This window comes from Dromaius novaehollandiae, chromosome 7, assembly GCF_036370855.1.
Source record: "Dromaius novaehollandiae isolate bDroNov1 chromosome 7, bDroNov1.hap1, whole genome shotgun sequence".
Lineage (NCBI taxonomy): Eukaryota > Metazoa > Chordata > Aves > Casuariiformes > Dromaiidae > Dromaius > Dromaius novaehollandiae.
Window position 1 is genome coordinate 46,899,409 of NC_088104.1, and position 71,738 is coordinate 46,971,146.

The following is a 71,738-nucleotide window of genomic DNA, read 5'->3' on the forward strand; positions in this document are numbered from 1 at the left end:
TCCCTGCTCCTGATGCCCTTGTGCTCAGTCCACAATGCAGTCCAACTGCCCTCTCCAGAAAGCCTTTTGCAGGCATCCTTAGAGTCTTTGCGTAATACATATTATGCACTGGAAGTGACCACAGCGCTCAACCCAGCACAGCGGATTTTAGCAGCCCAACTGTCCTCTCTCATACAACAAATCTATGCAAATCCGTTGCAGTTTACTACCATAAATCTGGTGCAAGCAAGCAGAAGACTAATAGCTAACCTGTTTGCTCAGAAAATCGTGCTCTTTGCAGCTGGAAAGCAGAGATTTCCCTCAGATCTGCAGTGCTGGTTTCCCTGGCTCATTGTGCAATGGTTTCTCTTAATACTTGGAAATGATCCCAAAGACTAAGAATAGGAGACTTCTAAATACTTTGAGTACAAAACTGAATACAACTTTTGAAGGCTGTTTTGCCCTCTGAGGTGCAGTTTTACATTGACACCACTAAATCAGCAGCAGTTTATTTTGCTTACAGGACAGGAGCCGTTATCATCATTTAGACTTCTTTTCTCACCCTGCCTTGCCTTTCTGGAGCCCAGCAATCACCTAAGCCACACTAGTGTACTGTTCAAAATTATTTCAGTGGAGTCACTTCAGCATCAGACTAGCGCCAAATCAAATCTCGGCAATCCTTGCAGCATGGGAAAATGCTTTCTAATTTCCCAGTGTAAATTCCACTTTCCCTAACTCATCTAAGGACAATATTCTCCCATCAGGTCCGCAGCACAGTTAGACGCCACCACAGCACCCTGTAGTTGCGGAGCCCCAGATTTCAGCATGCTCCTGCAGACGCAAAGTTACATCCACCCCTGGCCCCAGCTGTGAGCCCCCAGACCTCCTGGAAGCCTGAATCTCTCAGAAACCTGGCTTTCGGGTCCCAGTGCGAGTGCGAGGCACCCATCCCGTCCGACTCGGCGGGGTCTTAAATTGGATTAAAAATCTATTTGCAGAACTGCTTTGCTTTCTGACTTCTGTGCTGCACCTGAAAACCTTTCCTTTTGAAAGCAAACACAGGCTCTCCCCAGGGGCTGCCTGGGGAAGTCTTTCCACTATAAACATTACCTACCAGTAGTAGAGTCAGCCCCAGGCAAGCCAAAATTCCTTCTCCTACCAAAGAACACTTTCCAATCAAACCAGACATTATTTTTTCCATTAATGAGTGTTGATACCTACTGGGAAACTTTGCAAAGAAATCTAATTCTTCTGATTCGATATCTACATTTTATGAGTTGCTTTTGTCTTTTTTTAATTTTATTTTATTTTTCTGATCCTTATCGAAAACATAATCTTTGCTGCTCAGGAATGCATCTGTTCCTGCAATTTGGGCTTTAACTGAAATCAGAGGTCCAAATCTGATTTTACTCAGCATTAACTCCACGGAAGCAAGCAGAGTTTTCCCACATTTTCCCTGGTGTGATGGAGGGGAAAAATAGATTCCTCATCTTCTGTTTGATACATCAGAAACTTTGGAACTACTGCCACAACATTTATGCCCACGAATATCACGATTTCAATGGCGAGATGATAGACTGGAGAAAAAGATGACCTCCTACCTATCTCGGGTCTTGCTTCCCAAAAAGCACTATTAGTATTTAAGGGCGAAAAAAAGTGGGGAGAAAAATGGCAGGTGGATGGGCTGTGTGGCCAGCACTGCCTCCTGCTGCACATTCCCCAGGGTCTCCTGGAAACTTTTGGCTGCTTTCTGGATGATCCATATTTGGGGTTCTTCTGCATTTGTCCGGGAGGGTCCTTCCACATCCCTTTGTCTCCTGCGAGTGGAAACACTGCCTGCTGCCCCCAAACCTCCACCCTCCCCACAGTGCCTTGCGCCCCAGGGATCTCCTGCCAATCCAGAGTCACCCTGCCATACCTTGTGGGGGACAGATCCTCACCCCATCTCCAGATGGCACTTCCAGAGCTGCATGGGGGAGGACACAGCTGGGTGAGCAGGGTGCTGCAAGGGAAAGTGGACAAGAGCACTTTGCAAAGGGCAGTTTGCAAAGGGCAGCCTGCCATGGGCACTTCGCAAGGCCTCCAGCACGGGAACCCCAACACTGGAGCAGGGCAAAAGCCAATGCCTTCTCCTCGCTCTGTGCACGTGCAAGAGCCCGGGGAAAAGCTGAGCTATAGCGTGCACCATACTTGGCAGCTTGATTCAGGCTAGGTACCACTGCAGTCCAGCAACGGAGCTGGGAGCTACCCCTTGGCTGGATGGGACCCCACTCTCAGAGCTGCATGGAGGGGCTGGAAGGCACGTTGCAAAGTTTGCAAGCTCTCCACAAGCAAACCTGCACCCGGAAAGCCCTGGCGGGCGGTTGCTCCGGAGGGATCTCTTCCCCAGCTGCAAATCCTGAATCTGTCGGGGGGAGGTGGGGGGGGTGGGGGGGGAATGGTCCAAAGCTATCTTTTATTTGAGGTGCATTCCCAAGATTTTAGTTAAGTGTAACATAAAACTGTGAAAGTTTAGCAGGGGAAAAGCTTTCCTCCCACTGACCTGGCCGGCCAATCAGAAGGGAGCCCCGCACCTCCCTCACTTCTGACAACTATTTAGCAACTGAGCTCAGCTAAAGTTTCCAAAAAGTTAGAATAACTTCCTCTCTCCAAGACCTCAATTTTTGCACAACCCCGTCCTTGAAATAAGAGCCCTTCAAGCAACCTGGAAAACGTTTGGTCAGCAAAAAAAAAAAACCCTCCTGTTTTTCCAAAGGATCTGTCTCAGGAATTTAAAGCACATTTAAGACACACACACTCACATAACATAAGGAGGGGGGGAAAGTCTCTTCCCCTCCCCTTCTTGCAGAAAGCATGGAAGAAAGTTCCAGTTCTCCTGTTTCCCCTGTGGATAGCTTGGGGACCAGTGAAGAGGAGCTGGAAAGGCAGCCAAAGAGATTTGGCAGGAAGAGAAGATACAGTAAGAAATCCAGCGAAGATGGCAGCCCCAACCCAGGGAAGAGGGGGAAAAAGTCTAGTCCCAGCTCCCAATCTTATGAAGAACTCCAGAGCCAGAGGATCCTGGCCAATGTCAGAGAGAGGCAGAGGACTCAGTCGCTCAATGAAGCCTTTGCAGCCCTGAGGAAAATCATCCCTACCTTGCCCTCTGACAAACTCAGTAAAATCCAGACCCTCAAGCTCGCGGCTAGGTATATAGACTTCCTCTACCAGGTCCTACAGAGCGACGAGATGGACAGTAAGATGACTAGCTGCAGTTATGTGGCTCATGAGAGGCTGAGTTATGCCTTTTCAGTGTGGAGGATGGAAGGAGCGTGGTCCATGTCGGCCTCACACTAGCCACCGCCAGGGCAAAGCAAATGCATCTGCCGAAGGGGTAGGTACCTCTTTTGTTTTCCCAGCTTGCTGCAGCCTGCGTCGAGGTGCTCCAGGTCTCCCTGGGTGAGGGCTGGAGTGGCCCAAGGTTTCTTGCTGGCCTTGTCTAGATGTGGGGCTCGGCACAGTCCGCGACGGGGGACGGAGGGGCAGAGGGGTCGCTGAAGCGTTTCAGCCGCGGAGGGCGCAGCAGCGGTGCCCAGGTGGGGCAGGAAAGCTCGGCCGGGTACGGGACCGCTGCCGGCGGCGGGGCTGGGGTGCGAGAGCAGGCCACGGACCCGGCGATTCACTGGCGAAAGCAAACGTGGCCGGTGCCCTCCCGCTCCACCGCCCCGAGCTAAAACTCAAACTGAAAAGCTCCCAGGGAGACAAAAGTCAGATGTGCCCGTTTTTAGAAATACCAGCATGTTTCCACTCTGCTGGGATGGGGGGGGCAGAGAGGGGAGCGGTGCAGAAAGCCGGCTGGCAAGGCAAGGAGCTGGGGGGGGACCATCGCCGCACGAAATTTGTCAGAAAGCGTTGCTTTGGGGAAGGGTTTTTTTTAAGAGAGGAAAAGGCAATTGGTAAAACAGCCTGCCAAGGGGATCTGAACCAGCTGCTGCTCGGCTCGGAGGGCGGCCGTGCCCTGAAAACCCGGCGCCGAGCACCCCTGCATCCTCCGCGCGCCCCGGGGAGGGGGGGACGCAGCAGGTCTGCCGGAGCCGAGCGGGGTTCGCCACGAAGCCCCTCTCCGCCGGGTCCGAGCTGCGTTTCCCTTAAAAGCAGCAGCCGGCAGATGCTGGCCGCCCGCTCGCCCCGGCTGTGCCTGCCTCTCCCCCCTTCCCCCTAACGCCACAAAAGGCGAACGGAGACAGAACAAACTCGGTCCGATCTTCATACCATTCAGTTTCCCTTCCCCTAAGTGCCGGTAAATTTAAGGCCGGCGTTAGGCTTTTCTAGACTGGCGCGCAGTTTCTGATTTACTCTGAGCGCTAAGCTCTTCCTCATCATTTTCCATTCCCGAAAACTACTTCCTCTTATGTTTCCTTTTTAATGTGCTGGGGGAAAAAAAATAAACCGTAAAGAAAAGAAAAGGCCTTTAATAACACCCTCACCTCAAGCTAATTAAGCAGACCAGCTCTGCATTATATCAGCCAGAGTTTGCATACATCCCATTGTTTTCTCGGGTTTGGTACATAAAGCAGACCCCGGTAACCTATTTCACACAAGAAACGCTGTTTACAGCTGCAGGACGGAGTTATCCCAAAAGGGGAATTTTCCTCCTGTAACATAGTGCATGATGCAAAATGAAATAATTTCATCATGCAGAGACTCCGTTTCCGAAAGACGAAAAGAAAGTTCATCCCAGCCCATTGGCCGGTTTTTTTAAAGAGGCAAATCCATCTTTGTTTTATCAGCAATAAATGGCCCGGTTAAAAGCCTTGACACAATTACCGTACTTTATCTGAAAAAGCCAAGATGTGTTCAAAAAAGGACTTACTGCTGGTGTAAAATGCAGATTTAAAATCATTTTAGAAACCACTTTAAGCAGACGCTTCGCTCGCATCTTGAAACATTCTGCATTTGAGTGCTGCCATAAAAGTTTCTGTGCATTCTTCTAAGAAGCCCCCAAAAGGTTAGTTTAAAAAAAAAAAAAAATTAATTGCTCTATCCATTGCCTGCTTTCAGGAAATTAAAACTGTCTGCTACTTCGTTTTGTTTAAATAGGTGACTTTGCTGCCTTGCTTTTTATGGGTATTACTAGCATTACTATTTTTTGCATGCTGTGCCCTAATTTCAACTGTAAAAAGCCAAAGTCGAGTCACTTTTTCAAAAGATAAACTCTCCGTTTATAAAACCTAGTGCCTTTTCCCATGCTAATCTGCCTAAAAAAGCTGCAGCAAATAGATTAAAAAAACACACAGAAAACCCAGGCTTCTTGTCAAAAACAGATGTAAAATGTCCCAAACACATATTTCTTCCGCAGTTTAGATTGGCTGAATACTAAAGTGCTGTGATGGAACAATGCAATTATTCTGTTGTTTCCTAAATGATGTGCTGCCATTAGCCAATGATTTTTTTTTTAATCTATTATCTAATATATATCTGTTCTTCTGTTTCACACAGTACTTTAGGGACAAAAACTGCTTTTTTAACCACGTTTCAAATTCACTATCAATGGAATTATTACTAACACTGTTCTGACAAGGTGGATATTATATGTGGATCCTCAGAGACCACTCCTTGATAAAAGAAATTCAGAGCGACATTTCGGAGTGCATGAAAAACTATGAAATAGAGCCAAACCTAAGCATGTTTTCCATTTGCCTCACAGTGAATTGATATTTGGTATCTTTTCCAAAATTCATCTTCCAACCAACTGGCTAGAGGTGTCTTTTTGCTTTGCGTTTGCACTCATGGTTAGGGAGCGCAGTCTTCCCTCGCGTAGCCCTGAACCCCCAAACCTTCCCGGCTTGCCTCTACTTTTTTGTGCCTGTGTGTGCATGCACACGCGTGCGGTCGAACTGTTGAAAACGTTGTTGACAAATGGCCTGGTGTGGTGTGGTGGGGTGTCAAATTCTATCGCTTATGGCAACAAAAATTGTGTCTGGCAGCAAAAAAGCACGAGAAATGCACTGAAATGGGCAAATATAGTCAGCTGGTGTGGCATGGGATTCTGCATGCATCTGTCCCTTTGGAAGGAGCTTTTGCACACAAGAGGGATCTGACTGTGGTCCGGATGGCAAAAATACCCTTAGGAAACAGCTCTCTGAATTTGGGAGAACATGCTGCAGTTCTTAGGGCTCAGCAAATGCCACAAACTTTGGGTGTGCACAAAGCAATGGGGTGAGTCCCGTTCGGACTGTATTGCCGTGAATGTCCTCCCTTTTCCTTGGGTTTTGGAAAGAAATAGGCAAGGAATGATTTCTCTTTGAAGGGGCAGTCATTGCTGTTCAGCCGAAAAATCAGAGCAGGTTTTTGATTAGAAAATCAGAGCCCTGGGAACTGGTAAAATGCCACCTGGCCTCCACAAATGCCAGTAGGTGACTGTTGCTCACTTCTCTGTTCTGCTCTGTGTAATTAAAGACAACTTACTCCTGTCGTTTCAAGAGGAATAGGCGCAACTTCTCACTTCGATTAGTGTACCAGGCGATAGGATGTTTCAGCGAATGTCTGAAAGGCAGGTCTCCCCGTGCCTTCTTTCCCCCCATCTCTACCTCCTCACCACTGGCACCTGTGCCCCTTACCTTGCAACCACCTTTTTTATTTTCCTTCGGGAAGTTCAAGATACTCTAAACTGCACAAATATCAGGAGAACAGAAAATACGTATTTCCCGTTATGCCAGTTGGTAACGAAAAGCAGTATCTAACCAGGATGCCAGGCACAGCAGGAATAAAAGCCAGCATGAAAAAAACAAAAACGCAAAAGCATCAGCAAACTGTAAACCATGATATAGCATTAAACCCCAGGGCCATACGATAAGTTGGCCAGCAAGACCCGATGTCCATTTGCGCTATCATCAGTGGGCTTTGTGATGAGCTGTTTGCATTCCACGGGCTGGTACTTCAGTTAATAGTGCCTTTGCCATCTTTCTGCATTTTGGGAGACGAGTATAACGCCTGCAAGTGAGGTGCATGATTCTTACAATTGTTTCTTAAGAATTCTAGGGCTGTTTCCAGAATAAAACATTAGCATCCTATTTCATTTTGTCCTTAAAGAAGCAAACAGATGTTATCTTTGCTGGCCCTGGGAACAACCTAATTCTATAGTTTATGAGAGAACTACAGTTAACTGGGGGTGTTGTGACACTGGAACTAAGCCCTTTTTGTCCCAAAAGCCCTATTTTTTTATACGCATCCTTAGAAAATGTAAATATGTTTCCTTGACAGGAAGGATTGTAAAGTTTGGTATTTACATTAATAGGTTTATAGCGGGTTTTTTTCATCTCAGTGCATTTAAAAGCCCAGCAAAATGCATTTTGGATCTTCTGTTTACGTTTCTGTCTTTTCCTGGGAAAGAATAAATCTGTTACACAGTGTACACCAAATACATAGCACTCAGCCAGCAAAAGCTCAAATTAAGAGCCCTTGAAAGACAGGGTGCAAGGAAAATTCTCGAGAGAAACACAAATGCAAAAGACAAATCTGCTACGGAATATATGCACATAAACTAACTACTGATCATACAGAGTTAGAGACACGCGTGGTGGACAGAAATGCTGGATCAGAACTAAAGGACCATTTAGAAGAGCAGCAAAAGCATGTTATTACTTAATCTGCTGGAGCCAGTGCTGTGGTAAAAGTCCTATCGTGACAGATGTGCATTGAAGGGTCATTAAGGGAACAGTAAATGCATACATTTTAGCTAAGTAGACCTAATTTGTCTCCAAATTAGTCATCTCCACGCTGGTTGTCTGTGTGGAGTAGCTCCAATTTTAAGAGCTTGCAAGCGTCACCATTAAAACAAAGGGGAAGATTGCAGCTCTTTCTGAATACCGCCCTTTGCGTTGCTTCCTTCAGCATTTGTTGGGCATATTTTATATAGGCATAGGTAGTGGCAATAAATTAGCCTTGAAGACCACTACAGCTTCTTACAGAGCAGGGACAGATCCTGTAACCACAGCTGAAATCTCTTCTGGGGACACTTCTTGTCACTCTTTCCTCCTGGCAATATAATTATTTTTATAGCCGTAGTTCTGAGAATCATTTCCATGTGGCTCAGCAAGACTTTGAAATCTCCAAGCCTGAAATCTACAGAATTTATGTCTTGCTGCAAGCCATAGGAATAGTTTGATGAGGCCATGAACATGTAAGGGAATGCCACCACAACCCAGAGCACAAAGCAAGCTCTACATGTAATCAGGGAATTACAGCTGCTGGTCAGGGAAAGCATGCATTTTTGGTAGCTTTTTTCCCTATCCAGGCTTCGCAGAAGATTATGGGGAAAAAAACCTGATTAAAAAAACTGCTGTGCCATGAAAAATGTGCTGGGCCGGATTCTCTGCTGGTTCAGAGCAACCTTGCTGATACTCGCTAGCTGACAATCCCATCAGACATTTCAGTGGGTTGCTCTAAGTGACTTGGAGAGTGCTGTACACCAACACTTAGGATTTACTTCTTAGGCCAATTTGGATGTGAGGAAAAACAACAAGTCCTTCTGCTGGATCCTAACAGCATCGTGCTAATTAATGATTAGGTCTAGAGAATTAAAGCAGTAAAAATATTTGCCAAACAAAAAAAAACCCTGTAGACACCCCAGCATTTACTTAGATTTGTAGTTGTAGAAGATGACCACTCAGCATCAACAGCTGATCATATGCAAATAACAGATTAACTCAGCCTGCCAATAAATCAAAGCACAACAGCCTTTACCTTCATACCCCTCTCTTTAACCATTTCCACCCCAGGGACCTCCTGCCCCCCCCAACCAGACCCTGGCAATTGCAGCAGATCAACCAAGCCAGTGTTCAGGTTCAGCTGCAACATGAGGGTTTTTCATTGCATTGGGCGAACAAAGCATCAGCTCCGCTCTAATTAAGCATTAATGTTTTGCCACCGTTATAGCCCTGGTCCTACAGCAGGGCTCCTCCATTCACAGAAGACTCCTTGTGTGGTCAGAACTGTCTGATCAAGGCCAGCTTTTGCAACACACTCGTCCCTTCTTCAGGGCTCACTTCGCGCATTGCGAGGGGAGCCAGTCTTGCCTTCCTGACTCCACTTTGGTGGGACTTTTGCTGGAGTAAAGACTGCAGGGCACAATCCTGTTAAACTGAGCTAGTTAAGCAGAAAACATGTTGTTTTCCAGCAAACATTCTGTCAGCTTTTTGTTACGGTCTTCTCATTCTCTCTGGTACTGCTGGTGCTCATATTTTCTCCGCATGTGTGTGTACAGGCATGTAAGCAGGGACCAGGGCGATGCTAGCTCTTCTGGATATGCTTCTCCTCCTATATTACAGCAGGACTTCTGCGGGAAGTTCGATTTTAATTTTTTTGCACAGTCTCTCACTCATAGAGATCACTGCCTCCAGGCCTTTGGCCTTCAGAAAAAAAGGAGCATTTTCACTTACACAGGGCAAACCCGCCCTGAAAATCAGTTGTCACGTCGCGGGAAGCAAAGTTAGCTGAAAGGTAAACCTGGAGATGTCAGGACCAGCCGTTGCTGCAGAAGGGTGCACACGGCTTACCACGGTGGGACTCCAGCTCCTGCCAGGGAGGTTTTTGGCACAACTCCTACACAAATATTAAATAAACAACAACTGTTAAGTATTACTAAAATAGGCAGCCGGGGTTTTCAAAAAGGTACATGGCCATCAGCTGATCGATCTCTACGGATGGTCATTTCAGAAGTCTGAGCCTTTCTGGGGGGAAAAGACATTTCGATCTAATCATCCGAACCTCAGCCGGGCAAAAGTCGGGGCTGTGCCTTGCCACGATCACTTCTCCAAACCAGCCTTTCAATGTAAGTGACGCTTTCCATGAGCCGTGCTTGGGTAGTTTGAGTGCAATCTTGCCGCGCTCAGAGGCAAGCGTCACCATTCTTTTCTCAGGGACATCTTTTGCAAGCGTTAAAGTAATTTGGAATTATTTTTTGGCTTCTGCAGTGTCTCTCTTTGCTAAAAGAGTCTCATTTCAGCAAACTGTAGCCTAAGCAGCACCTTGAAATGTGCTTGCTGTCTGCTCAAGAAGGCAGCAACAAGACAGGCCCTGTTTTGCACAGCTTGCAAAAGTGATCAGACATCAAAAAGAAAATAACCCTTTTGCCCTGCACTATACATTGAGCTGGAAATGAGCAATAGTCCCTCCTCTCCCTCCCCTTCCCTTCTCCTCCCATGTTCTTCTCCTCTCCGTCTTTTAACCACAGCTTGGAAAGAAAAAGAAAAAAAAAATGTCTACTAGTTCAGCTTGATATATATTTACTGGAAGAGGTCCAGTGGGCCTGTACTAGCTTTAATTGAATTCTTAATAAGATAGTTTGCCTTGTTAACTGCCACCCCCAAGAAGAAGCTTTAGCATTTCCTTAAGAGATATAAGACTTGCCAAACACACTCTAAAATATATGAATTAGGTTTCAGATGATTTTGGCCACCAAAAATCCTCATGCAGTAATTTTATGTGATGATGCCTTCTCTTTAAGCTGTTTGGGCCTCCTTGAAAAATCATATGTTTGTGCTTAAATCCAAATAAACCTAATTGCTCTAGCTAGGAGAGATGGAGGGATCACAGCTTCACTAGAACTCCTGTGAAAAATCAGCTCATCAAGCTTGGAAAATTCGGGGGGGGGGGGGTTGGATGCAGCAAGGGAGCAGATTTCATTTAGAGAAGTGGAAAGCAGCATTTTGCACTGCTCGGGGGATTCCCTGGCAGATCGGCATCCAGCTTGCCTGACACCGTCTTCCTCGCGCACTCAGCCAGGGCTGTTGCGTTGATGTTTCCAGTGTGTCCCGGACAGCCTGGACTCAGGCAATGGCAATTCAAGGTAACCCCAGGGTGGGCTCAGCAAAGCCCCTGCAAACCCTGCTGGAGGCACTGGGGCCTCTTGGCCCGTGAACACTTCTTCTCTGCCTTGTAAAGGAATTTAAACACAGTCTAGGACATTGCATGTATTAGCTCCTTAATATTAATCTGGCAAAGGTATTACAAAGAGAGAAAATGTCTCACACTCGCACAAGCACAAACAAACCCATTTACGACTGACCCTTACGCCACATTTGATGTGTACCACGAAGAAATCTAGCAGCAAGATATGGCTCATAAGAAGAAATGCCTGGTCAGGCAGAGAACCTAAGAAAATATTGTGGGGATGTTAGAAAGAAAGAATGGACTTAGGTGACTTCTCAGGCAAACAGACACAAGTTTCACTGTACCTGCGTCATGTGATTTGCCGTTGGTCACAGGGTGATTTATCTTCAGTCGAAAACAAAAGAAGTTTCTTAATGGTTCCGCGGAGTGCGTGCCTCGGAAGTGCTGCCGCTGGCTGTGCCTGTGCCGTCTGCCCACAGGAGCAGAGGCTCTGCGCTGGTGGCTGCCCGGGGACGCCAAGGGACGTGGCATGGAGAATGCCCGCAGCAGTATCAACCATGCGCGGGACAGCAAAGACGGCTGCTTTTGATAGGAGTGATGAGCGGGCTGAAGTGTTTCGTTGCAGATTCTCTGTATTTTATTGCTGTCCTTTTGATGTCGAGGCAGCCTGATCCTGCATTCGTAACTCACATCGGCTTAGGATGGCATCCCCATTGAGGGGCAATGTTTAAAGCTAAGCCTTGTTCTGAGTGAGGCCACTTTTATTATTTATGTTACTATTGCAAATGTAGCTATCATAGCAGAGGGCCTCTGATGCAGCTTGCCACACCCAGGCGTGTGAGGAGCCTGACAGGCTGATTTAAGAAAAAGCTGTAAACTCCAACTTGGGCATTTGTACAGCAGAGACCCCAGAGGGAAAAAGGTGCCCTGCCTCGAGCAAGGCAGGCTGCCTCGAATAAGTGGCATGGCCCAGGAAGAGCGGGGTTGTTGAGCAAAGCCCCAACATCCGCGCTTTGCTTGCTTCTGCAGGGGCTGCTTAGGACTAGCCGTAGTCTGCTCCCAGGGACTGCAGGCCCACTTGCGGTATGATTGCATTAGGAGGGCTAACGGCAGTCTCACGCTTTCGAGACGAAACCCTGCTGTAGAGACAACGACCACACGAGATACCAGGTGCCACGCCAAACCCACCGGCAGATTCTCATCTTGCTCAAGGTCTAGAAGCATCTAATGTTAGCGAAGTGTGTGGAGATGCCCCCCACCCTGTGCACAGGGGCAGACCAGGGTGCTGTCTTCCACAGTAGACCATTCCTAGATGCAAACAATATAGTCTCATATCGGCATAGCTGCAGACCCAGTGGGGTTCTTGGGAGAATAGTTTGGGGCACAATCAAACCATTAATCAGAAGAACTAGGACAGGGGAAAAATAGTTTTTCAGTATGTCAAAACTCAGCTCCCTTCTCTTTGTCTCTCCCTGTCTTGCACACTTCCTACCCCAATAACTAGAGCTGTCTTGACGCATTTTGGGTGGTGTACATATGGGTTCACATCCCAAGAGCACCTTCTGTGAATTCTTGCAAGCCATTAAATCTTTTTCTCCTCTGAATGCGCACCGGCACCAGCCCTGTGGGCTATAGCTGTGGGATGCAGGAAACCAGTGGGCTACCTCCACGTGGGGTGGGCTATCTTCCACTGAGAAGCAATAGAAATCAAACCCATTCAAGAATATTTGCAGAGAACCGAAAGAGGTGTTGTAGGCCGCAGCAGCACTGCTTAGAGTGCCAAGAAAACACCAACACGAAAATTTCGCAAGTTACTGAGACATAAAACTATGTGATAAAAGGAATCAGATGAAATATATTGTCTTAAAAAAGAATGTATATAATTATAAAATACATTAATGTATATTTTTATGCATTTTAAATATGTAAAATGGCTATTCTGCACTAAGGCAATTTATTATTTTGTCTGAAGAGCTCAGGAAATTTCTAATATAGCTGAGTCCATTTTGCTCTAACTGTTAGCGCAATGCTTCAGGCACGACCAGGCAATCTCTGTGTTCAAAGCTCTCTTCCAGCTCAGTGGGGTTTTATGCACTGAACAGCCAGATATTTTGCAAGAGGTTTTTCATCTTTTGCCATGAGAAGGGTTAATAGATTCCTGTTATTACCAACACTAAATAATCTCTCTTTTATACTATATATGTATCTAAAATGTTCATTGTTGGAGTGGAGCAGGAGCAGAGCTGAGGTGCTGTCTAACCACCTTCCCGGTAGAGAAGAAACAAAATCGTGCTCGCATTTTGGTGCCGCAAAGTGATTCAGAACATCAGGTTTTGAGCTGCTCAAGCTGCAGTTTATGTCCCAAGCGAAAATGAGCTCAGGGCATCTCTTTCCAGTGATCAGCCCTACCCTCAAAAATTTTAAAAACACAATCTAGGGATCACAATTGTTGCGATAACTTAATGCGTGCGAGGTAGTAACTCTTCACTGTTTTATGCCTCCATGCCGGGGAAATGACTGCACAAGAGCACCGTAAAAAGACCCTGTTGCCCCAAAATATATTACAGGTGGCCACTCTGGCCAGCAAATATCATTCAGCTAAGGTGTGCATGGAGAATTGGGAGTGTGGGGTGGCATTTCCAGAATTGAATTGGGAGCTTAAAATGCACTTGTTTGCAATGGGACTGAGTCAATTTGAAAGCTTTACTCTCAAGTGTTTTTGTTTTTTGTTTTTTGGGTTTTTTTTTTAAATCAGGCAATACTTTCACTCCCAGTGGGTGGCAAAAAGTAAATATTTTAAGCTGACTCAATTGACTAAGGGAAACACTCTCAAAAATACCTTCACTGCTCTTGAAAATTGTAGCCCTTTATTCTTAGCAATAAATTATATCAGAATTAAAGAGAAATGCCTGGCTTGAAAAGTGACAGTCTTCAAATGTATTTCTATCTATCTGTTTTACTGTTCTCAAATAAGTCATTAGTGGACTTTATTTCTACTGTAGAACACTTCTCATGCACCCCACATAACGCATCAGAAGGTATGTTTATAAGTTCTGAGTATATTTATAAGATCTGCCCATTCATCCCTGCTCTTTCAGAAAATAAACCTCCTGTTTATAGCACATGTTCTGTGCTGTTTCCTAATACCATAATTTCCTCAGCCGTACAAACAGGTCGTGTCGTACTTCTGTTCCCCAGGGCAGCTTTTTCTTCATCTTATGTTTAAAAGCCATTGCATGAGTTTTCTGTGTGACGGAGCTTAAGCAGCGTTTGCATTTTTTTTTTTTTAACATAAAATCTCTTTCTAGATAGGGAATCTGTAGACTCCCCCCGTGAATTACTTCTGCGCCACCGCCGCACTGCTCGCCGCTCTTTAGCTCTTATTTATTTCAGGCACCTCCCTAAAACAGCATATACAGCCCAACCATTTCAAAAGAGTCGGCTTCTCGGTCACTTCTGCCGTGCCGTGCCAGGGCGTTTGCTTTACCAGACAAGCATGGCAAACTTCGGGGGAGAAACTTCGCTCCGATTTTTCTGTCACCCTCACGCAAATATGCCACTTACTAAGCTTGCCTGGACAAACTACAAAATTGCCTGCCGAGGAGCCCCAGCGCAAATGCATCTTCCAGCGGTGCACCGACGTGCTCCGGGGAGGCAGGAGCTGCAGGAGAGCAACGCGCGCTCCCCCAGCCTCAGACCTCGCTTTGCGCTGGCTGACGAAGCACCTGTCCTGCCACAGCCTGCTAAGCACAGCACTTAATGCAAGCGGGGGGTTAATTCAGTAAAGCTGCTGGCCCCCAGGGGTGTGTGGCACAGGGCGGGGTTTATCCCGAGTGCACTCGCCTTTTCCAGCCAGTTTAACTTTTTACACGTGTCCCCCCCCAACCACCTGCATCTGTCCCGTGCAAGGACAGGACAACAAGCGTGGAGCGTGAGCCTAGCCGCAGCATGCAGGCCGTCAAAGGCGCCTACAGGATCTGCAAGCCCCGATCCAGCGGCCGGCTCGCGGGGAAGCGCAGCCCCTGCTTTGCGGCGTGACGGCAGCAAAGCGCCGTCCGGCTTCAACCGTGCTGCTCAGAGCACCGATCACACGCCGCGCTTTCTCCGAGCCTCACCACGCTGGCCAGCACGGATTGGGCACGCAAACAGGAGCAGATCTGGGGCAAGCGGGGAGGAATGGATGCCTGTACTCCACCTCCAAAGGGCAGGGAGGCAATAGGTGAGTGGCAGGGCTTCATCCTGGCCTCCCTGGCATCTCCTAACGCAGCAGGAGCACGTCCAGCTTGGGGTCCTGCAGTCCCCGTTGGTTGTCAACGTCCCAGGGCTGTCTAGGGCTGTGACGCCATGAGACTTTTATCCCAGCTGGTCCAGAAGTTCTTGGAGGGGACCAACAGGCAGACAAGGCCATTCTTCCAAGCTTAATTTTCTTAGGAAACTGAGGGGGGAAAAAAGAGAGAAAGAAAAATGATATTTGGCAGTAAGCAGAGGGTGGGGATCCCTGCCAAGGCCTGGACAGCTGTACCTTCTTCGCTAGCAAGTTGTGCGATCAGCCGAAGGCTGTGCTAAAAGCCAATAGGAGTTACCATAGCTGCCACATTGCATTTTGCTGATCCTCCCACTGGGAGACACCTTAAAGAAACAAACCCACCCTAACAGCTATGCGAGCGCTCATACTTTACAATGCGATCAGAGGAAAACTATGGGTGACCTCTTAGACGCTTTTTTTCTTTCTTTCTCCCCCCCACCCCCTACTCCAAATCGCCAGCATTTGAGGGCTGGTTTCTGATTCAGGAAGAGGGGACAGGGGAGGAGAGCAGTTTATACAAACTTCTTCTGTTTTGTGGAGCGTTGCTTGCGTTCAGCTCATGCAAAAAAAGCACCGCGCGCCCCTCCCATTCATGGCCACAGCCCGGCTCCTGTTAGGAGGCCTTCCTGTCATCTCAAAATAACCCAGGAAATTGTGCAAAAGCTCCAGAGGGTTCAACTCCTCGCTGCTAGAAGCATGTACAGCTCTGGATTCGGGACCAGCCTGCCCCAGCAGCAGTTTTAGCCTGTTCATTTGTTGCATTGCAAATCTTGAAGTGCTCTTTTAATGGGGGGTCTTAAAAAGAGCGGAAAGCAAGGGACACTTAAGGGGGAGCAAGAGCTCTCTTGAGCATGGAGGAGCAGTGATGGACTATGCCCAACTCGCAGCAGAAATAAGCCTGGAGCATTCTTGTGGGTCCCAGACAATGGCTGGTAGAAACCTTCACTCCCTTCCCAGCAGAATCTGTAACAAAATGAAACGTTCTCAGATTATTATTTTTTTTAAACAGATACAGAAAATTGTTCTTATGCATTTTAAAATGGCATATTTCTAGGTGTTTTCCCTGCTTTATCCATTCCTTACCTGAGAGCCAAGTGGTCTCTGGGTTCCGAGTTAACTCACTTTCAGCAAAGCGACCTTCCGAACCACAAAAGCTTAACAAGAACCTGCTGTGTGTATTTTTGTTCCCCTTGTAAAGCCCATTTTCCTTGAAGTCCTGTCCTGTAAAGACTTACGGGTGAGCTGTGCTTCTTCCAGAGCCCTGTGTGCACAGTTTCCCCGGGAGCAGGGTCTGAGATGTCATCTGTGGTTTCCCTGCTGCCTCTTTAAGGCCATTTTAGGTACACAATGCACAAATTGATGTACAAACATCCCAATGATGTACCACCGTATTTAGCTGCTCCCAGTTTCCTAGCAGCTCAGCATGAAGCAGTTGCCTGGGCTCACATAGCCCAGCAATACTCTGTTTAATAAAAGAGGGTGGAAAGCCACATTTTGCTGCTGGGCTCTTGCTGACTCAGCACCTGCTGGCACTAGAGGGCAGGATACACTGTACTAACGACTAATGTGGGTCAGAGATAGCATCCGAAGGGCACATCTCTTGCGAGCCTAGTAAGAGAACATGCCTAACTCCCCTTGCCAGCAGCGCAGGCAGGTCAGGAGCTATCTGACAGCACAGAGCACAGCAAACCTGAATTTTACACCCAGCATGCCATCACGAGGGCAACAGGCTCCCGTGTTTCTCAGTTTAGGGTCAGGCTACCAAATGTCTTTTGGGGTGGGGGTTCTTTTGTTTTGTTTTTTTCTTCTAAGTATTTCATTACTTTCTGTACCTCTGGCATGTTTTCTCTCTCTCTCTCTCTCTCTCTCTGATTAAACTTCCACTGTTGTCTTTCTTAAGAGGAGATTTTAGAGTAGCTCCAAACAGAACGAGTACAGGTATGCTCCATTCCTTTAGCGGCAGCCACTTTTGGTAAGTAATCAATATTTGCCAGTACTGTGAAAGATCATTTAGAGTAGGGCCCAGCATGCGATGCTGCCATTAGCAAAAACCTCACAGGACTTTGCAGACTTGAGGACAAGGGTAACATTTTGTGGGCTAACAAAGAAAACCGGTAGAGGCAGCTCCTACCCCTGGTTAAGCTGTGCCCTTTGTTGACGCCTCACCTTGTGATGTGTGGTGGCAACCAAATGGAACAGAAGAGCATGGGGAGTGGGTTAGGCCGGGGTGGCTGCCCAAACACAGCAGCCGTCCTTGGCAAGACGTTGCAGCCCGACCCAAGCTCTGCTTGTCTGAGCAGCCTCTGCTGGGACGTGCCTCGGCTTGGCACATGCAATCCAGGCACAAGTATGTGATGCACGTCTCTCCCGGTTGCTGGCGTTTCTGAAGGACGCGAGTCCGTCAGCAGGGCTCAGCTGGGGAGCTGGCTCTTCAGCTCAGACGGAGGAGGGCTGTGTGCTCCGGCTTCTGTCTCTGCTCTTGGCTGGGAGGGTAGTGGCTGCTTCAAAATGCCAGGAAAACAGCTTTGCAAGTGGCTGTGTTTGCATCGCCCTCATCCATTTCACAGGATGAGCCGAATCTGTTCCCTTCCCCATCAAGCAGGGACAGAAAGTGGAAGGCAAAAACTAAATAAAATCTGCCAGAAAACATCCAGCCTCCACTGAGGGACTGAACTTCTTTAAAATGAGAAGACTTGGACGAATGCTATCAAACTGAACCCCAAAGAGGTGCTGTACTCAGCTGATGCACTGCAGCAGCTCGGCCAGACCCAGCTGTATCCTGGAAGAGCCAGTGTGCCCAGAAAACTCTGCTCAAAAATTGCATTTTAGGCTGAGGGACCTAGAAATGACATCTGTGGGGCCCTGGGAGGACCTTTTGCAACCAAAACCAAGAAGGGAGGGACAAAACCAAAATATGCCAGTTCAAGATGTTCTTAGAAGAGAGTCACCGAGACCTTCTAAAGAGGTGAATTTTGTTTTCCATTGCAATTTGGGGATGGAGTTGTCTTAGTCCAGTTTTGTTGCTAGAGAGGAAGGGGAGTGTCTGTAACAATACTCTCAGCTGCCAGGAAATGGGGTGTTTCACAGGATGGTGAATTAGGGAGCCTCTGCAAAGACAGTGGTTGGTAAAGGAGCCCCAGCACTTGCCTTCTTTGCCCAACTGCCTGTCTTTCCTGTGCCACTTCAGCCTGGTTTGGTGCAGGCTGCATGTCTCAGCATCCCCTGGGTGCCACAGGGTTTTGCAGCTGGCTTTGGGCAGGCCAGCTAAGGTCAGTTGTTGGCATAGTTGTTTGTAGTACAGCCTGAATTGTAGTAGCCTGTAGTAGAGATGAATTGTGTTGACAGCAGCTCTTTTCCCGTGTCGCCATCCAGGGTTTGGTACGAGGTGGCTGCCGTGCACAGATGCTTTCCAGCAGGTACCCTCTCCCTCCTCACACCTGTAGCTGATCCCAGGGATGCTCTCCTCTGCCGTGCCTTGGATGAAGGAGACAGGATGAAACGACTGGTGGTTCAGACCAAACTTGTCCGTGCAACTTCGGGCAAGGTTTGGTGCCTCAGTTTCCCTGTTTGCAAAAGGGAATGCTAATGCATTCAAGTGCTTCTGTTTGCCTGCCCAGCTTGTAATCTCTCCCTGAGACAAGACCTTCCTTCATGTGGTAGAAATATAGAAAACGGACCTGCATGCAGTCAGGTTTTATCAGAGCTGAGTCCTGAGCTCAGTTTTTTCGTTCAGTCCTTTGTTTCACCCAGCAGACAGTCCTTCTTGCTGACTGTCCTCCCATGGACAAGAACATGCATCCATTTCTGTGTATTTCTAGGTGCTTTTTGCACCCCAACAGGATTTGAGTCCTGCCAAATGGAAAACTGCTCTGCATCAGGGCCAGTCTCCGAGTAGCCTATCTCCAGCAATTTATATGCATTTCACAGCTTCTCATTTCAGAAATCTAAATTACAGATGTGCACTTCAGATTTGGAGGGAGACAAAAAGGAAGTAAAAAGGTTAAACAGCTCTGTGAGTCACTCCAATACGCAAGTTACTGTTGATTTAGAAACCTACCTCGGCAGTAAATACAGAATAAAGTTCTCCAAACTGTTTAACCTTTTGTATTCTGGCCAGTAAAACAAATAAGAAACGCCTCCAGAGTCAGAAAAGCAACAATCTGGAAAACACTACAGTGAAATTAGTACCAAAGAGAGAGTGACCTAAAATGAGTGACCTAAAGAAGAAGGGGGAAAAAAAGAAACAACAGCAGACATGAAAGGCAAAAAGACAGGCGCACACATTAGCAGAGCAGATAACGAAGCAAACGCCGAGTGCAGGCTGTGCTGATCTCCGGGAACTGGTCCAGCCAGCACAACACAGCAAACAGTATGAGCGATGACTTTCCAAACAAGTGGAGAGAGACTGCACAGCCAAACGTTTGTAATTTACGGCATAATGAAAAAAGAAAATACAGCCCCAAATCCTCCTCCTGCTGAAGTCAATAGTACGGCTTCCATTCAAAAAGCACTGGCACCCACTTCATGCAAGGGAACGTATTGCCCCAAGGCTTTCTCTCGAGCTGCACAGACTCAACCCAAAATGCCCAATACAGTCTCAAATTATTTGCTCAGGCATTTCAGCTGCAGTTTTCTGTGGGCTAGAAGCACCAGACTGAAGGCAAAACATGTCTCAGCTGCGTAACTCAGGAAAAGTTGCTTGTGTAATTGCAAACAGGCATACCATACAGGTAGACAGGAACATTCACTAGAGAATTAGCTTTACAGCATGCAGACAGGCAAGACTTATTATGCACACGGGGTATATATGCACTGGTGTTGAGGAAACTCTGCAGAGGGCTGACACTAAAGACACAGAGCAGGCTGTGTGTTTGAAATGTCCTTATCCTGGCTTTTTAAACCCTTGCAAGTTTTGAAGACAGCCGAAGCGTACAAACCCCAAGATCTTGTTCAATCTCTCTATTTCCGTCTTCAAAGTGCAGGGTGTAGCAACGGAAGGAGAGCTTTCCCTGGGATTTGAGACACTGAGTGGGAGTTTAGAGAAAGGCCAGCATCTGCTGATCTCAGGGTACCACCAAGAGAATACTGCACAAGGATCTTGAGGAGTTCACTTGGGCCAGAGCCATCCTGAGGTCTTCTGTTAAAGCAGAATTTCACTAAAAAGCCATGCAGAGTGACTGGAGGAGCCAAGGGGGCTTGAGAGTCCCAGCAGTTTTACTGTTCATCAGCATTCACAGCAGGGTATTAGGAACATCTGGCTCCCTAAGAACTGGCCTCATACCCTCTGCACTTTCACTGTATAAAATGCAGGGTAGCAGATAGGTTTGGACAATTAAGAGGAGCCCTGATGAGCAAGCCTTCAGAGTGTGAATCTTCGGCTCTCCTTAAATTCGGGCACACTTTAAATCAGAGGGTCTTTGGCTGTGGTCCACAAACCAGTTCAGAGCACCACATGGCATCGGCACTTCCTGACTTCATGAAGAGCAGAGGCACGCCTGGGCAACCTCCACAACGACACTTACCATGCCAGGCACCTACCAACTGCAGCTGGGCTCCGAGCTGCACGCCAGCATCTGCTCTCAGGATATGGGGATGTGGTCAAGGGCTAGTAGGGTTGGGCAGGGTCCTGGAGCATGACAGTGGAGGGCTTCCCCCCAAATCTTGCTCTTTTTGCTCAGGTCCACCCCAGGGATCATAAGGTACTGGCACAAAAAGGCCGGTTCACACTCACAGGCTTTCCAGAGATTGTGTGGAATTAAGGATGCATTTAAAAATGTGCCATAGTGATCAGCACAGAGATGTGACACTGAGGACAGAGACAGAACTATCTGTGCAGTGCTGCTGCATAACAGTTGAGTCTGAAACACCTCTTTGGAAACATTTCTCATTTGACTGCCTAGATTAGGGATGTGAAAACTTCCATTTTTACAACAGTGATAACTGCTATTGAATGCAAGACTGAATTTCTTTATGTTAAATCATGCTGATACATGGAGCACTTGAGCTCCACCTTGCTACAAAAGCCCCCTTGTGTTTCTTCAGCTTTTAACAGCCTGTGCTTTTGGCTCCTTCAGAACCACATGCAACTGCCAACTTCAAGGGTCATTTGCAAACTACGACAAGATATCAGAGAAGAACTTTTGAAGTTTTTTGCTGGTTTGGAGGTTGAATTTTTCAGAGATCATGCGATCAAGTTTTTCCACCTAAAATCTGAAGACTAGAAACACATCTTCTTAAGAAAGGCTACAATCAATCTATTAAATTAATGGATGAAATAAACCATTAAACATTTTGTTAAAGCCCCATGTTATTTCTAGAATCAGATGGTTAAGAAAATGCCAATTAAGTAGGGCCAAAGCTTGACATTGCAACTGTGACCCAGCAAGAAAGTTTTTTGATGTGACATAGTGCAGAAACGACAGCAGGAAGCATTGAGATTTTTCACATTAAAGATGCTATTGTGCCAGCAGTGTGCCAGCACTTTCGGATATGTGTTTCTGTACCTTCGTCTCCCTGTTTGATTTATTCAGGGTTTTCTTCTTTGCTGTAGCTCCCCTAACGGAGTGGTATTTGCACACTGCAAAGAGCAGACATGAAACTGCAGTCTTTTTTTTGCTCAGTGCTGCAGCCCCCTCGCAAGTGTGATGAGGCCTTGGGAAAGCTGTGCCTTTCTGCAGTGCAACTATAACAGATGGTGGTGGCAGAGGGGAGTCATTCCTGGAGAATTAGGTGCCAGAGAACCACTGGGAAGTAGATGGGATTTAAGCATCCAATTCTTCTTCGGCAAGACAGATCTGAACTGATTACATTGAAGGGGAATTTCCCCAGCAAACATTGCTGCATTTGAAGCCTTGCGTGAGGGGAAGCTTTAGGAAATGCAATTAGTGAGATTACAGATGGCTTGCTGGAGCGTGTGTGCACATATACAAATCTCCCTATCTGTGAGCTGGTATTTTGTTGAGCCTGACAGACAGCAAGGAGCCCAAAACCAGGGGAAGGCACAGGGTAAAGCTGAGCTGGTGGAACCTGAATGAAGAGCTGGGTTCATCTCCTGCACTCCCCTCTTTGCTGAGGCAAGTGATGGAGGAAGCAGAGAGAGACCGAAGGGAGTCAAGGGGGACGAGCAGGACCAGACCAGGAGAAGGAGCCCAGGAAACAGACAGTGGAGGAAGTAAAGGTCCTTGAAGGTTAGGGAAGGGGGAAACACAGCAGGTGGAAAGAGTTACTTGGGCTGGGATTTGTCATGAAGGGAGACAGAGACTAACCGGACACTACACTAACATGAATAGCCTGCTTCCAGTGGAGATCTCTGCTGTCCATGCAGACCATGGCCAGCTCAGACCTCTTTGTGGAGGCATTGCATTGTATAGATATACTTTGGGCATGGTAACTGGGCTGAAACAGTTGCAACAGCCAGGCCTGCCACCAGCAGCAGCATCAGTTGAGGTAGCGACATGCTGGTTGCAGAAAGGCCCAGGAGTGCTGCAGCACAGCTGGGATGAGGACAAGGCCAAACTCACCACTGTCACACCTCTTGTGTGCTTCAGGGGTGCAAAGAGGAGGGGAGGAAGAAAGATGTAAATGGTGTTCAGGGTCTGGCTGTAGGACACTGAGAAGGTTTTCCTGCTTTCTCTCCCACCCAAGTCCCAAACTTAACTCAAAGATGAGCTAAAGCCTCCACCAGTTCTTCCACAAGACCAGCATGATGCCCACCTGCAGTCCAGGGAGTCCCCAGGTCTTATCTTTTACCAAACTCAAGATAGTTCAAACTCCACCCTGATATTTTTGCAGCTCCCCACCTGGCAGGCAGCCAAGCTGTTTTGGAGGCCAGCAAAGGAACAAGCCGCCACAGTCCAACACTGCTGAGCTGAAGCGTGATAAAACTATTTCCTCTTCACTCTGTGTGTGTGTGTGTGTGTGTGTGTGTGTGTGTGCGCGCGCGCGCGCGCGCACGCGCATTCCCTTCCAAGAATCATGCACTGAACTCAGCCTTCAAAAGGCTGAGTTACTTTCTTCTGATCTGTTATTAGGGTGGCCACAGGGTCTGATGCACAGATTGGAACTGAGGGGGCGAGGCTGAAAAGACTTAGGGCCCCACCAGAGCTGGGATTTTTTCAAGGACACTAAATTTCCTTGATCCCTCTGAAAATGCCAGCCTCCATTCATATCTAAGAGTCTTTACATAGTTGCATGCTAGGGCTTAAAGAAGCTTTTCCTAAAGATTCAAAGAGCAAGACTCCAACAAGAGTAGGGGTTAAGCAACATTTTCAGGTTTTAAATGCACAGTTGGAAGTCCAGGAGAAGACATGAGCTGGTTCAGAGTACTCCCTAGGCATCCTGCTACTGAAGTATAACTCTCAGTAAAGCTGGAATGCTTTGCTCTCTGTAAACAAACCCTCACCACACACCCAGGAGCAAGGGCAGTGACCTAGAGAGAAAGCCTGGGCACGTGGACTCTGTAGCCCAGAAGCCACCACCTACCTCCTTTTTGCCTTTCTCCAGCTGTTGGTAGGAAGGCTGGCATGCCCCATTTCACAGCACAAGGAGGCAGAGGTGAGCCCCATTCCCACAGCAGAGCTTGGGGAGTCCTTACTCCTCCAGAGGCTGCTTGCTGAGCAACACAAGGCACAGCTTTGAAACTCTGCACAACTCCAAACATGTCTCACTTCAGAGCATAACCCCCTCAACTATCACTCTTATTGCTGTCAGAAAGCAATCACTTTATTCCTGGGCAAAATCACAATCTCCTTTCCCAGCATGGCATTCCCTTTGGCTCTCTGGTGCCTAGGAATGATCCTCATGCAACAGGACCACGTGGCTGGCTCTCAACCCCAGTCTAGTCTCTTAGAAGTGGGACTGCACTGATGCAATCTCTTAGCCAGTCAGGGAGCCCTCGGTAAAACAAAGCATCCCATCCATAGCTCATGCATGCAAGAGCAAGGAAGGGGTCTTTGCACAGATGGAAAAGGGGAACAGATCCCCCCAGGGCAAATACAAGACACTGATTGCTGCTGCCAGATTTTCAGCTTGTATAACCTGGCATAGCTCCATTGAAGACAACAAACAGAGCCCATGAAGTATGGGTGGAAACTAGCTGGTTTATACTGGAGAGACCTGGGAGCACCAACACCTGCATTTAAGAGAATCCCATAACCAGAGATGAAACAATGTGGTGATGGGAACAGAGAAGAGGGACATTTTTGGAAGGAAAAGCAATGCCAATAATGCATTTATTGTCTGGAGCTACTGTGATATTTCTTATTTCAGCTAGCTTTCTTACACCACCCTACTCAGTTTGGGGCGGGGGAGGGGAGGACATGCAAACATTGGAGATGAGTGCAGGTTCTTCGTTCATACATATTAGGATGCTTTTCCAACATACCCTGCTCTGGAAGAGGAAGCAATCTTGTGGAATAACCCAGGAGTGTTTGCCAAAGAGGGAGTGAGGGGAGGGAAGGAAAGGAAGAAGAAAGTATTTAATAACTCCCAAATCATTTTTTAAAATTCATTAGCTATTATTTCAGCTGTGTGACCTCCTAAAGGGACTTTCTAGAGGTTCAGATTATGCAGTCAACTAAAAAAATACAAATAAGTAATCTGTTCCCCTGGAAAGGGCAGAGATCACTTTGTTCGGCCAAATCGCGTGGGATGTCAGGTTAAATTTCCTGTAGGGTGCATGTATGTACTTCCAGGACACAAATGTGGCCAGAAAACTCCACCAGTCTCAGCGAGCAAGACTCCAGACAGTGGGCATGGCACAAGAGAGAGAAGGATCTAGCATTTGCATTTCTGTGGAGTGCTTGATTTCTAGGCACTTCCTGCCAGCCCCGCAGGGACCGAAGCATGTTGCATTGCAGCAGGATTTCCAGCTTCAGTTCAGACGGGTTGCAACTTCAAACACATTGCAAAGACTAACTTCCAACCAAGCATATTACTCTGTTTGAGGGTCTTCATCCTTCCTAGCTGAAGTATTTGGGTAGGGGAAACTCTGGCTAAATGTCTTTCCATTTGCATTTCTCTTATTCCTTCCTCCTCTGAGGAAAAAAAGCCTGCACTCTATGAACCAGTCAGCCTTCCTGAGCCTTTCTCCTCTCACTAAAACTTCGAAGACTCACTCATGTGTTGATGTGAATTTAAATAAGTGCTGTCTTTGGGGAGCCTTTAAGTTTAGGAAGAATTGATCCTTGGAAATCTGCTTAATCACCTTTTAAGTGAGGAAATAATGAGAAATGCAGCTAATCACATTTGCTAATAATGGAGGATCAGGGGGAGAAAAAGGTTCTCTCTGCAAGATTTGGTGTCTAAAACCAGAATCATTGTGGTTGTCCAAAAAAAGTTAAAACCTCAAGAGCTCTCTTTTTTTGATAAGAAGAGTTTGGCAAGAACTTAGCTAAAAGGGGAAAACATGTTTCAAGAGAAAACTTGATAAGATAGCAAGTGAATAGCTCTAAAAGCTTCGCTTACTCTGCCCCAGTACTCCAAACGAAGGGCACCAAGAGCGCTCAGCTTTCTCAGCCCATGGTGTGAGCGTGATCCCAGGCCACAACTCTAAGCTGGGCCAAAATTGCCCCAAGCACGTGACCCCTGCCTTCTTGCTGCCTCTCACAGAAGTGAGATGGGCATTGGGCAGAAGAGCAAAGCAAAGCTCTCCGCCAAACTTTGTTGCCATTTTATCGGCACTGCAGACATCCAGGAGGACCAAGTCCAGGAGGCTGATGTCTGGGGAAGATTAGCAGTGAGATATTACCTGAAGCATCTGCAAATTCAAGGTAGATGTCACATTCAAAGAAAGCAGCAGTTTTCTCCTTGCTCGGAGGTGGAAACTCCCTCTTTAAAATGATTACAGGCAGTAGGATCCCTGTGTGCACATTGCTTCTAGACAAGCACGAAGAACAAAAATTACAGCTATTGATGGCTTACACCAAGAGCCTTACTGAATACACAGACCTCAATGCTATCCCTACAGATGTGCTGTCCATGAGCTGAATACCAGCTTCATGAATTACATATATATACATATATATAAAAATATATAAATATACACACACACACACCAACAAATATGTACATATGCAGGCAAGTGCTATAGCATAGCATAGTATGGGTGTATACAGGCATAGGGGAAGTGTGCAGTGTATGTATAGATATTCAGGCAGAGATGTAAGCATCTCATTCATCATGAGAATGATATCCAGAATAATTGGAGTTCAGCAAGAGAAAACAGAAATCTTCTGTTCATCTTTCTTAACTGGTAAAAAAAGGCAGAGGAATGAAAGAAAACTAAGTTAAATCACTATAGACGTCCTATATTCCTCCATATCTATAGTATATTTAGAGCTATAAATATGGTATCACAGATGATATATCTAGGTATTGTGTGTATAGGTATGCATGCACACACACTTACTTACAGACACATAGACTGATGCTTTCCCTATACGCTACCTGCAGCTAGATTTCTTACCAAGCCTTGAAAACTTTTATTTCAATCACTGGACATGATGTCCAACCTCCCTCACTCATCACAAACAGACATGTGCAATTTTAACTTGGGGGACAAGAAATTGTAGAAAAAAACTTTAAACTTCTGCAGTACTGCAAGAATAAGCTACGTGTAAAATGCAGCTGTATACAATAGAAAAGCTATTCAGCACTGGTGACAAATCCAGGCAGTCAGAGAGATGAGAAGCACACCGGCAGCTATTTCAGAGACAGTGCCTGTACCTGGTCAAGCACACAGTCTGCAAATCTGAGGGCAGTTCTTGAAATTTGGAGAGGAAGAACATCGCCAAAATCAAAGCACAAAGTCTTTGTTTCGAGCAGATACAGAAAGCTCCTCTCTCCCACCCCTACCAAGAAAAGAAAAAAAAAAAAAGGTTGTGCTGATACCACAGCAATATAGATTATTAGCTCAGTGGGAACCTAGCAGGGTTCAGATTCAAAGGTTCAAACAAGTCCAGCTTGCAGCTGGCAAACCTAAGTAAGACCAGCCAGCTGGTGTCGAGCTGAGTCATCCACATAATAATTTAGTTGAAAGTGTTGATTTAACTCATTCATTTAAGCACCCAAACACAATAAAAGAAATCTGACAGCTGGAGTCAGGAAAATTTACATCTGCCCTTTACAGAATGACAGGCTGGAAAAGACCACAGAAACCAATTTTCCTTTTTTTTTTTTAATAGGCTTCTGTGTGTATGTTGCATCAAATTCAACTTCTCAGTAGCCATTTGTTAGTCTATTCTGAATCAGCAAAGCACACAGAACATCTTAATGCATACATTAAATCCCACTGAAGTAAATGGAGCTTAAGACACACAGTTAAAAATTAAGCATGCAATTAAGTACTTTGCTAAATGGAGACAAGCTAGTTACACGCTGGCTGTCTTTGCTGAACTGCCTTTTTAAAGAAGGTATTTCATTGCTACAGTGAGATTGTGTTTGTTCTCCAGTGAAAATTAGTAGCGAGGGAGTAATGAACTTCGTGTTTTACTTCTCATGAAGCTATAAACTCTAGAAATGTTGTGAAAACTGAAAAGAGAAATCTAAAATGTCCTCTGGATAGCTTATTTATACAAAAGAAACATGAAACATCAACATATAAAGCTGCTAGACAGCAACTAGAATGTAACACGTTTCGTGTTCATTTCCATCCCACTGAAGTCCATGAAATATCACCAGTTCTTCAATGTAGAGGAGATTAAAGCCCTTAGGACTGCAGGGAGAGTGGCATTGGTTTGTAGTAGTGCAGCCTCCTGGAGCAGAGCAGCAAGTTGGGGTAGGATGGGGTGCCTTCACCGCAGGGGAGCAGTGCCAGGGGGCCGAGCTGGCCAGCAAAGGCTCACAGCACCATCTGAACAGGTAACATGCCTCCAAAAGAGGTTCTAAGTAAGATTTTTCCCTTTCCCGCTTCCCGTTACTTGCCTGTCCTGTGTCACCCTGTTAACAGCTTTAGGAAAGCCTGTAAAGCAGCCGGCCAACCCAAATCCAAATTACAAGCAATGATGCTTGTCTTACAAGTCTTGGAAAAACAGTGATTCACAGTTACTCAGTGCATGGACAGTGACTGGTGGGATATTATTATCTCTTCAGGAAACCATTCTCCTTGGGTAGGATGGTGACATCAGAAACCACAAAAATAAAGATAAAATATTTCACCCATGACCAGTCCCTGAGAAAGATTAATTGCCACATTATTCGCTGCAGCCACTTGATTACTGCCCTCCTTTCCAGAAAGCCCTGCCATTGCCTTAATTAAGGTTCCCTCTAGTAACCACCCTAGCCAGAGGTGCACAAACAGAGCCAAAGAACAACACAGACATTTACACATTTGTGGGACCAGAGCCAACAGAGGCCAAGAGGTTTAAAGCAAAGTGAGCTACACTGTGCTGAAGCATAGTGCATTCAAACAAAAAACTCTGCAGGCTCTGAACCCCCTTTTTGCTCTGCAAGTGACCTTACCTCCTGCCACTTCTCCTGGAAAGGTCCTCTGATGCAAAGCAATATGGGTATGCTAGGCAGCAGCAAGCCAGCCTTGAGAAGAAGCTGGCATCATGGCTGCTTGTGAACACCAGCAAGGGAGAGGGTCTCGTGGCAGGCTGACAGCTAGAGGGCTGCTTTTAAGCATCTGCAATACCATCTGCTTGGAAGATGAAGGCTGCAAAGTTTATGAGAGGGATTGCTGACCTGTTGTTATGCAGTTGGGTCTTGGCCATATTAGGCAGGCAGTCACCCGAAGCCGGGACTCTCCATCCTGGTCCAAAGCACTGTGCTCACCCCAACCGCACACCCTGGCCGATTGCTTCCTCTGAAGTGGAAGTGGTGGTTAACATGCCTGCACCATGGCTCCTGGCCTGCTGTATCCTAACACCCTTTCCTGCCCGCAGAGAGGGGATTCACAGGAGCAGAGCCCAGGGCTAAGAGCACATCAGGGCACAGGAGTGCCAGGAAGATGGGCTGTGTTTCCTAGGCTGCTGTACATCCCCATTAGACATCAGATTACCCTCACTCAATGCCAGGTGCTTCTTACCTCAATAGACTCCTTGGCATATAAAAATGTAACTCCGTCTGCATAAGGGCAACACCCTGTAACCCATACATTTTAAAGAGCTGGGCTATTCTTGTCATAAAAAAAATCAGAGTAGCTTTATTGAGTTCAGTGGAGTTAAGCTGGTTTATTCCAAGTGAGAATTTGGCCCCTTGACTTCAATGAATGTGTGTTGATTAATCCCATATGGAGACCTGGCCTGGTACAATCCCCTCCAAAAGTCCTGGGAGATTAGTAACACATATACTGAATCACTGCCGTTACTCAGAATCTGGGTGGTTATCAAAAACCTGCACCTGCTGGGGTGTAAAACGCTGCTTGGCTTGGGCCAAGCAATTGAGATTGCCGACTTCAGGGACCAGGGTGTGGTGAGCGAGGGCACATTCTTCGAACACTGCCTCATGTCAGGAGGAGAGATGCCAAAGTATCGCTCTTTTCTCTGCAAATGTTTGTGAATGTGATTCAGGATGCAAGTTCCCAGCTCTGCCAAAAACCAGAAATGGTGACATGCAGCATGCTGGGCAAGCAAACAGAGGGGAATCATTCTCCTTCACGTTAAGGGCTTGTTGTGATGCTCTGTAAAGGATCTTAATGTAAAAATGGAGAATAAAATCTCCAGAACTCTGGGTAGTCTGTCCTGGCATCACTTTGCCACTTTTGAAGAGGAAACACAGCTTCATGCAGCAAAGCGAAAACTTTCTTTCCCACTCTAAATCCCAAAAATGGGGTCTTTTTGCAGCAAATACCTCCAAGTCTTTCTCAGGGCAGGCAAAGCTTCACTTCCCTGTGTCATAGGAACAAGTGCCAGTCCTTCCAGTGGGGAATGAATCCATTCAAAGTTAAAATCACTTTCACAACCGTTCCTTTATATGCACACATAAATAGGCACACACAAACACGCGCGTGCACACACACACACACACACACACACACAAACAGTCACACACGTGTGCCTGTAAAGAGAGATTCAAGAAGTCCCTTCTGTTGCAGTGTGGAGAAACAGCAGAATAAACCTCTTTAAAGGTGGATGTTGGTTTTTTTTTGGTCTCAGGTACTAGAAATGCAGGGTGAATGGTATGTAGCCCATCTCCCCTGCACATTATTTATGCAAAGACATTATTCATGAGTATGGGATGCCAATGTCTCTCCTCAAATGACTGGCTGGAGCTGCCCCTCTTTTTCTTTGAGGGCACCATTGCACAGAACAGGGTGATAAAAGAGCTCGGCATTGCGTGCAGAGGAGGCACAGCATCACTGTTACGAAGAAAAATGCTTAACCTTGCAATTCACTCACTCCAGATCTCTCTTCCAAGCCTTTCTGAAGTCAAGCATCTGGAATGTGATGTAATCTGAAGACTGATCATCAGCAGCACACATACAGCTGTGCACATCTGGCGTACAGGTGTTTCAGCTGCTATCTGTCAGTAACTGTATCAAACATTAAAAAGCACCCTGAGTTCATAAGGAAATCATACCTGTCCCACCGATTGTTCACAGGAGCCCATGAAATGCCATTGATTTTATGCAAACTGTCTCTGCTTTTTAATGGGTGGCCCCAGGTCATTTTTTTTGGTATGGAATTTAAACCAGAGATGTTCTCTAAGAAGGGGTTTTGTTGCTGTGTTGTTAATTCTGCTGGCATTAATCTCTGTAGTTTAGTCAGTCATAATGGATGGCTGGTATCATCCATTTGCTGATTTACTCTCAGGGGCCAACAATATTACAAAGTCTCTGTGCTGCACTGATGAAAAGAGGCTGAGGCTGGTCCTCTTTGTGCTCAGCTATGTACAGACACAGCAAGACTTGTTCCCATCCCCAAAGTACTTAATCTAAACAGAGCAGGGACAGGAGGCGTGGGGAAACTGGTAAGAAAGGACTTATCCGAGGGAAAGAACATGCTAGTGTCCAATCTCAGTGACTGAGGTTCTTTCTTCACAGAGGCATACTGTCATTCATGAAGTTTACAGACTGCATTTGAATACATACTGCACACAGGAAAAATAAGAAGAGCGGGGAAACTGTTGGCTGAGCAGGCCAGATTGAAAGAGTTCCCTTAGAAAAAGAATAAAGCTAGAGATGAATATATTTACTTTTGGAGAAAGTATTTTTCTTAGAATTTGCATTATTTTGGCAGGAACTTGAGGGGAGGAGAAAGGGTTTCCCTTCATCCAGTATTCTGTACTATTCACAGAATCACAGAATGCTTGAGGTTGGAAGGCACCACTGAAGATCATCTAGTCCAAACCCCCTGCTCAAGCAGGGTCTCCTAGAGCATGTTGCCCAGGATTGTGTCCAGACGGCTTTTGAATATCGCCAAGGATGGAGACTCCACCAGCTCTCTGGGTAACCTGTTCCAGTGCTCTGTCACCCCCACAGCAAAGTTTTTCCTCATGTTCAGACAGAGCTTCTCGTGTTTCAGTTTGTGCCTGTTGCCTCTCGTCCTATTGCTGGGCACTACTGAAAAGTGCGGCCCCATTCTCTTGACATCCTGCCTTCAGATACTTATACACATTGATAAGCCATGTATAAGAAAGAGGCTGGTGGCACAGGGCTTTTTTTTATAGATCATCTCATATCTCAGTTTTGTTCACCCCTATAGAGACGGGCAGGGTCCAGAGATATTTCCCATTGAAGGCCAACCCTGTAAGGGCATCCTATGGCTTGGGAAGCCAAATCCCAGCTTGGGAACAGGGGGAACAGGGAAGAGGACTCCTCTTGCAAGTGATCTTAGCCTCTGCCTCTGAGAGAGGCTGAGAGGAGAACTCAGGGGAAGAAAGCAAGAAATTGGGAACCTGCAGTCACTTACAAGCTGTCCCACACAGTGTACACAATCTGAAGGCTTTGCAGGCAGGACCTGGTGGCAGCAGGAGTCTCTAACTTTCGGCTCACTTTGCATCCCTCCTGGCAAATGCTGCCCACAAGTAGATATTCAGCCTTGCTGCTGATGCCGTAAGATAGATCTGCATCTGGCAGGCAGCTCCATGGCTGACCAGGATATTTTGCTTGCTGATACATAGGAAAGTGTGCAACAGCTTTCCCCTCTCTCCTCTCCTCTCCTGTCCTCTTCCCCCACTCTGATGCAAATACAATGGATGTATATTGCCCCAATTCACAGCCAATGTGACATCTGCATGCTCCAGGGTCCACAGTTATCCTAGTTGAATTTGGTCATAGAGATGCATTTTCGGTAGTGTGCCATACTTGCAAGGAACAAGTTGTGATGCTCAGTGTTTGCATTGCACACAGGTCCCAGAGACCACTACTGACTGAGTCACCTACATGTGACTTAGCACCCCAAAAGGTAGTGTCAGCTGCCCAAAGTCACCATCTTCACATATTTTCAAGAGGAAGGAGAACCACGTTCCTATTGATATTTTTCTCCCAGATATTCTCAACCAACCTAAAAGAATACAGATCTCTTACGCACCAGGATATTTTGCTTTCCAAACAGGGTCAGCTTAGAGTGCATATATGATTAGTCATCCTAGGCAGGTGATGGCATAAGTCATTAAGCAAACAGGTCATGCAACCATGTCCTAAAGTAAACAAAGCCTGGCTGTGTTTGTGCAGGGTAATAGTTTCACGTTGCTTTTATTGTGGGCACCTCAGTAGAAGTGTATTGCCCTTGCATAAGACTGCTGCCCTCCTTATCTGGCTTCTACATAATATATTTTCACAAAATGGCACTGCTTTGGCTGGCCCATAAGGATAGTGGCTGTGTGTTTCAGGCAGGGTGGGTCAAGTGCTTGCTGTCACCAAAACTGCTTATGGTGTAGTAGCTGAAGCCCATATTTAACTGAAAAGCTCAGAAGCTAGAAGGTCTGGGACTCATGAGACAGAGATATATGAGAAGGAATGTATTTAACGTGAGCAAAATGACTGCACTCATCTTTGGCATGTGCTTCGTTAGCATCAGTGCCATAGTTTAAGGATATGGATGTATGTGTGCTACCTCTCCTGCCCCGTTCTGCATGTTTTTCCTGAGGTGCACAAGATGAAAATCTCATTCCCCTTCTTCCTCTCCCTCTTTCCTCCTTTATTCCATACTTTTCTTGCAAAGCTGAGGTCATGTTTTAGTTTAAAAAACAGCACCCCTGCTTCTGAGGAGGGGAGGAGAGGTGAACACAAGGAAACCTGTCACAGAGATGGACTCTGGCTTTCTCTACTGCCCCATTAGTTGGGAGTGCCAGAGTTTGCCAGCTCCATCTCATCCCTCTTCTCTTTGCATGCTAGGGGCTCTTGTCCACTTGCTTTCCCTAGCCTCTTGCATGGTGAGCCATTTCTTTGGTCAGGAGATGCTGGTGATGTCCCCAAGGACTTGTTCTTCAGAGCCACCCACGAGGCGGCTGGGTAGAGCTGAGGACAGAGCTTAGATGGTCCTTTCAAATGTTGAAACAGCCCTGCTTTTTTGTGCTCCAACTGCTCATTAACAGCTTCCGGCTTTTGGCAATTTCTAGCCGTGCTTTCAGTGAAGTACTGCCAAGATTTTAACAAGGGGCTCCCACAAATCTGCCTCCTCCTCTGGCTGCAATGAACCCCACTGGCCCAGAGAGGCCAACGCTTGGACTGTGGAGGAGTGAAGGGCTGGGGGAACTATTCCTTTGGGGGTTTCTTTCCTGTTTAAAACTTTTTTTTTTCCTGGCAAAGGAGGGACACAGCACCTTGGAGCAAACAAACTAACTGCCTGTAGGTTGCTGCAGAGAGACAGGACATAACACAGAAACACTGAGAGTTCCAGCAGCAAAATACTCCGTTGCAGAGCTCTCTCTTGTCTTTCCTCCTGCAAGGCTTACCCCATGCAACGTGTTTTATCTGGACTAGAATAATCAGCCACAAGCCAAAATGCAAAAAAAGTGGCTTTCTCTAAGTGTTTCGGGACCCGAAAGGGCAATTTCCTCTGGTGAAAGTCAGTGACCCCACTGGTTTCTGTGTATATGACAGAGGCAATCTCAGCTTTCAGATCCAGATCCTGCAGCAGCATGTGTACCTGAGCATCAGCTGGTTATGCTGATTTACATCAGGGGCAAAGCTGGTTTTCCACTGTCAGAGGACCGACCTTTGAGCTTCCAGGCATTTTGTGGCTTTCAGCTCGGACTGCACCAACTCCTCAACTACGATCTCTCTTCATCTTCTGTAACTGGTTAGTTGGTGTCAATCAGTTTGATAGAGGCTTCCAAAGTATTAGGTTTCTGGAAGTTTTTCCCAAAAAAATTTATCTGGACAAGTTAGTGGACTGATGTCCCCCCCTCAAGAAAATACTACATTTTTTTAAAACACACTTCTTTGAAATGTAACATAAAATTATCACAACCCCTGTTCCTTTCCAAGCGTAAATGGCTCATATGTTATGACATATTCAAATGAAACAAAAGTTAAAGTGAAAAAGAAGTGAACCTGTAAGGAAGTTTAACAACTCCGTTATCAGGAGCCAAGCAAACTTCAAAACCAGAGTATGAGGAGTGCTAAATTTGTTGTGACAGCCTTAGCCTCTGCCAGTACAGGAGACAATTCTTTTACCTCTAGGTAGTTTGGCTTTGCAGGCAGCACACTTGAAATTGGGAGAACAGGAAAGCTCATTTTCCAGCTTTTAATCTATAAATAAGAAGTGGGTGCAAGAAAATGAGCTGTATAGACTCCAAAATAGTAAAGGATGTGGAAATCAAAAAACAGTCAAATAACTACTCATTAATATATTAGTAGATAACTCCGTAGTTTATAGATTAATAAAACAGTTCTAAATGCAGGACATTCTTTCAAACAGAACAGCATCAATGGCACTGGATCTGTACAAATGTACGGTATCTAGTAAACTTTTAAAATGTCAGTTTTCTGCATTTTGTTAAATTCCTCTTTTTTAATTCAAAAATCATCTGACAAAATGGAAACAAAAAATAAACAATGACAAATACTTCTCAGCATTATAAAACTGAACTTGAAGATGTTATAGGGCTGGCATATCTTCCTGAGCAGCAAGCCTTGACATCTATTCCATAGAAACAGCCTAGGCAAGGCAACGGGTACCAAGGAGCCTTTCTGGAGGAAAAGAATGAGAAAAAATACATATTTAAAGCTAGATTGATTAGTCATGAGGTCTCCTGCTGGTTTCTTTCTGTTGTTGGGTTTTTTAGGGTCATTTATCACCACTAATTTTCCAGGACAGTGAGGTGTGAACAAGGCATCAGCTTTTCTTGACAGTTGTCAGGCCAGGTTGGGGAGACATAAACAGGCTTGGAGGGAAGAGAATTGAAAGGATTAAATCTACTTCTAGCTAGGCTGTACTTCTTATTCCTTCAAACAGTTAGTTACCCTCATGTTAATGGTGCTGAATTACAAATCAGAGAGCTTTGGGACACAGGAAGGATATTTTGCCTTGGAGCAGCAATGGGCAGAAAATCCTTCAAGGTCTGAAAAACCTGGGGTAAATTAGATTAGAGGCTTACCTCTGGCTGGTGAGGACACTTGAAGCAGGGGGTACATTTGGCAATAGCAGGGAGGGCTCCAGGCTCAGGAATGAACAACTGCAAGGGATACATTTTTAAATGGTTTCCCAGCTGTAAGATGAACATAATTGTGGCTTTCCTTCATCTGGGAGACTTCAAGAGCGGATGGTTGATAAGGGTTCATACCAGCAAAGGCAGAAAAACACAAGCCAGGGTATCTGGTTTCAGTCTGTCCTTACCCGCAGCATTAGATCTGATTTTGGCCTTCTCCCCCCACTCCATGTACACAATTATCTGAATTCCTTTCTCCACTGCTTCCTCCCTTCTGAAGTCTTGCAGACAGACCCTGGTGCCTTTTACGCAAGAGCAGCAGTCACGCGTTGCTCTAGGATCAGCTGCCAACGGGGGCCCTCTCCTTTCAGGTCCACCTATTGCCCAAGTAGGTGTCTGTGCCGTAGCCACAAAAACGGGCACTCTTGGAAGGGCTGAAAGTAACCATGATGATGGTAATTTATACCCCATCATATCTTCTCAGCCTTTTGTAGTGGGACACGCCCTAGATATCCGAGGATTACTGCTATTCTGGCCACCTAACTGCTCCCCTGAGCCATTCCTTTGTGCCTCAGTTTCCCTTTTGTGTCTCACCTCTGCCACTTGCCACTGGGTGTGTTCAGAAAGGTGTCCTCAACCCTTTGCGTATCAGCTGGGGATCCCCAGGGAGAACTGCACAAGGGCATAAGGAGTGGTTTGCCGGGCAGATACATGGTCAGCAAGGTAAATGTGCTCAAGGACACAACGGAAGCACTGTTTTTTTCCATTTCACACCACTGTCAGCTCATTTTCTCCACCAAGCCACGCTATTCCAGCTTGTCAAGTGGAAGGGAGACTTTTCTGAAATATCCAGATAGTGGATGGAAATGGCTGTGAAATAAGCTTCTCTATCTTCTCTTGGGTTGTCACACATTGGCTTTTCCCCCATGCAACTATATGCAGCTACCTGCTAACAAAAGTCTTGCTGCTGCTAACAGCTATGGTCCTTTTCCTCAAAAAGTTGCATTTGGGGCCAGCAAAATACAAAAATATTTTAGATCTCAAAGATACACTACTGTCTACCTTTGATCTGGGGACATCTGACAAATCCTTAAGATAATTTGAGAATATCCCTCCGTGAGGTACAGATCCAACCAATGCCTGCAGCGTGTGTAGCTTTGTGTACACTATATGCATAACAGCAAACCTTTTCTTCCTTTGGCTTTGCTATAAAAATACTTGAGCATATATAAACTATGCGTAAACACACACAAACAGAACATATGTGCATATACAGAGTTTTCTCATCCTTAAACAGAACAGATTGAAGTTTTCATAAACACACCTAAAGATTTGATGAATTCAGTTCAAGTTTTCTGAGTGTTTCAATTTGGTTTTAGCCTTTTTGCTACAAGTTACATTTATATGTAAAAATTTCAGTGTGGAAATCACAGAATTGAAAAGCCTTTGAAAATTCTTCTGATATCATGCCAAACCTTCCATCCCCTTTTCTGACAACCAGTTTTGATTGACACGGCAACAGTTTCTCTAGAAAACTGTTGATAGGAGTCTGTTTGCCTACCTAGAAGCAAGAAGCTGATTAAATCTGAACCAAGCCATGTTCTGCTGTGGTCAAAATCTCCTGGTAGGAGATATATTTCCCGCAGACCATATTTGTTGCAGCTGAAAGCTAGTGAAGTAGGGTTGGCTGTTAAACATGTCTTCTGAACTGGGACACTTCTCATCCTTGGAGATCTTAAAAAAATTAATGGGGCTCTATTTCCAAAAGTGCAGCTTTTCAGGAAAGCTTCAGGAAAAGGCAGCCTTCCTGTCGATTCAGTGTTTTTCCTTGTTTAAGCTTCCGTAAGTCTGTCTCAGTGGTCCTGCACCGAGTACAGGCATCTCACAGGATGGGATGCCACCAACATTTATCCAAGTAGAGAAAGAAACCGAAACCTCTGTGCTCACTTTTTCAAGTCCAAGCATAGAGGCCTGTTGGGGGGCTCTGTACTTCAGTACCAAAGATGGATAAAAGTGCTCTCAGCCTTGGGGGTCCACCATTTCCCTCAGGTGTGGCCGTGATGAAAAAGGGATTTAGGGGAAGTACTCAATTCCGTGATGCTCAAGCACTGATCTTGGGTTTATAATGCTTCATGGGATAGCCTGGGAGGGACGGAGAAGGCCAGACCACGCTGGATGCTGACAGGGCTGCCTTCAGCTACCAAGTACTGAGCATTTGCACTTGTTTTGATGTGAAAGGGGCAGAGGAAAGAGCAGGGAAAAACAATATGCTGCAAACAGGACCCTTCCTAGGAGGATGCAGGTTGTGGGCATGGTGGCAGAGATGCAAAGCTATGTGTACTGCCTTTGCTTGGGTGTACCTTGACTTCAGCGTATGATACATGACATCATGTGTTTCTTCAGGCAGGAGGGAGGCAAAAGGCATCCCACTTCCCAGAGTTAAGGAGCTGTGCTGGTTTGCTAAAGTTGACCAGGCACTCAGCTGGGAACACAGGCTTCTGCTGTGCTTTGGGCACCTACGTGTTCCCCAGTGCCAAGGGAAACACTCACATCCAAAAGGCAGATTCACTTCCACCTCTCCTGGGGCCTGAAGGACACTCAGAAAGGAGACTCACTCTCCCTGCAGATTGGAGCTCCACAGCTGGGGAAGCCAGGATGGGGCCCCTCCTTTCAAGTATTGCTTCTGAGAAGTTTGGCGGATTACAGACAAGCCTCTTTTCTTCTGTGCTTTTACCCTATGCAACAGGAAATCAGAGCAAGATTTTCATCTACAGATCTCTGCTGCAACTCACCTTTGCTCCTTTCTAGCTTTTCTGATCTACAGGAGCAACAGCAGCATGGAGCTACATGCCCCAGGATGGAGATTAGCAAATGCCTGGTTTACTTGTGTACATCCCAATGTGCCGGTCATGAGTCCAGCTCCTCTCCACAGAAGCTGCCATGCACCCTGCATCTGCCCTAGCACATTCCTTCTGCTTCACAGCGGCTGCAAGTTTAACTGGACATAATGGCACTATGATAAAATCCAAGCCAAAATAATTCCTTATGCTTCCTGCCGTAGGTCTACTTCATATGGCTCACAGAAGTGCTCACCCTGTGCATGATTGGAAGGCGATTTTGGGAGGCTCAGAACTAGGTCAAAACAAACTTAATTTCCTCCAGGTCCAGGTGGGATGCTGCTTTTCAAACCAGGCAATTTGCATTCCGCCTTTCAGCTTTCAACCCGCGGCCATGGCAGCCTCCAACTTGCGGTCAAAGGGAAGTTTTTATCATTTTGGAGAGCGGCTGTTTTCCACTTCCCCATGCTCCAAAACAGCTGGGCCATTTTTGCCTAGACTCCAGAAAATGAAAACAACAAGAAAGAGGAATCACCTTCAGGCACGGAAAATTTTCAGCTCAAAGAGCACAAGTTTCAAAAGGTTATGAGCAGATAAAAAAAAAAACCCAAAAAAACAGGAGGCTGGATATTATGACTGGTACTTGCAATATGCTTTTTTAAAGCAGCCACCTCCAAGACAGCTGGAAGCAATGGTCCCCATTCCACCGAGCTGAGGATCGAGCAAGGTTAAGGGCTGTACTGGGAGTGTTTGGTCGGAAGTGCATAAGCTGAAATATCACATCTAGGGACCATAACTGTGGTGATAACCCCATGTTAGCCAGGTTAGGTGATTTCTGTGCAATCAGCAAGTTCATCCTGAATAGCTCAGACCTGTGCCCTTCAAGTTGCCAGTCAGGCCTTAATGGCAGTCCTCTTGGCTGGCAAATCTGGAGCTGAGCTGAGAGAAATCTCTCCCCTGGCCCTGGGAAGAGAGCACAGCCTGTTACAGTGTGCTCTCACGAGTCCAGCTCACCAGCCATCAGCTGCAACCAACCCACAGCCCCTGGTAGCCAGGCAAGAAAAGGCTTTTGTGGCTAGAGCTAGTCCAAACTCAGGACTTCTGGCCTGAGAATCAAGACACTGAGATTTGTTTCCCCGTCCAACTTGCCACTTCCTAATCCAAAAAAGAACAACCCATTTTCTGGAGCTGTTTGCTTTGGCATTTCAAAAATTCACATCAGGCCGTGCTGACCTTTTCTCTCCGAAGGCACAGATGTGAACACATGTGGCTCATGTCACATTTTGCATTGTTCGCTGTTGTTTTCCCTGTCCCCAAGCACGGCATGCGTATGGGGCAATACACACATAGCACTGGTGTGGAGGTTGGGCATACTGAGGGTATGACATAATGCAATAGCTGAACTAGCCACATTTATTTATTTTGAAAATTATTAAGGGCAACTGCTACTTAGCACCAGCTGAAATGCTTTACTGATTTTCTAGAGTGGAACGTCCCCTTTTGTGTTGTAATCTAGTGGGGGTTCAACCCCATGGCTGGACTATTCCAAAATAACTTGGCTACATCACATTCTGCCTTCTCTTTATAAATATAGAGTCTCCAGCACTGAAAATATGGGCCTCAATAAAAACAGCTGGAGAAATCACTGCCTCACATTATAGAGAGCCTCACACTCGTGCTCTGAGAAGGGAAGACTGCCTGCCCCTTCTCACTAAGGTGTTATCTCCAAGCCCCAAGTCTCAGGAGTGTGGGACAGGAGTCTCCTCTCAGGTGAAAAGTGCAGCCTGATTCCCCATCCAAATAGTTACGCTCCAGTCACTATCAGGGGAAACAGGGACAGCCCTGTACTGTTCACTGGGAGCAGAGGGCCCTGCAGCTTCTCCTTGGGCAGTGAAATCAGGTCCTGTGCTGCTAGTCTTCTGGGAGCGGAAAATCCCCCTACCAGCGCCTGTGCAGCACCTAACAGAGTAAAGCCTTGATCATCAGTATAGGGCCAGGACTAGTGACAGTCTGAGTAGTCTTTTGTCCTATGTTTTCCTGCATTTGTCTCTTCTGGTTAGTCTGACTTTTGAAGGATGAGCTTCAAGGCGATGATGATGAGGTACTCAGGCTGAGTTTCTTTGGGGCTCTCTCTCAGTCTGGTTTAACACATGTTTCTTTGGTGCATGTTTATTTCCTGGGGAGGGAGATCACAGAGCTCTGCTCTTGTCCATGCCCAACAGCACTTCCTATTCTTCTTGCAACCTACCTAATCACACTAGGTTTCCCCATCGCTTGCCAGCCTGGCCCATGGAATTCCCACTCCCTGAAAGCCCCCAGAGTCTGTAAAAAAGCAGCCTTTGAAGTTAACATCCCATTAAAATGAATGGTGTGGGGACACTTAAAGAGCAGGCACGGTCTGGAGAGGGAGAGAGACTTCAAAGGAGACAAAACGCAGCAGCAGAGACTGTGCTGAATACAGCAAAGTCACCAGGACCAACCTGGACTGGTGGGGAACTGTAACCTCCCTGTTTCTGTTAGCTGGGATCACAGGGACAACAGCATACGGGGTCAGTCAGGACCATGTTGCTGATGTCAGTTATAAGGAATTCATTATTACTTTAATTCAAACTCCATTTGGCAATGAAGAATATTTGGTCAGAAACAGCATCCCCCAGGAGCTATCATCATCAGCCCGCGGGAACGGACGGTACACCCCTCACCAATGTGCTGATGGAGAGGGTCCGAGTTCTCAGCTTTGACTGACACTGTACTATACTTCCCCAAGATTAAGGAGAAGGGGGAGGAAACAGTCTATAAACTTCTCAGCGACTGCTGAAATCAGTAACAGCTGGTGCAGTGGCAGGCAGCTGGCGTGTGCTGCTTTGGGCTGTCTGGCTTGCTCCCCTTCCCTTCCAGACTCACTGCCCACCCCATCCCAGAGCCAGCCCCAAACGAAAGGCAATAGGGCTAGGCAGTCCACAACCCCTGAGGTGGACTGGGACCTTCCTCGCAGTGCTTTTGGCTAGCGAAAGCCCATGTCGTTCAAGAGAGGACAGGACCTTCATGCCACGTGTGCCCTATCCCTGTGGCTCTTTGCCCAGCCATCCTGCAGCCTCCAGGGATGTGCAGGACAAGCTGAGGTGGAGTTGTCCACTGGGGACCTTGTTTCTCCAGGAGCTCCTGTGGGCCTGCACACTGACTGCCAGGAACCGTCCAGGGATGTGCCAGGGCTTGACAGAGGCTGAGGTACTGCTGGAGTTTGGGCACCACTCCAGAGAGGCAGCTGCCGGATGAGGACTGTTGCAATTCATAAATTTGGCCTTCGCCACCTCAGCTCTGCTTAAATGACATTTCAGACAGCTAGATTCTCCCTGTACCCAGCCCACAACCCACCGCTGGCAGCAATCACCTTGAAAAAAGCTGTGCACAACAAATCAAGCATGACAGGCTTTTCTACCAGAAATAAGGAGCCATTTTTGACATCCCCAACTTTAAAACAAATTGAAAAAGCATCCTTTTCTTAAAGAAAAAAGTCTCAGAGGGTTTTTGCTGGCTTTCCTATTCCTTTTGCACTCTTGACCGTGTTATGGAAATGATTTCAACCCCTCGGTAACCAAACCCAAACCTAATCCTGTATAAGTGAGGACCTCAGGGGCCTGCTGCAAATTTTCCTGTGATCAGGTCCCTGCTGTTGCTGCCACTTTACATCAAGTCTCCTGCTCTCAGCTGCCACGGTTTCCATGCTGTTCTCTGGGTCTGAGGACTACAGCAAAAAAAAGAGTGGCAAGCCCTCAATTCACTATACATAGGTCTGTGCCATCACAGGAAACTGCATAGGGGCTGAAATGGAGCAAGAATCATAAGTGTGTTAGAATTATATTCCATGTTACAAGCTATAGAATAAGTGAAATGCTTAAAGCTATAGAATAAGCGAAATGCTTAGAAACTATGTTCAGCAGAGAATTTCACAGTGTATCAGCTCTCAGTCCAGACACTATAATCATGCTTTGTTATCCTGTAGTATTACACCCTTCACGATACCTTGGAGAATTGTGAAGTGCTTTATGGGTGATAGTTAATTAAAACCCACATGACAGACCAGGAAAACTGAGGCACATGCACAGAGAGCAATTACATAAAAAACCTGTGCATGAGCTGGGATTAAAACTGAACTCTGAGCTCTGTCCCACCATGCCAACTTGGAAGAGGAAGGGACTGGGGACAAAAGCCACTCCATTTGTGGGACTTATTGCTCAGGATTTATCATTTGGAGAATATAGCAGTCATACCCACTCGGAGGACACAGCAGTCAAACACAGTTGCGCATTTACAAACTTGCAGAGCTATCCCGCAACTCTCACTTCAGGCAGGCTTAGTACCATGCAAGCAAGTGTCCCCAAACTCTAGCCCCCCTCCCCCCCCCGCCATGAAATCTGCTATGGGCTGTGCTGTGTATTTTAAGAAAGAGGCCCATAAATCCATACCTAGTCATTCGGCTGTCACAGAAAACCCACAGCAGAGCCACAACTGAGCCAGGCTTGCAGGGTTTCGTTACGAAACTTCTTTGGGTCCAGCTCACAGCAGCAGAGCTGAGAAGTGCCTTAGGAGTAGCTGGCAGCTGAATATATTAGCAGGCTTTGAAGAACGCCTTGTTGAGCCCCTCTGGGATTAAAGGATCATAAACATGAAGCACGACCTTGGGAGGGTCCATTAAAGCATGAAAATACTATGGAAAAGCTCTCTATAATTTAACAGCGCGTGGAACCAGAGGGACCCTGTTGATTCCTTTTTATAACTCCTGAAGGCAACAGGGCAGTACTTGTCCCCTTGCTGTACAATGAGTTGGGAGATTAGAGCTGTTCTGGGTGCAAGGCACTGGGTTTATTGGGACACTTCAAATTTTGCTGCACTGCCTACTCTTGGGCATGGTCCCCACTGCTGTAGGTACAAGTGCCCAGCTCCTCTGCCTTGAGTTGGGCTCTTCAGAAATAAGGGGCAGGAGGAAGCAGCCACTGGGAAGGATTTGACTGCAGTGGTGTTGCTGGCACTAGGCAGGAGCAGAGAAAAGATCATGTTCTCAGGGCAGCATCCTTCTTCCTCGTCCCAGAGCTAATCCTTCTCCTACAATACTCAGAAACCTTGCAGCGAGCAAGCCCATCCAATATCAAAGACCAGGTTTGTGAGAAGAGAATCACAAGCCAGATTCACAGAATAATTTCTCCAATATTCGTAGCTATTTCTGAAGCAAACTGAGAAGCCACTGAAGTCTTCTCACCTTATTAAGCTCCATCTGGGATACCAGAAGGTTTTTAGCACAGTACTCCTCTATTTGAGTCACCTAAAGGGTGTAACTGAGGACGAACAAGCTGGGGAGAGATGGAGGCAGACACCACTCATCTTGCCATTTCTCCGCCTGCCATCATTATCCACACATCCTGCCACCAAAGTGTATTCCTCATGCAACAAGGAGTTGCCCACCTACTTCTGTTAACCATTTGCATGTTTTCAAAATTGCAACTTAGAGCCAGATTCTCAAAAGCGGTCAGCATCCAATGTCCCGATGGCCAATATAAGAAGAAACACAGGTAGTATATTGCTGTTCTCACGTTGCGCAGTTCTTTCCCTCTCTTGAGCTGACAGACTGGGTCTGCCTGTGAATGAATGTTTTTTATTCCTTGCTGTGGATCTTATTTAGAAAATACGATCAGAGCAAGGAGCAAAATGTTACACAGTATGAACCGAAACACAAATATGCCTGAAGATGGGGAGAGTAATTGGGTCCTTTCATGGACAGGTATACCTGCTTCCTTTGGGTGACCTTTGTATCTTACCACAGTATTTCTCCAACAGCTGATGTTTTAATGTTCAATGGATAATTATAGCAAATAGAAGTGGAAATAGCCTACCATATCACCTGATCCTGTGTTTCCCTTCCTACAGTTCATAAATCATTAGCAAGATGTAAGACTTCAGAAAGTGATTCACAAACATACACACAAAACCCCAAATCCAAATGATACTTTCACATAGAAGAAAAGATGAAAGAGAGCAAAAGTAATGAAGGAACATTCAACACTTGGCCTAATTTTTATGTGGTTATGGATGAGTCCCATCTTAGCACTGCTGCACAAGATGGCATGTAGGTTGGCTATGTCAAAAACAGGTGGCTCTTGGGCTATTTAACCCATTCCCACAGACTTCTAGTGATTCCACCATATAGAAGGAGCAGAAGATCACAGGTTACTGGTTGCTTGGTCTAATTTATTAACTTTACATCACAAAAAAAAAAAAAAAAAAAAAAAAAAAAAACATGGAAAGAGTCTTTTCTAAGAGGCATGTTGCCTGAGGGCTTTTTTGGCATTTCCTCCCCAGAAGCATGTGACTGTATCATACCTGTTTGAATTACAGTCAATGCAGACTGGGTGCTCCTGAGGACAACAGTTCCTCTGACTATTTACTGTGAGGGTGGAAATGACTTTCTGTGGATCTGGAGAAATGGCTTTTTATTATTATTATGTCCTTTTATTTTTTTCCAAGCAGTGTTTTTTTCCCTATGGTTTCACCCATAATGAGTGCACTGATCAACTTCATGAAAATGCAAGATCATGTTCACAATGGGTCATTTCAATTCTAAAAGGTCAAAGAGGACAATTTCAAAAATTAATCTATGTAGTCAGCAGCAGCTTGGCAGTTTGTCTTAAGAGAGCTAAGCAACCTTCATTTCTGGCCAAGTTGAGTGCTGGCTCAAATTTATGATGACTTGCACTGCTGTAGCAATGAAGCATGGACTAGCAGGCAAGCAGCACCATCTTGGTGTGAGACAGGGGTCCCATAGCCCATCATGAAGAAAGCAAGGAGGCAACAGCAAGAGCTGATGACTAGACATTATCCAAGCAGTGGCTGAATAACAGCCACATCTGCCCATGCACTGGCCCCTTCATGACCCTGGAAGGGCTGGGTTAAAAACTTGGGAGTATAGGAGGTGACCCAGGAAAGCCAAGCCAGTGCCCTGGGGCACAGCAGTGATGCTCTTTGCCAGGTAGACCACACTCATTCATCTCATTGTAATAGGGAAGCCAAAATTCCCTGTTAGCACTGAGCTACTGTGAAATTCCCATTTTTCCAGCTGGCCAGAGTCAGAAGAGCTGCTGAAGATCAGAAGGAAGCAGTGAGAACCAGATCCCAGCTTTGCAGCAGCAGGCCAGACTGAGGTGTCTTACCTGAGGTTAAAGACTGCAACTTGCAAATTGCCAGCTTTGCTCAAGAGCAGCCTTGTCTCAACCTGTCCAGTCTTGCATGGGACTTCAAAAACTGGGGGAAGTAGGTCAGCTAACTATTAGGACACTTCCTATCCAATTTCAGCTTGTTTTCCGATCGGCAGCTGGATTCAGAAAAGAGCAGGACACAGCAGTTTGTCTTGTAGCTGATGGTGAGCACCCTCTACCCCATCTTCTACTTGCTGGAGAGGACCATTGAAAAAAAGAGTGCTGCCCTTAAGGGCTGCCCCAGGCTCAAGCAAAAAATCTTTCCATGGTATCTTCCTCCTCCTTTTATTCTGTTTTTCTCTCCTGAGTCCCCCTGCTAGAGCTACAGCAACATGAGCATTAAGAAAGGGCCAGTCTGTCATCAGACGTGTGCACACACAAACCACTGCTGTTCGCACACACCAAGCATTTAAGCTTTCCTAAGTGGTCCTGGGCAGCCTGTCAAGTCCTGAACTCGTCTGCAGAATGTGGTTGTAATTAGATAATTAATAACTTTGAGAAGGAAAGGAAAGGAAATAAGCTAAATGGAAGCTTTCCTTAGTGGGAGGAAATAATTATATCTCCTTTTTGATATATGAGCTGAGCTGGCTTTCTGAAGGCAGAAACAGCATCTTGCATGAAAAGCCATCCCTCTCCCAAACTGGATGGGACATCCCATGGGCACTGCTGGGTTGCAGAGTTTGTCCCACCAGCCCACAAATGAGCAGCAGCAGGTTGCTGCAGATGATCAGAGCAAACCCCACAGATATAAAGGCTCCCAGTTGTGTCGCCTGAATCCTGTCCCATTCCAATGAGCAGAGCAGAGGAGGGTTGGAAAGGAGTGGGTCGCAAGGAACTGCATGGAAAGCAGGGGTTTAGCAGAACTCCTGGGATCAAAGAAGCTGCTGGAAGCATATAGACTTTTTGACAGATGCATTGCTTCTGCCCGTAGATTTAACCCTTTCACTGTACGATGCAAAAAAGACTGTTACATTACCAGCCTGTGAAGTTCACATATGCAAAGCTCAGAGTTATTATTTAGGTTGACCTTTTTTTTTTTTTTTTTTTTTGGATGTGCTTAGCGATTGCATAAACGTGTTACCCCAGGATGGAAAGAAAACGTATTCATTTCCTGTGGTGTTTGCCTGATTTTGCAGGAAGAGCCGAGAGTCACTGTGGGTGGGATTTTCTAAACTGCGTCTCAGACGCCTTGTTCTGCTCCACGGGAGTCGGTGGGAGTCCTGTGCTAAGTGCAACACAAAATTGGCAGCACCGCTAGGACTGAACATCTGACCTTCTCGTTTTAGTTGATTAAGAGGCCGCATGGGCTATTTCTGGTGCTTTGGAGCTTACCCAGCTGCTGCGGAATGAGGACAGCACAAAGAGGGTGTGCTCTTTGCAAACACAGCAGAATGGCCCAAACCAAAACACCTTTGGCAGCAATGTATAATCCACTTTTCCCAAGTTCTGATAAGCCCTGGGCCTTCAGCTCCACTCTGAGGCAATGCTTTGACACTTAAAGGCCTTGCTTTGGAAGTGGTGGAGTAGGTACACACAGAGGTCTGGCACTTACAGGGGGAGACAGAGTAATTGTGTTTGCGCATGTTCATTCAATGAGGAGATGTGATTTTTACTATGTGCCTACACGTTGTTGTAACCAGGGGCAGATTTTAGCACACAGTCAGGGGCTTTCACAAACCGTGGCCTTGATTTGTACAGGAAAAGAGCTTATGAGAAAAGGCAACTCAGAAAGATGTCCTGTATTCAGTGTATTTATTTTTCTTTTCTTTTTTTTCCCTCTAGACTGTCCAGTGTCTGAGACTGAAGTGGAATTGGGATGTATCCAAGTTTGTAGCTTCTGAAACCTTAACAACCTCAAGTAAACTGGTCCAAAAGACCCCTCTTGACCTCCCTAGCTCTGAACTTCTGCAGAGCACTTAGACTGAGCAGAAAAATAGCACCGAAGCTAACGGTCTGAAACTTTGCAACATCTCTCCCCAAGTGACTGACCAAAGAGAAAAGAGAAGCAACATTCCTGGTTGTTCGTTATTGTTGGGTTTTGCGTGTGTTTTTGTCTGTGTGTTTGGTTTTATTTCTTTTTTTTTCTGAAAAATCTTAATTCAGGAATACATTTATGAGAAATCTTTGGGTTCAGATTTTACTTTTCCTTAGCTGTATTCTTTTTTTTTCTATTTTTTTTAATTCAAAATCTGATTTCTTGTACAGTAATGTCAAAACTGGACCAAGGCTCTCAGAAAAAAACAAAGGAAAAACCCACAGTGTCCCCAGCTCCCTGCATGATTTGTTTCAAGTAAAGCCTGGATTACAGACTACCCTCCACACTCTTCCTCTTCTTTATTGCTCCATGATTTGCTACCGCTAACTCCCCCCACTTTTTTTTTTCATTTTCTGTTCCAGTGTATATGTTGCTTATTTGTTTTATTTATTGAGATATTTTTAACGAGCTAAGAGACTGCAATGTTGCTGTGTATACTGCTTCTCTTGCCAATAAAAATAAAGATGTCATGCAGCTACTGGGGGTATTTGATTTACATTCTGACTGCAAAGTTCAGAGCAGAAGCCGAGGAGCTAAGTGACTTCCTTGCACCCTGCCAACGTTTAAACGTTCACCGATTCGACTAAAATCAGTTTCCCAGATAGCAAATGATGGGAATGGGGAATGATGCTTACAATCCTGCAGCTCATAGTACAAAAGATATTAGATCAGCATCACTTTATGCAGACAGACCTCAGCCTGTCCCTACCCATGGTCTAGGGTGAGGCAGGAGTAATCGTTTACTTAACTCGCATCAGTGCTAATGAGACTTACTGAGTCTGGCAGTGCTGTGGAGGAGGCTTGCACTTCTACAGTGCTGTTGCCTCACACATGCTGCTTGCATGACTTCTGCTAAAAGCAGAGGTTTTTATTAATAAACAAAATGCAATGTCCCTCAGTATGCACCGATCCACACCCGACATGGCCACAGTTCTGTATGCTTGCATTCAGCTAGAATAGCAATATGTTGTTCTCTCCCACACTCACTGCAAAGAATATTGAGGGCAACCATTTCTCAAAGAGAAGAAGGGCTGCACACTGCTCTGCTAGGTGCTGTGTAAAGGCACATTGACAGAAAAGCCGTACAACAACTCAGAAAGAGACCTCCGTTGCTTTGGTTCCCCTTCTCCACATTTTCAAGGAAAACATCCAGCCTTCCTAAGACCTCTTGGTAATAACGTAAAAACAAATTGCATGCAGAGAGAGTTTAATTGAACTGCTCAGCCTTGGAATTACTATTTGTTTGTGGGCCTTTACGTATTGTTTCCAGAATAAGTGCACAATCCAGGCAAAGACCATGAGCTGCACTATGGAAACAGACACCTACCAGAAGTGCTGGTCTGCTCCTCCTTTCTACTTACCTTCCACCCTGGTAACAAACACCATGGGCTCTTCTAGTATTCACTGACCTCCCTCCACTGCATTGCAGAGACTCTTCAGACTGTTGGTAATACACATGCTGAAGCCAGGTTTCAATTTCCAGGTCATAAATAACATGCTTAAAAAGAAATCATTCTGAAAAAAATTCCTTTAAAGAACAATCACAGTGGATCTGGAAACATGGGGATAAATTATCCCAAATGACCTTTTGTTCTCACACCCTTTCCCTGCTGGATTAACAACAACCCCAGTTAAGTGGAGAGCATCTGGACTGAAACACTGAGGTGACAGAGAGAGATTGATTAAACAGCTGGCCCCTTGTGAAGGCAGTTTGGGAGCCTCAGTATCCCTTGCAGGAATTATCAATTCAACTTTGCAAAGCAAGAGACAAAACAGATCTTTGTGAGAAAGATCTGCTCAGAAATTGGCAGAGAATGAGGTATGGGTGGGGGGGGAAGATGGTGAAGCGTAATCAACGATGGAAAAAAAAGCAGTGCTGTGATGTCTAAAGCCATTAGAAAATAAATTGTATCATTCCATCTAAACCAGCTTCAGAGAAAAACATTTTAACATACCAAATCAAGAACATACATGTGCATATTAAATACATTAATTGCGTGATAGGATTCAGAACTCAAAGGCCAAATGTTTATTTTGAAACAAGCACAGTTGCAAAGGGTAAAATAGATCAAACCCATTAGAAGCCGTTATTTGGTACGAGCAGAGCCAAAAATACCATTGGGGAAGGTGCATTTAACATATGTCATGCAGAATTGCAGTGAATAGAATTATTTTCCAGGAGGGGGAGGGAGCAGTAGGGGATGTATAGTTTCTGTAGTTACTGCGTTCTTGTGAATTTTTAATGAAGCTCCAGATTCTGCCAAACTGGCTCCACCCCAAGGAGTGAAGTTTTCCAAACATGAGTACCTACATCCAGCTTTGGCTGCATTAACAGTGTTTCAGAAGGGCCCATCGTGCTACTCTGCTCTCCCAGGACTTAACCAGAAATAGGAGGAGATGGTCAGACCTACCCAGCCTACAAAGCAGATGTGTTTAATTGGCTCTGCAATGGCTGCAGCAGAGCCTTAGCTATCATGTGCCTTCCTTAATGCTACGACAGGTCATCTCAGTGCTCCGAAGCCATGCATTTAAGGACATGTCATGGTAGATTAAAGCATTCGCTCTGTCTGTAAAGTGCTCTCTGGGTGAATGGCACAATAAATGCTCACAAGTTGGTACATCTTCAGTGAATACTGGGGGTTAGCCAAGGTTCCTGTGGGTGAATGTCCATGGAGAAGTAATTTGGAGGCATGAAGGCCAGAAATGTGAAGTCATGAAAAAAAAATTGTTTCAACAGAAAAAGTAGCAACTGTAAAAGCTGGTCACACCAGTCAGGAAACAGAACAACGCCATGCAGCTCAGGTGAGTGATTTTATTCCCCGAGGGCAGAATCAGGATTATCAAAGACTGCAAGAAGTACTGACAATTCGAAAGCTGAAAATTATCTGAATAACACTGTAATAGGAAACACATTTGAATTGATGGATAAAGACAGATACGTTTTTCCATCAACTCATGGAAAAGCTTTTATGCTTTTTCCTCTTGAATGAGTTGCAATCTGTCACTAGCAATGTGAGTCAGTTAGGAAAAAGCCAAATTAAAGGTGAAAAAACAGGCCCTAAAACTATAGCTGTGATGCTATGCATGATACATGATATGGACGTATTTACTTTTTTTTTTTTTTAATACGTGTGAGTTTTTTCAATAGTGCTTATCACAGCACCAATCACTCTAATTCCCAATGCAATTGAATTTATCTTTAGTAAGACCATCCGTGCATGAAACCTTGAGCCCCATGAGAGATTAGGAGATATGCCCAAGGACAGAGACAGACTCCAATGTGCAAAACAGAATCAAACCCAAATCCCTTACTGGGGGGGCTCCTCAAATCCCTCAACCACAAGTGTCTGCTCCTCACAAGAGGAGCTCCTCCACGGCACCATATCCACATGTGCAGGACATGGCTAAATATTGTTCCTGAACTGTTTGGCCTCTGCATACATGAAAAGCTACAGAAAACATCCAGCATATGCTATCACGTGTGGAGACTTGGTTACAACCAAGTAAAGTACTTATTGGAAAGAAGCCAAATCTTGAGGTTGTGATATAAAGTGTACTGATTTTTTACCCAATCCCAGCTCAGCCAAGCACTGACCAACCCCTCGCTTTTGAAAGGGAAAAAGTTTTCAGCTGCCACTTGCATTCTCAGGCAGAGTCCTTAAAACAGACCAAATCAACAACAAAAACAAAAACAAAAAAAAAATCCCAAACCACCTACCTGTTCCTCCACTTGGGATCTCATTACTCCCTGGCCTCCCCCAAGGCCACTCTGTTTTCACACAGCTGGGTGACACCGACAGCAAGGAGGGATCAGGGAGGGGGAAGAACTGACAATTTTTTTCAGAGATGCTTGTAAACGTGGGGTCCTTGCTTGGCTGGGACCACCCAAGCACCATTTCTGAGACTGAGAATTCAACCCCCCTCCAAGGGTGACCACAAAGAGAGGTAGTCGATCTGCATTTCGAAGCAATTGGTTAGCAGTACTTAGCTGTACTTTTATCACACTATCTCGGCACTGAGACCTTGGCTAGAACAGCACGCATCCCACCCAAAACTGTGAGAGGAGGGAGCCCATGAGATTTCAGTGGGCACTTGTATGCAGCCAGCTATATAATTGGGTTAGGGATAAATCGCCCATTGACTTCAGCAAGAGAAAGAAAGGGCTATTCTGAAGCACAGTGACATAGCCACCTTTATCAGGGTTGAACATAAAGATAAAATCTTACCCCGAAAACCCCAAGCAATGTGGAGAGTGCTGTTCCTTGAGATCTTTGCTGAAACTAATCTTGTATGCCACTGAGGAGAAATGTGCTAACCTTCCCTCAGGACTTAGCAGGTAGAAAGCATTGTAGCTCACTTTTAAATCTCTGAGTAGTCATAGTGCAGTTCTGATTAAGAGAAAAACTGAAGTTGTCTTCAAGAGCCTTGTTTTTCTGTGTGTGTGCAAATACTGTAATCTCATATTTAGTTAGCAGAGGCTTGCCCAGCTCATCACCAGAGTCCAAATATCTAAACTTCAGATGAGATCCTCCAGCTGCAGAGGGAATGGGCAGCACAAGTAGCCTGTTGTCCTCTGGCAGTACACCAACCATGAAGGAAACGCAACATCTACCCTGCCAGTGGTTAATGGAGCAATCTGGGAGTCAACACTGGAGACCAACATCACTAAAACAGCATGTCCAGGCTTCAGGAGCAAAGCATGGGCAAGTGCTTAACCCTTGCACAGCACAACCCATACTCCAGTATAGAAGTCGCCCATGTCTGTTCTTTCCAGCTTTACTCACGGCATTGGCCAGAAATGTCCCCAGGTATTTTGAATGAGGGCACTATTCTTTGCTGGATTCAGCAAAACATGGATCTTGAAAACCAGAGTAGACTTCTGAATGCTTGGACTTTGGAGACCCCTTTTTAAAGCACTCAGCAAGAGCAGAGATTACAATTACGGGCATTATAAGCCATGTTCATCACCCCAGGAAGGCCTCACCCATGCTTCCGTGGGACATCAAATCGGGCCCTGCCTAACTGGCCAACACACATGGCAGTTTTGGAGGAGCAGACCCTTCCTTTGGGGATGTCCTCCATCTTTTTCAGGCAGACAAAACCACTTCCAGCAGCTGCCTCAGCAGGAATTGGTCTGCTGGAAGGCATGCAAGGCAAAAGGAAAGGCTGAGCACAGCAGAAGACCCTCTTCCAGAACTCATTCTTTCATTGATCACGCATGTTCACAGCATATTAAAAGTCACAGGTTTATGTTGCCTCATCTTTAACCATTTCTCCCACTTCCAGCAGGAAATCAGTAACCATAACCATGGTATCCTAAACTTCATTGAGAAGCAAATACCATATATTACCAAAATTTCACCAGTGTTTTAATTCAATAAGTCAAACTGATGTAGGTTTTTCAGCTGTATCTTGATACTTTTTGTGGTTTTGATGCCATTCCACTCGCCTTTGTAGTCTCAGAATTTGTTTTGAGTATGGTAAAGTGCACTCAGCCTTTTTATGATTTCCTGTCTTGTTTCAGAGTCATGCACTGAAAGACTTTAGTTGCCTCCTAAATCTTTTTCCAGAACTCTCCTGTCACTTTAAATATTGGCCAGCATTTTGTTAGCTTCAAGACTTTGAAATAATATCAAAGTAAACCTCAAAGGAAAATAATGCAGTAAGGTTGGAGCTTAATTCATATTTAAATAAAGATCTTTCACTTCAGCTTGTGTTACTGCGTAAAATGACTGGGAGCAAATGGAGCTTTTAAAGGCCTTATTCCCCTGGGGCTCTATTTTAAAATGATTGGTGAGCCTACCAAGCAGAGGAATGAAATTGCCTTCCCATGAAAAATTCTCTACCACTGGGGGGAAAAAAAAAAAAAAAAAGTTGTTCTCCAGAATCAAGATGGACTTTTTCCTCCCTCCCCTCCCGAACTGTGGCCCCAGACGACATTTGTAAATGGTGCTCTCTCCCTACAGACAGACAGGAACATTGGCAAAGGCTTCACAGAAGGAGACAAGGAGATAGTGATTGATTTGCAAGCAAGAATATGGCTGCTTCTTTAATAACTTCATTTTTCTGGAATGAACAAAGAATTTTCTAAAACCTGAGCAGGATATTCCTCCCTACTCCCCTGAAAATGCTAGGTTTCAGGAAAGAAAGAAGGAAGTGGGTGCTGGTTTGCAAAAAAACTCTGCACCCGACAACTCTTCCTGTGCATCCCCACCGCTCAGCCTACCCTGCTCCCTCCAGGGCAGCAATGGTTTTCTGGAAGCAGACAGAACCAGAAGCTGTCCGGAGAACTTCACAGCTTTTGTGAAGAATTTGTACAAGGCCATAAGTACAGATTTCCAGGTTAAATGCCCAACAAAGGTATGTTTGCAGAAGTAGCCAGGCACAGAGCTATCTTTGATTCAGTCTAGGGAGCTCCTTTGAAGTTTGCCCTTAAGCTTCATATCCTGTTCCAGTACAGAAGATAAGTGGTGATGGATTTAGCCTTCTGCATACCCTCTGCCTTTATTTCTTATTTCCTATTCAAGCCTCAGGAACAGTGGGCGGGAAGGACTGCTTTTGCTAACGCCAGCAACTTGAGATGTGCCAAAACCCAAAACAAAGGCTGTGAGAAAAATATTTCTGCAGGAAGCATTTGCTGAAACATGATTCATTTCTTTAAGATAAGTAGTATTTCCTATGGCCAATAGTATAATGGGCTAGCCTCCCTTACCCATATTTCAGCCTTGATGATGAATAAGGCTGAAGCAAGTGCTTCCAGTTGAGTCTCTACAATGTTGGCATGCTTGCTCTGCATTCAAAGGCATGGCACACGAGCATAAGTTCGCTCTTACGTGAAGGTAGTTTGAGGCTGGAGACTTTTGCAGTTTGCTCCAGGTTTATTCTTATTGTCAGTTCCCCCCAAATTTTGTGGCAACAAGTCATGCTGCTGATGGGGGCTCTCCCCCCACTTTATGCCACCACATCAAGCAAGTTTGTTTTTAAACAAGGCCTGACATCTCTGCCTCAGTTGCTATGGCTTTTTCTCCAGCTACTAGAAACAATGGGCTCTGTGGGTCATTTGCAGTTCATCGTGTCTTTGAGTTGTCCGGGTAGTTACTTGAAAAACCGTTCCTGCTTAGCACGTGGCCACAAGATACATAATGAAATTTCCTAACATCTCTTATTTCAGAAACCTCTTTCAAGAGCAGCCTGCCAGACTGTAGCTGTCTTTCCCAAATTAGTGATCTGGTGGAAACTCAGCAGGAACTGGGCAACGAATCAGCTGGCGTGATCCCGATGATGTGCAAGACAATGGCTCGCAGAACATGGTGGGAGGTGGGAACTCATGCCGCTATCTCCCAGCCTTCCTGGATTTCATGCCAGGTCTGTTTTGGCACCTGCACTATTGGTTTCTGACCATGACACCTCTCCTTCTGACAGCCCTGTGATTTGCATATATTGGTCTAACTAGCATAAAGAACTAGCTGCTTAAAGCAGAGGAGAAAAAAGATCTCCTTCCTCTTCCTCACCGCTCTGAGTGATCAGCAGATGTTGGGGGCCATGCAGGGGGCCTGTGTACAAAAGAGGGCTCTACCTCCATCAGTTGACAGGGGAAGTCCTGTCTGGATGATCGTCCTAAAATAACAGGCAAGGGATGTCTAAGCTGAGTGAGGTAGTTCAGCCCTGACAGCTGTCTAAGAAGGAAGATTGTCACACTCCGATCAGGATGCTGTCACTATCGCATCAAGCACCCACTGTCTGCTGCTTCTCTTGCGCAAGCAAAGATTGTTTGTGCTCTCAGATGAAGACTGGCTGAAAAGAGGAGAAACACTGCAAGGGGCAGATTCTTCAGTGGTGGGGAGAGCAGGCTGTGCAAGGGCAGAAGGGTGGTGATAAATTTCCAGCACAGAAAAATCCTGATTTTCTGCCCTCTGAAGAGCAGAAAGGCAGAAGGCTCTGCCCTGTGCAACTCCTGGCACCACCTCAGGTACCCAGAGGCCCAACTCACAGCAGACACTGTGATGTTCGCGTGGACACAACCTTCTTTTACCCCACTGGCATGGCTCAAACCAAATCTGGCAGATCTCTGCCCCAGGGCCATTCACTCATCCTGCTTACTCAGGTGTGAGTCTCATGCACAGCTTACCAGAGTTACTCTTTAGCCATCACATGTATCCAAGATAAGGCCCCCCCGATATCCATATTTGGTCTGCTTTTTCTCCATAGTTTTCCCCTAGACACCTCTATCCCTCTCTAATGGTCTCTACCAGATCACATTTCCTCAGACCTTTCTGCACACGAGCAGAGCTTCATAGACATTCATGATCTGTGCTGCATTGCTTATGGCACCCATTTGACACTCCTGCCACTACCTTGCTTTGCTACCAAACACCTTTCCATCAGACGGACAGGCAGCACAAAGCCAAAATACCCAGGTGGGCATTGATGGTCCTGAGGAGCATGAGGACATCTGAACTTAGGAAGTTCCTTGGGATTTGGTGGGAGTCATGCAAACCAGTATGTCACAGTCTCTTGGTGGCCTTATAGTCCTCCAGACTACCCAAGCATGCTAGCCGGGATGCTGGGGAGACGTGCTGACATGAGATGGAAGAGAGCTGGAATGCTGTTTCCTGCCAAGCATTTTGGCAACCAGAGAAGGGGGAGGGAGGGAGCAAGCACAACTGGCTTCCAAAGCTCTTCCTGCCACAGGGGTGAAGAACTGGGAAGCGATGAAATAATCGCACATGGATGGATGCCTGCTGCCTCTCATCCTAAAAAACACTTCAAGGACTCGTCCTGCCCCATTTACCACTCCTTTCCTTCTGGGGAGGTTGTCTTGGTCTGTTCTCTCACAGTTATGGTTAGGAGAGGGATGGATCTGGTTTACAGCACAGCCTAAGTGTTTGCACTCAGTTTTTAACATCTTGGCCATGAAGGCTGGTTAATTTCCTTCCTATTGATTTTCTTTCTTTACAGGGATAAATGAAGTCAGAGGATGAGGCTAGAGAAATGTTTATAATGAGTTATCACCTGTCTCTCCATGCTGGCAGGCCCAGCCGAGCCAGAGCAGCCCTGACACTTCCCATGATGAGCCACAGTGAAGCCACTCATTATTAGGCCTCCATGGCCACCGCACTTGGCCGTGATGGGGCTGTCTTATCAACTGTCAGGGTAAGACAAGGTTTAGTATGCAGGGCAGAAAGGAGGGTAAACAAAGACCTGCCTACTCTTACGGACTTTACATAAATACTTCAGTGTGTAGATGGATGGGTCATTCAGACTTCTCCTCAGACCCATATATAAAGTATTGTTTTCAGGTTACAATTTTATCAAACTAAACTCTCTGCTTTGCTGCACTGGAATTTCAGCGCTGCCTTTGTAAGCCCATACCTTTTAATACCTCATTAAAATAGAATTAAATCTTAGTTCATTCAGAGAAGACCAAAAAAAAAAAAAAAAGAAAAGAAATCCAAACTCCAGTACTTTTAATGTGAACTTTTGGAACAATGTGTTCCCACCGAAAGAGTGAGATGATATATTATTAAAAACTGTTCTTTCCTGTCAGTCGTTTGCTAATAGGAAAAATTCCCCCAAATATACATGAGAGCTGCAGAACAACCATCTAGTACTACTAGGACTAGGACCCTTGGTGTATGCGTTCCTGCCCCATCCTTGAGTCCACATCCAGGGAGCATCTATCCTGTGTAAAGCAGTGCACCAGCTCTCTTCCATCTGCACTCCTCCCGACCGACAATGTTAGAGCGTTGGGTGAGAAACAGCTGGGAATATACATAAAGGCAAAAGCTCTCTCAGAGGAGGCCATTGCAACAAAGAGCTCCCCATTCCTGGGCTTCCCTGACCCTCTTAGGAGGAAAGATTTGGGGAATCTGATCCCGACAGGACTGCATAGCATTGGCCAGGAACTATTACTCCTGGTACTGCTCTGCTGGGCTGTAATCAGATCTTACCTTACTGAACTTCATGCTGTGACACGTTTATATGACCAGACCCTTTTCCCTTCATTAGTATTGGGGTCAGGAGAAGCCAAAGGTCACGCTCAAAGCCGATGATTTCACTTCTAAATAAAGCCATCGCCTCTCTCTACCTTCCTCCTCAAAGAGCTTGGCTCATAAATTTTCATTTAGTACCAGTGAGCTGGCATTTTTTTTTCACATTCACTTTAACAACAGGGATATTTCATTCCCCCAAACCAAAGGACATTTCCGTATTATTATGAGTCCCATGCTATTTGGGAACCTTTTGTCACTATCCTGACCAGTACTTTAGCTTACAAAGTACCAGGCAACTATCCTGCCTAGTACTTCAATTTACAAAGTGCCAGTAAGGATTGCTAAAAAAATAAAGGTGTCAGAGATTTGAAATATGTCCCCAAGCCAGCCTTGTAACCTCTCAGCCATCTTTCACCAGATCAGCAATCCCACTGCGCAGTTTTAATGTCTCTGCCACCAATGTTCCCACAGCATCATAGCCCGATTTGACATGCAAAGAGCTGCAAAAGAGCAAAACCAAACCCCAGGAAGACCTAGAACTGTCAAAAATGCACGTACTTGCTTGGCTTCAAGGAGAAACTTTGGGAAAAAGCAGAAAATGCAGCCAGTTTTAGGTTTTGCTAGTAGCTAGGTTTTGATACTTGCACTCAGTGACATCCTGCAGTCCAGCTAAAGCTCAGCATCAAAGAGTAAACCAAACCCCACATGCCAAAGACCAAAGCATCTGTGTTTCTCATTGGAAAACAGCAAGTCCAGAACAGGAATGCCTCTTACTGCTAAACCTCTCTCCCCTCCTCATGCATGGATGGCTCCAAGTTTCCCAAAATTTCTGGCTTTCTATTGCTTTGTAAATCCTGGATTCTCTTATTCCACTTTTTCAAACACCCCAGCAGTGGTGGTTCTTGGTACTTACTCTTCTAACAACATCCCCCTGTTTCCAGAGAAGTTTCAAAGATCAGTTGACATGGGAAAAGAAATTGGCTCCTGCCGTATAAGGAGGAGGTGATTGAGACAGGCAGTTTCCAAAGGGGTTAAGGGATTTGGGTGCTCAGATCCTTCTGAAAGTGAAACCCCTTTAGCCTCTTGTGAAAAGCCCACTGTGACAGCCTGACCCTGAGTAGTTAAATGCACTTTCTGCCCTGGAGTTCCAGGTTTACATCCTATTGTGGTCATGGTCAACAATATATTTGGTGTTTTTGGTTGGGTCTGGCGTGAGGGTGACCCCATGGCACAACCCCTTCCAGGGCAGCCCAGGATAGGAAGGTGCATTGCCTGTTCCTGGTACTGTCAGGATGGCCAAGGAGATACTTCAGGCCAAGAAGGCAATGCTGCCCAGCATAGGACTGCTCCTGTCCCAGCTCCCATCAGCCACACTGAAACAGGATGGTTCAATACCAGAAGGAAGAACCTGAGCAAAGACTTCTGTGCCAAAGGGTGCTCAACTCTATCTAAAGTCTCATGAAAACTTCAAGCTAAGGGTAGGTACATATCCACCTGCACTAGCCTGTCTAGGAGACAAATCGTGGATGATCGCTCACCACTTTCTGCAATCCCTGAATAGCCCAACATTTCTATTTATGCCCCAGTGAGACATAACCAACACGAACAGCTGCCCACCACAACTAGTGGTGAATTTGCTAATGGCATGCTCTTAAAAGTCTCCCATATCTGGAAATAAACACATGCAACTACTGCCTTATGTAACACTTGCAAGCAGGTTCAGTCAGCTCTGCTCTTCCAGGACATTCTGCCTTCATCTCTGCTCGGGGCTGTTAAGGCAAGTTTCTCCTCACCATGCCATCTTCATCTCCCTGCCCCGATCTGCAGGAAGAACGGTGACTGTGGGTTAGTGCCATTTTGTGGGTATAGCTGCAATGAAGGAGGAGTGGAGAGGGAGGGAAGGGAAAGAACACTGGAAAAAGAACAGATTTGGGGTTGTCCAAGTCAGGGGCTGAGCCTCGTTCCCTCGTTGTGATATTGATGGGTTTAAGTGGGACTATGTTGCTTTTTCCACAAAGCTGAATTAATATAGTAACAGAGAAGGCAAGCATCACCTACATCTTATTTACACTATGATAGCTCCAACCGCTGACAGCAGACCTTCAGAGGGAGTTTTCCCATATGATTATCTAATGAAAGCAACAACAGTCAAGATTAAGATCTCCATTATGCTCAAAAGGCTCGGAAGCTAAAATGAAGGGTGTCATGCTTTCGTGTTTGGGAAATAAGGCTGGAAAGCACAAAAGAACATATCATCTCCTCCAGGATTTTCAGGACTGCCTGTCCTAATGGCATAAGCACACTCTTGCAAAAGTTTTACCAAGGAACCTGAAGGAAAATTAGGCAGTAGATTTTGGCTAATGGCACAGGGTGGGTTCTTCGTTCCAGGCTCACATCTTGCACTAAAAGGAAAGCGCACACAGTCCCCAACCTCCAACACTCTTGCAAAACTGAAAAGCAATTTGAGCCCAGGATAAAAATAAAGGGTCCATGGGGCCCTGCCACTCTGAGGTCAACCGGCGTAGTGGACGTGCAATCAAGCTCCTTCATGTAATCTTTCCACTGCCTTTTTCAAGACAAATCTGAAACAGAGCCAAATGACGAGCAGAGGGATAAAGAATCATGAGCCTCGGGCTTCCTCCATACAGTCAAAATCCCAAACCAAGTCCTGCTGGCTGGGATGCTCCCATTATCTGTCGAATAGAGCATTGATGTGCTGCATCCAGAACTCCATCCACAGCGATGAAGAGCAACCTACTCTGACTCAGCATTTCACACCTTACAGGACAAGGTGGGGGAGATGAGTTTTGTTCCCACAAGAAGTGGAGGAAGGCTGTAAAGACTTCAGCCAGGCACTATTCAACCTCCCTCTGTTCAGAGGAGTCAGTTATGTCTCCATGCCAACCTCTGCACCTCCCCCCCACACTCTGCACCTGTCCAGCCTTGAGATGTTTTTGGCTTCTCCTAGGTTCACACTGTCAAAGTCTTTTGTCTTGGCTTTGCAAAGCATTCATAGCATTGGAGCAGAGTGACTTCCCACTCAGAGGCACTCGATCTCTGCCAGGAGGGATCTGGCGGAGCTTTGGATCTCATCTTAGGAAGAGCAGGCCACTGGGGACCAACTAGAATGAGGTGCGACAGACACGCAGGTGGCCAGCACACAGCCCTGAGCACCCAGACAACCCCTGCTTGAGCCCTGCTAGTTGTGACGGATCAGGCCGCTAGCCTGTAGGTGCAGGTGGGAGCATTTCTGGTGATTCAATCACACTGCGCATCAGGGCACATCCGTCCTTAGTTAGCTGGCGCCCTGTTTGAGCTGGGTTTTGCAGCATGTAGATGACTGCATCCGAGATTCATTAATGACCCAACCCCACATTGCTGTTTCAGATTAAATTGTTCCCAACGCTGTGCATTGTTATTTGGGAAATGTATGAATTTTTCCCATATGTCTTTGACCTATAAAATGAACATCCCTCAAAACTGAAAGGTTATTGCCAACTACGACGTGTTTTCATTTCTGGTCTTTAAGCACATTTCATGGTTTGCCAAAACTTTTTAGGAGGTTGAAACTGAAGTCCTTGACTCAGGAAAGCACTTCGAACATGTGCCAAGTAGAACTTACGCGCACACTTACATCTAAGCACATGCTACAGGCCTGTGCTGAACTGAGATGTTTTCCCAAATTGGTGCCAAAAACATCTTCCTATTCATTAACTCCTAGATTCTCAAATTGTGTTCTCAGCTTTATTGACTATCACCTACAGGTGAAATTTGGCTTGCAGATGTTGAGGTCCCAGACTGCCGATAGAAGCTAATTATTTGGGGGTTGTTGGCTGGAGCGAAGAGAAGCCATAAAAAAACAGATTAAGTAGAGCTGGGTGATGCTTCTCAAGTGGATTAAAAAAAAAAAAACCAATTCGCAGCAGTTTCACCAAGTGGTTGGTTTTAACAACAACTAAATCTCAAAAAAAATCAGAAAGACATATTTGAAGACTTTCTAAATTAAAATATTGAAAGAATTTTAACTGAAAAATTCTCTTTTAAAAATTTTACGATATAAAATATTCAGTGTCCAAATAAATTATTTAATTTGGGGCTGACTGAAATATCTTCCTTGACTAAAGAATATGCTTATTTTTTTCTTTTTGATTTGCCATAAAGTCCCAAAATTTCATTTTTGTTTTATCCCAAATAAATATTTAAACTGTTGAAATTTCCCTGAACAGAAAAGTCAGTTACTCATAGATCCTGAGATTAATATCTCAAAATTGGGTCCCACAAAAAATAGAAGTCTCCTTAAAATTTCTATCTTCCTTCTTTGGAAAACTTCCATCTCCAACTCTTTCTTTCTCACACATATCCTTAGGACAGAACTGAAAACAGAGCTAGATAAATGATGGCAAAGGGAGATTCTGAGTTTGTCTTTGAGAACTTGCAAGTCATCCAGGAGGAATTCAAGCAATGGCAGAAACCATGAGTATCAAAATACAAGGGAATCTTCACTCAGCTTCCAGGAAAGAAACATTTCATGGTTTCAAGGAAAAATACCGAATGGGGACCAGCCCCCTCTAAGCTATCAGCATTCCTACACGCAGTTCTAAACCCCAATCTCGAACCTTTCTATCCCAGCAGCACAACCCTTGGCATGAAAGAAATCCCATGTTCTATTTCAACACATTTCTAACATAGTCACTCCATTAAAACACGGAGTGCAATTGTCACGCCAGCTCTCTGAGATGAGAACTGTGTGACTGCAGCTTCCCTCTTGCAAGCAACCGTCTGCCACTACAAGTTGAGGTCTCCAGTCCAACACAGTAGACAACTATAGCAAGCAGACTTTGCCTATCCTTTCCAGCTATAGAGAACATGGAGGGAAGTGTATGTAGCTAATGTCCATGCCCTGCTTACCCTGTTGCTGGACCCCAGAAAGGCTGCCAGGATGTAAGACACAGGATCATGCAGTTCAAAGCACACAGTGCCCTCCCCACAGTGGAAAATTGATGTGGTGTACAGACTATGCAGAACTATGTGGGCAGCTCAGGCAAAGCTAGGGTGGCTGCTATCCTGCCCAGGTTAACCAACCTGTGCTGAGAGGAAAGCATGCACTTGTGGATGCACCCCTATTTTCCCATGCTGGGAGGCATGTACCATCCAGCATTCCTGTTTTCCTTACCCACTCCCAGTCTCTTGTGCTCTTGGCTTGTTTTTAATCTACTGATCCACCTCACTAAGCAAAAATTCCCATTTCAGAGCCCCTCAGATTTGTGAAATTACTAGCCTGGTGTGTTTATTGACACAGAGGAAGGGTAATGGCAACTGGAGCAAGAGCCACTCATCTGCAGCTCTGGTCCCAACCCCTCAGACAAGCATTGCCCTCAGGCAGAGCAAAGACAGTGCTGAGCTCTGCTGATGTCCAGAGCAGAGCACTGACTTTGTGTGCATTAGAACCAAAGCAAATCTCAGAAATGGGTGGGTGGCTCATCATAGCACAGAATGGGGAGAAGGGCTAGGAAAATTAACCTTATGGGCTCCATCTTTAGATCTGCCTGCCTCTAAGACAGGTTCAAGCAGACTGCTTCAAGACTGCTTTAAAAGCTGTCAGCATCAGGACTACAGGCACCACACATCCGAGCCCTGTAAGGACAGGCTGGAGGGTGGGCTTCTCTGCCAACATGCATCCCAAGGCAGCACTTTAGAGATGGCCTTGACCATGCGTGGATGTTACATTAGCAAAGCTGCTGAGCTCTTCTACCATATTACACAACAAGAAGGCTAACAGAGGAGGAAAAAATGTCCAAATCAGAACATTTTTTGGTCCTTAAAAAGTTTGGTCACTCCTGAAATCAATTAAAACTGAAGATGCTTTAATGGGAGTTGAAAGAAGCAGTGGTTGGGTCACTTATATTTATTCCTATTGTCAGATGGTAACATTATTCTCCTCTTTAAGATGTCAAAAGCCTGTGAAGCAAACAAACCCCCAAAAGCACCAACTTCCCAACACCCAACCACAATGAGACATTCACAGACACAAGGAAATGGGCTGCAAAACTTGCACAAAAAAATAAATCTCCCTGAGAAGGACTCTACCAAATTTAAGGGGAAAAGAGGTTACAAGCATTTGTGGGAAACAGTGCTAAAAGGGAATGATAAAAAAGAAAAAGAAAAAAAAAAAGAAGAGGAAAGAGCAGAGGGAGAGAGGACTAGGGATAGGGCTGTGCCAGTCAGGAGGGATTTGGCCGGATGATGGTTTTACTGCATTTAAATGTGTAAGATATACTTTGATTAATTTTAGTAGACCTCACCAAAGTCATACTTGCAACTCCCAGTGCGCTAATTACGGAGAAGAGGCGGACAGTGACTCATGTTGGAAACTGCCCAACTTGCAAAGAAAAAAAGGAGGAATCTCAGTGCTCAGGCAACCAAGATCGTCCCCAGATCAGTGCACAATGCTGGGAGAAAGGTCAGGGCACGCACAGCCACGGGGAAGGAGGCTGCTCGGCGGAGGTTCCCAAGGAGGGCTGGCACAGGAACCACCCGCAGGAAGTGCGGGACAATGATGAGGGGGCGGCAGGGAGAGGTCGGGGCGTCCGGCTGTGCGGTTGACTCTCCTGGGCTTGGTTTGCTTACCCTTTGTAGTTCCTTTCTCTCTCACACGTGAAAAATGAACTGCAGGAGATCTGGGGCTAGCTGGATGCACAGATGGGGATTACATGTGGACGCAGGGCATCCAGCAAGAGGGGGCTTCAAGCCAGACGCAGTTGTCCTGGATTTGGGTTTCCAGGCTGACTTCCCTAAGCCCTGCCTTTTCCCTGACCCATGCAGTCAGGGCAGCTGTTTTCCCCCAGTGTCCTTTCTCACCCAGTGGGAGCTATCCCAGTAACTTCAGTGCAGGAATGCTCCCATACCAGCATGGGAAGACTTCAATAGGCTCTGCATCAGCCCTGGGGAGGACATTTCTCCTCCCTGATACCACAGTAAGGTTACAACCTCGGTGCCATTGCAGGTGTCTCTCCCCTTCCTCATTCACAGAGATCCAGGGAGGGACGGACCTTGGTGAGGTGGACGCATTCAGAGCCAGGCTTACTGTCCTAGCCTCTGCCACATGCTCAACCACAGTCAGGCATGCATCGTACAAGGTGTGCAGCACGGCTCAAGGACCCTTTCTGCCACTCAGACCCAAGCAGAGAGAGGCCATGCTAGCAGGGGCAGAGACTGCCCAAGCACCTTAAGATAAATGGGCTACAAGTTGGGCATCTTCTCCCATCACCCCACCTCCCTGCTATCCCCCAGGTCACCCCACAAACAAGTCCTGAGGCTGTTTCACACTTTAAGGAAGGAGAGATGTTAAAAAAAACCCTTCTACCAGATGGCGGGTGAAGAAACACAAGCAAGCAGGAGCAGGCAGACTACTATTTGCCTCTGAAGCACTGGTACAACTGTGTAAGGTAGGGAGCAGAATGAAAGCAGAACAGCACAGGAGAGTCCAGCATCCCCCATCTGTTACAGTGATTGGGCCATGGCTGGTGACTAAAGTTCAACTTCTTATTTCCAAAGTTTCCTAAAGGGAAGCAGCCTCAGGTTTGAACCCTCCAGCCCAGCCATTTCTCAACAGCCCTGGAATACCACCACATTCATTTTCAGACCCTGTCACTGGGCTGGGGTCCTGCTTAGCTTTCAAAGTCAACCCTGGCTGAAATCCTGGAGCCCATAGGAAGGGGATCTCTGAAGACTGAAACAGAAAAAGCCTTGCCTGGAGAGTCATGCAAGTGGTGTCAGCAATAATTGCTTGCTACCAGGCTGCCTACATAAAGGAAAGAGTGTAAGGACTTTAGAAAATGTGTATCAGCAGCTGAAACATGCAGGCTACTGTGCAACTTGCAAACAGGGCTCCTTCAGTCTGATCCCATCACTGCTTAGTGCAGCGCTATGCATTCTCTGTTCAGGCGTCCAATTCCCAGGGACACTGAGGTCCCAGTGGTTCGAGGTACGATGAGGAATGGCAAGTCACTCAGCCTTGTTTCTCACTCCCTCCTCTCTCACAGAGAAATTAAACAAGCACTATACCTCCTCAGCAGAGGTTTAAACCCCAGCTGAAGTACACAATGTAAAGAGTCTCACCTCAGGCTGCACTAGCAGAAAATGTTGCATGAAGGCCAGATCTGATGGATTCTGGCAGAGTCACCAATGGGAAAATAAAGTCACAGACCCCATGTTAAGCCTCAGACAGCCCACTCAGCTCCTTCATTATAAAGAGCTCCCTCCCCTCTGTACATGCAATATTTAGCAAGAAGGAGACGCGCACACACACACATGCACAGATCTTTGCTTAGCAGTCATTACCACCAACTCCAGAACATCTCTCAGGGCAACAGAGGAGAAACTAAGGGGGGTACTTGCCCTGTATTTATTATCCTATCCCAGCACTGAAGGCTCCATTCTCATCTAGTCATTTTTAACTCACTGAAAAGGTGACAGCATCAGAAACTGAAGCCAGAACATCAAACTAACAACATCTTTCTTCTCCAGTCATTCAGACATGTTTGAACTGGTTCAGCCTAAAACTAAAACCCCATAATCTTATAGGCTTGAGACAGAGGCAGAGATGGGGGGGAGACAGGGAGGGAGGAGACAGATTTAAGGCATAGTAGCCAATTACAATTTCATTTCTTTAGCTTAAATAATTAATTAAGCCCTTAATTAAGGGGTTTTCTTTTCTTTTTCTTTCTTTTTTTTTTTTTTTTTATGAAGTAAGAAAGGAAGCTTCAGGGTGGGGCTGTATGTCTCCCTCACACTAGGTCACAAATCAAACTGCAGCTTGGCGATGCTGGGGATGCACTGCATGTGCATGCATTCCTCTCAGACCTGAGCAGAAACCCAGCTTGTGGCATTCACACAACATTAAAGATGAAACAAGGCATTGACAAGACATCACACTGCAATGCTATGAGATTCTCTGCCTCTCTGACACTGACACAGACCCAACTGGCTCCATAACCACTAGAGGGGGGTGGAAGGTAACTAGTTGTGGAGAAGATTTCCTCCAGCATGTCCTCCTAGGAAATGTGGACACCAGTGGGTTGGGGAGCTCTGTGCTTGGATGTTTTTGAGGATACACCTCCAGACAGGCTAAGCCCAGTGGAGCACGATATGCTTATCCACCACACTGACAGTTTTCAGCAACTGGATGAGGAGATTTAGCACCAGCATGCTGCTGAAGCATTCTTCGATATGGAGGAGCTTCATGGGCTGGCAAGCTTGCTCTCCAGAAAGGGGTCTCATAGCGCCAGCTTTCCATCTTGAACATGACAGTAATGCAGGTTATACTTGGGAAAACACTTCGGGTTCAACCTTTGAAGAGGGAAGATTAACCAAACCACAGGCTGGAGAGTTATGGAAACAGCTAGAAAATGCGAAGACAGAATAACACAGATGGTGTGAGAAGGAGTTAAAGCCTTCGTAATTCAGAACGTGTGTGATTGTCATCGCTTGGCCCTGCTCTCAAGAGATTGCAAAACATTGGTTACATGTTTACATGCAAGCAGGTGTTCCTACACTGAGAGACTGTGGCAGGCATTTTGTGAAGATAACCAAGTTATTTTGGCAAGGCTCATGTTTCCTGGGAGGCCACAGAGGTAGAGAAACTGCCAGATGGAAGGCAATGCTCCTTGAGGCAAGAGGAACCAGCCACAATGCTAGGAAAGGATGAAAACTTGGTTCTCATTTGGGCTCCCTTTACCTATCCTCCTTCTGAGTGAGAATATACAGATGATTTTGCCTGGTGACCTGTGAAAGACTGAAGCGCTACATAAAGGAAGTCTTTTAAGGGTGAAACAAACCATTTTCTTATTGGAAAATGGAGTTTTACCAAAATCAGTGTTTTCCACATGAGGGGAAAACATCCATTTGACAGAGTTTTCCATCGGAAAAAATCACTGGAGTTGTGATGCTGGGTTCCCCTTCTTCTTTTCTCAGTCATGCCACATGACAGCATCACCTGTCCCAGCACACACTGCTAGGTCTTCCTGCAATGCCTCTCTTGCTTTGCCACCCAGGAGATGAGATTTGTCTGGGGTGCTGGGAAGTAAGAAGTCGCACAAGGCAAGCCAGCCACTTGGGCAGAGGCAGAAACTGATGCTGACCCCAGCATGGCAGCATGGCCAAATCTGGCCACTCAGATCTGCACAGCCCATATCATCCCAGCAATTCATTAATGCAAATGAGCAGAAAGCAGATCACTTTTTCCTATAAAGATGTCTGTAAAGTGGTTCTCCCTTTGACCAAACCACCTGCAAAACCCTTCAGGATGCCTCCCCCCACGCCACTCCCAAAAGTGCAACCTCTGCAGAAGGCCAAGTTGAACCTTCCCAATTGCCACAACAGAGAAAGGGTTACTCTAGTTATTATGGGAGGCCATGTACACTGTTCCCAGTCCATTAGCTCACCCTCATCCAGTGTCATTCAGCAGCATCCACGCAGCACAGACATTTGTGGGTCACAGGCTGTCACCTATGACCACATGTCCCATCAGCCCAACTTTTGTCTCACTAGCAGGTCTCAGTAATGCCAAGAGAAGTACGCTGACTCTATGCAGCTCTTTCCCACACCAGAGATGTGCCCTCTCCCATCTCACACGCATGTTAGTCGGATGTACTCCTAGACCATGACCACTAAGAGGAACTGTGGGACTGTGCTGAGACAGTGGGCAGCATAGTGGAGCTGGGATGAAAAGCTGTTGACCTCTCTCAGGGCACAGTCACATACACTTCAATATGTCCTTTCAGCAGGGACGCTGTGACAGCAGAGGGTCAGGCAAAGAGGAGAAACTCTTCATGATTTCAGAGGTGGATATGCTCCTGCCCTGCTTTCCCTATTCCTGCCTTTTCCTGGTTTTCCTCCTTGCTATTGCAGCTGTGGGACAGAGTGCCGATGAGACAGTATTAGGTCCAGCTCCAGACAGTCATTTCCCAGTAGTTGGTTTGGGTTACCAGAGAACGTACAGCAATGTTTTCTTGGGTCACTGTTGAGTCAGGTTAGATTCCTAACCACAAGTATGTGAGGGAAGACGGTGACACTGGTATGTATGAGGTACTGAATTGTACAAAGGTAGCACAGTCTTGTGCTCTGAATTGGAAGATAATGTCCTGCTTTGTACAGAACTTCTTTAGCATTTGAATCACCTAACAACCTCTGCAGTGGTTGTACTTTTGTAGCATTATGGGATGTAGGAGCCCACAATTTCATCAGGGTGTCTGAGTTCCAGCCTTCCCACCCAACCACACCCTTGCTGACACCAAATTTACATAAGACAGTGTGTTTCCTTAGGCTATTTGAAATCTCTTGCAACACTTAATGCTGTTGATACTGCAAAAATGTGATGAAAGGCACCAATGATTATGCTGTGCCAGCAGCCTATATCATTTGACCCAGTCTCTGCTAACACTCTCTCTGCATGTAGGGATGCACATTTTTTATCTATGCTCTATAAGCTATATCATCCTATAATCACAAAGTAACATAGCTCAGTCTAGCTTTGCACCATGATGTTCCTGAGACTGGGCTTGTCTGAATGCCCCTTTGCCAAGGGAACCCCTGGGCTCTGGGTAGAAGGAACAGTAAGACAGGCAGACTCTCTGCAAACACAACAGGAAATTGTTGAGACAGGAAGAACAGAAGCATGATGTGCAAGAGGCTTCTCATGGCATGTTTCAGGTGGCATGCCACAGCTCCAAGTGGATTTGGTCCATGTGTCAGCTCACTCCTCTGAGTGTGGAGACATATCTAAGCCAGTTCTCCTGTAGTCAACGAAGAGAGGTGGTTTTGTCAGAACCCAGGCCTGATAAACATGACAAATTGCACTCCTGAGGGGCCAGTTGACTCTTGTTGACTCGAGAGGGAACCTGGAAGACAAGCTGAGATTAATGAATATGCAACTATATTGAGGTGAAACACATCCTGCTCTTCACACTTTTCTGTGCTAGGTCCTCACCTGCAAATAAGGAGGACAAAGTTTATGTTCCCATGCGTTTTTCCTCTCCTTCGTCCTTAGATGATGAATCCTTTGGAGAAGGAGTTGTCTCCCTTTGTGTTCCTGGCCGGGACCAGTTGGGTCGTGCTCCCAGCTGAGGTGCTATTGTAATAAATCTTCATTGGCAATAGAAAAATTCAAACCTAACCCACAAGCCCAGCTTGTAAAACTACTGCACATCATAGGCCTTCCCTGCATCAGCAGCAATGCTCTGGAGTTGTCTTTGAGGGACGGTGTCTTTCCCAGCCACGATACTGGTAAACAAAGCTAGATGATGAAACCTGTGCTGGAATGTACCGTATTCAGTAGCTACAGGCTTTGAAAATCAGGGCTGCAAATGTATCGTGGATGACTGCACATTTCCCAGAAGGATGCATTGATTATAATACACATTTTTATTAGCTTGCTGCATTCAACACTTGCTTCACTAGGATCCCAGAAGGTATCTGTGTTTCCTCAGCAGACACAGCATAAAGCTGCGAGGCTGTGCAAGGTGTGGGTAACCCCTCCTCTTGCTGTGGGATTCAGCAAGCAAAGCCTCATGACATTTATTTGCCTAGGCACATCTTGGGCATTTGGGCTTCTTCTCCTTTCCTTAGCATCATAAAAAAAATAATGAAGCCAACCAGAAATAAGAGTTCAACCTATTCTTCCACTTTTCTCCATGTGGAAGTTTGCTCTAGCCAATACAGACCTTTTGTTTGCAGTTGGTTTGATTATCTCTTTTTATGGCGCTAACAGGAACAGGAGAAGAAGCCCAAATGCCCAAGCAAAGCCTCACAGCATGTGAGGCATGTGCCTAGGCACAGCTTGGGCTTTTGGGTGGCTTCTCCTTTTCTTGTTAGCATCATAAAAAGAGATGCTTATTGAATGCTTATTCAGTTTGGAAGCCCTTGGGGTACTCTGTCTCTCTCCACAAGCAAAATATGGACCTGCCCCAAAGACCTTACAAAAAAGGTCTGCCATTTAGCTCAATGGAGAGTAAGCTGGAAGAACTGCTTTAGGGGAAAAAAAATCTGCTCCGATGTTTCCTACCAGTGATCTCGCAGTAGAATGGATAGGCTGCTCTAGGCACTGATCAGCAGTCCTGGTAGAGCGGCATGCTCACCAGGAAAGGAGTTTGTCAGTACCCAGAGAGCTGTGAATTGAGAAACCAGCCTGCAGAAAGAAAAGAGTCTTTGTCCCTCAAAAATAAAAAAGAAAAAAAGCAATGAGTTTAGGTACACAATTGCATCATGTTTACCTCAGTTCTTTGCTTCATTGTATTCTGTTTCCAAAGCAAATTACTTTTGCATATTTTTTTTCCAAAAGAATTTAGTATATGTCTCAGTGTGTCCAAGTCAGTCCAAGCATTCCTTCTTGGATTGCAAAGCACAAATCACTTGGAAATGCTGAGGGCAGTGGGGATCAGCGCAGAAGATCTGTGATATATATAGGCAATTTACTCAGTGCCAGTTCAGTGACATAAACAATATTTCTGTTGCTCTTAGTGGGAAGTTATGCTTTACTGACTTGATACGCCTGAGAATCCCCAGCCCATAATAAAGCAATCATTAATGCGCTGTGCTATTAAGATAAGGAACAAGTTAAATAGCTCAGCTGCAAAAATGAATTAGGGAAGGGAGCTATCCAATTAATATAGTATTTTTCTGTGCCACTGCAAAATGTGGGAGCGGTTCTCATAAGAGCAACGTGCTGGCACCACCAACACAGCAGAAGCAAAGACAACACACTAGCTGGAGGCAGAAGCAGTGCAGTGAACCTGTGAAACTCCTTACTGCAGGGTATTTTTTCAAGAAACAAACTTTGCTGCAGGATACCAGGAAGTGCTGTGCTTGCACATCCCTGTCCCTGTTTCTCTCTCCCAACATATTCTCCTTCCTAATAAAAGCTTTGAGGAGCCACTGGCA

At 45.9% G+C, this 71,738-nt stretch overlaps 1 protein-coding gene across 4 annotated transcripts; it reads left to right on the forward strand.

Annotated features, from left to right (window-relative positions):
* The first annotated feature begins 2,556 nt into the window (after positions 1 to 2,556).
* Positions 2,557 to 48,289, forward strand: TWIST2 (twist family bHLH transcription factor 2). 4 transcript variants are annotated; one of them, XR_010390079.1, is made up of 3 exons: positions 2,557 to 3,352; positions 31,393 to 31,544; positions 47,559 to 48,289. XR_010390079.1 is itself a non-coding variant. In XM_064515480.1 (2 exons), exon 1 carries the CDS (start codon positions 2,833 to 2,835, stop codon positions 3,313 to 3,315), a length of 483 nt encoding a protein of 160 aa, XP_064371550.1. In that variant the 5' UTR covers positions 2,557 to 2,832; the 3' UTR covers positions 3,316 to 3,352; positions 21,232 to 21,448. The 4 variants fall into 4 exon arrangements, 3 of the variants coding, with proteins under 3 accessions (XP_064371550.1, XP_064371549.1, XP_025961788.1); XM_064515480.1 differs by lacking the exons at positions 31,393 to 31,544; positions 47,559 to 48,289 and adding an exon at positions 21,232 to 21,448; XM_064515479.1 differs by lacking the exons at positions 31,393 to 31,544; positions 47,559 to 48,289 and adding an exon at positions 18,530 to 20,578.
* The last annotated feature ends 23,449 nt before the right edge of the window (positions 48,290 to 71,738 follow it).

Bases quoted from the DNA above. Each gene is read 5' to 3' on its own strand.
- TWIST2 (XM_064515480.1), top strand. From the start codon at position 2,833: ATGGAAGAAAGTTCCAGTTCTCCTGTTTCCCCTGTGGATAGCTTGGGG.